The sequence below is a fragment of the Fistularia commersonii genome, chromosome 15 (genome assembly GCF_037954325.1).
Source record: "Fistularia commersonii isolate RoL2024-O1a breed Wild chromosome 15, RoL_Fcom_v1.0, whole genome shotgun sequence".
Classification (NCBI taxonomy): Eukaryota; Metazoa; Chordata; class Actinopteri; order Syngnathiformes; family Fistulariidae; genus Fistularia; species Fistularia commersonii.
This window is the reverse complement of record NC_141298.1, coordinates 5,382,870-5,443,817: the sequence shown is the minus strand read 5'-3', so window position 1 is coordinate 5,443,817 and position 60,948 is coordinate 5,382,870. Positions and strand designations below refer to the sequence as shown.

Sequence of the window (60,948 nt, the reverse complement as noted above, 5' to 3'; positions counted from 1 at the left end):
CGTCTTTGAAAAGCCGAAAAAACCTACTCTCCCAATCAATTCATGTTCACATCATCTCTTTCCTGTTGCGTGTCCTTCTTTGTAACAGATTCATTTCCAACACCTCTCACATAAGTATTAAATTTGTACCTTACTTGTGCTTATTGACAGATGTACTTGTGCTTCTTGAAAAAAAACATTGCACTTGGTGGAACTGGAATATGACCACTATGACATAATTATAAAACAACTATAAATCAACACATCAATTATAAAATGAAAGTGATTTAAAAGATTATGATGGAAAAACTAGCAGTACAGCAACTGGTTTGTTTGTGTAGCAAACACTTGAACAAGCTACCTCGATAGCATTGTTTAGCATCAATACACTTGATGGAAGTAAAGGCAATATGGAGTGAATAAAAAAATATTCAAAATAACTTAAGGTTAAATAGATAAGACATATCTTAAAAGGACTTTCAATTGGATTACAGGTGGCATAAGTACAACCATGATATATTTAGTTTTAAATACCAATATTCATACAGATATAAATTCAACATGAAGCTTTCAAACAAAGTGACTCATTCTTGATTCCTCAATGCTACACACCTGCACCCAACAATAATAAAGTTATTGAAAGACAATTGAATCAGAAACTGTCAGACTCAAACAGTGGTTCTAACTAAGAAATGCCATTAATGATTGAGCAGAAATATCCCAGATGAACCACCTTGGATCGAAGAGGTCACAAGTGGATCCGCCTGCCACCAGGATGGTCAATTACTGTGTTCTGCTTGTCTCCCAGTCTGCATGCCGATTCAGTGAGGACTTTCCACAGCAAGTTTGGTGCGTAAAGGTGATAGAAAGACAAAGGCAGCACAAATCATAAAGTTTGTGGGATATATAGATTTTTTTTTGGAGCAATTTCTCAATTTTATGTTATATTTCAAGAGCTCAAAGAAGATGGGGAACATTTAAAAATAATTCAATATAGTATAGCTCTGCAAAAAAGTAGAATACTACTTCGGAGTTTGGATTTTTTTCCCAGTGTCCCAGCATAGGTTTTCTCCAGGTTGTAGTTTCCTCCCACAGTCCTAACATGCATAGGCTAAGTGCAAATCCTAAATTGCCAGGACTGAGAATAAGAGAGCGAATGCTTGGGTGTCTGTATGTGACCCCTGTGATCAACATGCCTCTTGCCCAATGACAAATGGGCTAGGTTCCAGCACCCATGTTTAGAGATACAAAACCATTCACTCTCTCATTCACATGACTGGTTGATTTTTGACTGGTAGGCCCGTAAAAGCCAAATATTTCTTAATATATTTCATTGAAAACCGTATAGTGTTTCAAACATATAACAAATTAAATACGTTTCACTTTTAATGCGACCTCTGGTGCTGCATGGATTTGTTCAAAGTGTCGCTTTATAGTTGACCGTTTCATTGATGCAATTTTATTATTGCATATTAGATATATCGCAGATCAAAATGAAAATTCTTTTGTCCATGCAGCCTGGAATGCACAGTAACCTTTATCTATTTTTCTTTTCGCCATCTTTTCCGTTACAAGGATAAACTAGTTGGCTATCTGATAAAATGGATTTCTTCACCTTTACAATGACTCAGACATGCTTGGAATCCATTGGTTCCCGACCCGACCAACGGGTGACCTGTGAAATTTATCTTCAAATCTAATTTCTGTCTATTTTAAAATGACACAGTTTTATGAAGAAATATTACAAGTATTTTGAAATAAATTCCAAACTGATTTTGTTTTTCAACTCAAAATTGTCTTGGATCCATATGGTTAAATAGAAGAAGAAGAGCCATATATGGCTCGCGTGCCATAGGTTCCTGACCGCTAATTTAGGGTGTCCTATGAATATTCTCTATGTTTTGGACTGTGAGAGGAAACCAGTGAACTAGCGGAAACCCACACAGACACAGGGAGAACACAAAGAAGCCGTAGAGAAAGACAGTTTAAGTCAAACCAAGGACTCTGTGCTGTGCCATTGTCACCTCACTGAATTGTTACAAAAAGAAATAATGGCAAATTTCACCTCATTTCTAAGCATGACATGCAAAAACCAAACTAACAAACATACAGTATTACACGATATGATACAATATCATATCAAAACAATGATTTATCATTATATGTGTAGCTAGTGTTTTATGAATGCTGAGAAAATAATCCTTATTTCAGACTTTTGGTGATAAGATTTTGAACAGACTTGTATTAATTGTGTTAAATTATGGTAGCTCCCTCAAATAACACACCATTATCGGTGTAGTTACCAGGTCTTAAATAAATATCATTAATTAAAAGTTATAAAAGTTATAAGAGGAAATACAAAAACTGAACATTATAAATTGAACAATTTGACTCACAGATTCAGATAAAAGTGGATGCAGTTGTTCTTAAGCATGCCTTTCTTCCCAAGAACCAATCAGTGTGAAATGTTTGAAATTTACACCGCCGTGTCCACAAATATGTAGCCCTGTCATCACTGCATTCGATGCAGGAGATGCATTATTCAGCGAAGTTGATTTTGCTGTCACCGAAATTTGCATCCTAGGGAAATTGCTACATATTTAAAATTCAAATTGACAAGCAAAACAGATCAAAATATAAAATAGGTGCTTCTAGTTGACTGTTAAGTGTCTGCAGGTGGGAATACCTTATTTGGACAATTTGATTTTCCAGGTACATTTTGGGGAAGTATCGTACAAAATGTCATTCTTAGACCCCAAACACTCGATCCCATCCATGCTATGTGTTAATCGCCTTGTGTTAGAGTTTGAGGAGAAGACATACAACGTATAATGGTAACAGTATTAAAAATTTAATAATACTGACAACAGAAGAGCTGATCATGAGCTAACATTTTTTTTAGCAAAGCCTTTGGGCAGCATAAGCTGCAGCTATGCAGCTACATGCTCTGTGAAACAAAATAGTATATCTGTCTAGCAAACAGAGACTCCAAATAGAAACACAATGCACTCCATGACTGGGCTCAGATCCTCAGCCTCATGTTCCGATGCTGTTATAAATACCCCTCCAACTGCTAGTATGCTATCATTATTCAAATAACAATTGCTGAAGTTTGACAGGGCGGTTGAAACCCATTTTATGTTTTGTGTGAGCTCACAAGTAATTTGGGAAATTTAAGCAAATAAAGTAAATCAACCCCAAAACCAAATCTTAGGGTTGATTTTATTTATTTATTTATTTTAATTTAATTGCGCCCCCATGTCACCCCACAAATCATTTCATTCGGGAAACCGTAGCTCTCATAAAATATGTTGTGATGATTGGGTGCATGGGTGTCCTTAAGGTTAGTCTGCTATATTACTAGATATAGTCGGAAGGGACGACACATTAAATATTAATTAAAGCATAACTTTAATATTGATCAAGACATCAGCATTCATTTAACAACTTTTTCACTTGCATTATCTGAGGTACCGCATAATGAATCTCATGAAAACAGATGAACAGCTGCATACTAATTTGTTTTAAGACTATGTTTCGTGCAGTTCGGCCTTCCAGACTCTTTTCACTGACTGACATTGTCGGGATTTACTTCACTTCACATCACAAGTCTTAAAATGCGTATGCTACAAACCCCAGCAGCATATAATGGATTCAATTCAACAAAAGTCACACTTGCAAAGATTGTTTTTCCAGAATTTGTGTGTTTATGAAGATGAATGAAGTTTTGACATTACACAGCAAGATCTTATTGTCCAAAAAAAACTATGGGACTCCTACCCTCAAAATGCATAAAAATGTGACAGATTAACAACATAAATGTTCATTACCTAATATGTCCAATCATCTGGAGCTCTTGTTTGTCAGATTTCATTAGAGAATGGTTTGTACACTCATACAGAAATATAGTATCCATTATTTTACCCGTACAGTTTGGCTGGTATAGCACATGTAACGTGTATCATTACTATATTCTGTCATCAAGCTCATATTTTATTACATATTACTATTTTTTATTGTCAGATTTTCTGGTATATTATGCTCAGAAACCAATGAAAGACTGAAAAGGTGCACAAATGTACGCGTAATGACATCGCAAGATGGGTTAGATAAACAACTAAATAATATGAAATTACAATCTTGGAGCTGTTAAAGGGGAATGAGGAGGTAGAAGGCAGAATAAATACGAGAGACAGCACTGTTTTTGAAATACTGACGGACAGAAATGTCTCTGTAAAAAATAAGTCGATAAACATATCTACATTTAAAAAAAAAGATTAATAAATATTAAATGAAATGTGAGTGTTGTCAGCTCCAAAATCAGTTCTGTTTCCTCCAGGAATTTTTCACTGCTGACTTTTCTTTCTTTCTTTTAATCTGTTTGAGCTCATCAGTTTAAATTCAAAATATGTGAAAATCTTCCTGGTTTAAAAAACAGAAAATGCAACTCTGGGCGGCCCCAACAAATTGTCTCTGCCAAAAAAACAGTGAAATTCCTGAATCCAAAACTTCAATGAGTTGGCTGCATGGTTTGGGCCATTTTGATTGGAAGTGTAGAATCCAAACATCTAACACTCAATTGATCTGAGAAAGACATGAATGATGGAAAAGTAATATATGGGCTTTCCAAACTGAAATGTATTTCTTTGAGATGATTAACTGAAAAATAACGTCATCATATACGATTTTTACACTATTTTGACAAGCTTTCTTTTTGAAGTGTTTGGTGCAGAGATTAGCATTCCTGCCTCAGAACAAGAAGGTTCCAGGTTCTCTGTGGGTTCCTCTCACAGGCACAAAACAAGCAGAACGTTAACTGGTGACTCTAAATCAGTGGTCCTCAAACTACAGTTCAGGGGCTGGATATGGTCCACCTCCACATTTTGCCCGGCCCCTGAACGATACCAGAAATGTATTATGATTTTTTTTTTTCATTTTGGCCACATAATGGTGGCTTGTACATGCATAGAACGTAACGTTCTATTTCGCCCTTCTGCAGTCTGTGCCTTATCTGAAACCCCTCCCTCAAAAAAAAAACTAGGGACACACCCCAATGGCGTAAAGATTAGGTAAGAGAAAAATAGATTAAGAGTGCAAGGTATTTAACCTGCAGTGAACAAATGATTATCATTTTGTTATATTCAAAGAAAAGGCTGTTTGTCTCATCTGTCGAGGGATGAGACAAAGACATTATTCATTAATAATGTTATTATTTATTTTCAATTTTTTTTTTCCTGTCAAGATCCCAGAAAGGGTTCATTTTTGGTTATGTGCGGCTTTCTGGAAAACAATAAATGTTTACATTTAGACGCCTATGCGATCGTCTTTTTATTACAAACTGGCCCGCCCCCTGTCAGAGGAGGGAAAATTTATCTGGCCCTCGCAGGAAAAAGTTTGAGGACCCCTTCTCTAAATGGTCAATAAGTGTGAATGATTGTGTGTGTGTGTGTGTGTGTGTGTGTGTGTGTGTGTGTGTGTGTGGTAATCTTATGATCTACAGATGATGGTTCCCAGGGTGTTTCCTGCCTCTTCCCAATATCATGAGAGGATTGGTTCCTACCTCCATGTGACTTTCTTTGCAGCATCAGCAATGCAGTTAATGACTAAATTAAAATTTTGAAACTTAAATTAAAGCGATCCTCAATTACCAAGATATTATTGTCCTATTTGATCAATATTTTTTACCAGCTACATAAAAATCTTTCAACGTATCTTAGGCTGTACAAAATTGTAGATTGGCATTGTTGATTAAGTTGCTACACTGTCCGGGTGGTGACGTCAAAAGATTGGCATAATGATTCCAAATAAGCTTCAAAATTATACTTAAAAGCAGTGAAAGTTAACACTAGCGGAGAGCCAAAGTTAACAAGAGCAACCTCCATATGTCATCAGTGAAATAATGGCAGCGCCCTTGGGTTAAAATATGGGTTATAAACTGCGATTTTTAATTGGAATAGTAATTCTTCATGTTTCTTTAACAGCACATTCTAGTATGAGACCAACAGAAAAGCATATTTATGACTATTTGTCTTCCCAGACAGGGTTCTCGTAAGACCTTGTGACGCCAAAATTTGCCAATCAACAACAACAAACATAAACAAATTATGCTGGTTTCGAAAAAGGTCGAGAAACAAAATAGTTTTAGTGTTGGGAGTTCTATTCAATATTTTCAGACAAATACCCTGTGGATTTACAGCGTCCCAACCACCTCTTTTCACCATCATCAACATATAAAAGATGTTTTCAAATGTATAATTGAAAATGGATCAAACTTGTAATGGTTGCAATTTGACTTTGAATGTTTGCTATTCACTTATTTGCCTAAACATTTTTTTTTTTCCCGCACCAACTGCTGTGTTGCCTAAAATGAAAAGTCTAGGAGTTTAAAAAAAAGGTAACAATCAAGATAACAGTCAGTTACTCTACATAACATAAAGTAATTCCCTTTCTTGCCCTTGTAGAGAGAATGAACATGTCCAAATAAATTGCTTGAGACTTTTTTTTCAATTAATCTTAAAAAAGAGTTAAGATAGAAAATTAGGAATTCAAATCAATTACATTGACACCTAAAAATGTAATTACACTTGACATTTGTGCGGTGCATTCATCTTTCAAACTTAAAGACAAGTCATAAAAGAGAGGAATCATACACGTTTTTTTTATTCAACAATTATACACTAATTTAACAGTGAATGGTTCGCATTCATCAAATCTATTTTCTCAACAGCTTTTTCTGAAATGTAATGCCTGACAACATACAGTCTGCCAATAGAAATGTTCTCGAGAATGCCATTTCCTGATCAAACCTTTAATACCAGTCACAGTCTGGCTTTAATCGCAGGTACAATTCGATCTGGTACAGTATTACATGAATTTTTTTTCCCCTTCATCAGCTAATTTTGAACAGCATGATCAATCTTGCTGCTCCCAGTTGGCTCCTCCAAGGATTGAGGGAAGTTTTGCAAGCCTCCTTTCAAGTTATGTTATTGGATTTAAATTATTAATCAATGCAATTGAATTTCCAGTAAAGAAACTGCAACCCAGCCTGACTGTCAGCTGCATAAATTTCTCACGAGAGGTGCAGAAGTTTGAAAGTTAGGAAGAGATATGTCACCTTCTTCTTACTCTATTTGAGCTCTCTCAGCACCATGGATGTGAGTGTGACAACGACATCCAAGCATTATTTAGGGCCACACAGCAATTAAAAAAAATGACCAGCAATGCAATAATAGGAAAAACAGGCAATAACATGCCAAAACAGGAAGAGTAACTGCAGTCACATTTGGATCTCAAAATTAAGAACATTAGAATTCTTCAATATATACAAAACAAAAATCAGATAAAAGCAAGAAGATTAGGTTCATAATTAATTACATACACGACAAAAATCAGACAACAATGAACAAATCACATTTTAATACTGAAATAACCACTGTGACAACAAAAAATCATTAGCAACTCCAAAGCAAACAGCATCACTATAAAATACCGCCTTGGTCACCAAGTTTACTGGTTGTGAGCCTGGTCTATTTCACAAATTTTCTATTAATAATTTCTGATCAGCCTCAGGGTGGATGCTAAACTCAAAGGAAATGTTCCTCATTCTCTGACTGTTTATTTATCATACTTAGAATGCGCCGCTGGTACACAAACCCACCCGTCTGAGATATATTCTACTGTCTGAGACAGGTGACAGGAGGTTTAAAGCGGAAGCTCATCGAGAAAGTTTGGCCTCTATGGGCTTAGTATATTATTTGGCCACTCTTATTTATATAGCGAAGTCATGCATTGCAATAAATCATATTATAATAATAAAGTGTCCTAATAAAGCCAAGATTCATATCACTTTTTAACAATGGCTTGAAACAGATACAACAGCACTTGTATGGTGAGAAGCACCCAAGAGGTTTTGTTTCCTCATTAGATGTTTCAAGGGACTCGAGGAAAGCCTTGCCATTTGACAATGAGATTTTCCTGTACTAATTTCAGAATTCCACCACTTGCACCCACATGGCATGGAAGGTGATGGCAAAACAGTCCACCAAGCAAGAACACCACCAACTCCAGGACCAAATGGACCCAAGAACCGGCTTCAGGGAAAGCTGAAAGTCTAGCCCTTGCAATCCGGCCTTCTTCCCAGAATACTGTGGCCTCTTGCAGTAATGAGCTCCCTATCTCTACGGTGGAGAAGTTGTAAAGAGCAGTCACTGGTTACATGAAGAGGTGGCTTGGAGTTCCTTGACTCCTTACCACCATAGGCCTCAAGTTGCTATCTAGTCTCATAGAGGAATTCAAGTGCATGGAAATAAGACACATGATGAGAATCCAGAGATTTAGTGGTTTGGAAAAATTTGCCAATATTAAAAATCCCGCTTCCCTCCCTCTCAAACCTGGGGCACCTGTGAAGTTGGTGGGTTCAAAGTTCATCTGGCCTTGCATTCGTAAGGATGTCAAGGAGTGGGTGGCTGAATGTGTGGAGTGCCACTAAGATCCACCAGCACGTTCGAGCGCCCTCGAGCCATTTCCGACTCCGCTTTGACCTTGTCAATGTCGACCTGGTGGGCCATGTATCTCCTTCAGAGGTTTTACACACCTGCTCACCATGGTTGATCTAACCACCGGGTGGCCAGAGGTTGTCCCGCAGTCCTCCACAACGACCTTGGTTGTGTTACTGGCGTTTATTTCTTCCTGGATTGCCCGTTTTGGCACCCAGTCAGACATCACTTCAGACAGACGTCCACAGTTTGTGTCGGCGCTCTGGTCGGCACTGGCTTGATCACGGGGGTGAAGGTACACCGTACCAGGGCATGCCAGCCTCAGGCTAACGGCTTGTACGAATGGTTCCACCAGTCCCTCAAGGCAGTGCTGAGGGCTGCACTCTCAGATGGCAACTGGGCAGACCATTTACCGTGGGTTACGCTGAGTTCATCTCCTGAAAACGACCTCAACGCATCACCTGGTTTGGGTTCCTGGCCCCATTCAACACTGTTTTCCATGGTCTTTTGTGCCTACAGAGCTAATGTCAGCTCAGTTTGTGTTTGGGAGACGTAACGTTCACCACTCACATGCTGGAGCTGGAAAAGCTTTGCATGAAATTATGTCACAAGCAGGTGCATCAACACTATATAAGAAAAAAGTAGGCCTTCAGCCAGTAAGATAAGATTATATAACAGCTAGCCTTTTCTAACTGATAGCCGATTACGTGATTGAAACATGACAAAATATTTATTTTTGTATTTAAGTTCAGATATAATTTTTTGGTTATCTGGTAATCATGTGGTAGTGATGGGTATTCAGGCTGTAGCAGAATCAGCTTCTACTTATTTCTAAAGTCATTAACTACTTCCCTCGCTTTAGATACTACATGTAATTTGATGTAAGAAAATTGGGTTAATATATATCAAGAGATTTGTATTGCAAGATGAATATTTTTCATCTCTGCAGAAATTGACACTAAATGAATGCTTATGACCTTGACTCAGAATATTAACAGTTGTGATTATTGTGTCTGAGCTAAAACACTGGCCCCCCGATCCATGCTGAAAACACACAGAGATTGTCAGACAACAAATTAAAAGTTTATTTTACCGGTAATTAAAAGTTTTTGGATTAAAATCACATCTTGATTTACACTGAGGATATGTAAGAATCACAACATCGTCTTATTGAAATGAATGGTATGTAATTATCAGGCCTCTTATCAAGGAAATGTCATTTTAATTGGAATCTCCATTATCCACTTTTGCACAACCAATAATTATTCAAAATATATTTAATTTAATTTTTTTTTCCCTTTTTTTGTTGCTGTGACATCCATGTGCCTCAGGGAGGGATGATAAGTCTCCTGCCGATTTATCATCCAAGCACTACAAAGCTCCTTCTTGTTATAAAAGTTCACCAAAGCCCTGCCTCCCTTTTAAAATATCAGTTCAGTTTTATTTGGGCATTAGGAAGTCACAATGTATAGTTCATGTGAGAAGTGTTGGTACAATCTAAAACGTGCACTTAGTACTTATCAGTTTATGACAAGATTCCCCCAATAAAACCAACAACATGTCATATGCCTTTCAAAATATCTATAGCTGTTACCTATTCTATTCAATCGTGAAATAGCAATGGCAAAAAAGTGAATCACTACAAGTCTTTTTTATGACATCAGATTAACTTAAAGTTTCAGCTGCCTGTTAAACTGAAGATTTTCCAATAGTGGGTAACTTCTTTGCAATTCATGAGAGCATTTGTCCAATCTAAAGGATTTATATCTGCTGGTGTTTGGCCATGCAGATGCTCTTTTATATTGCAATGTTTTGAAACCTTCCAGATGTTTTTCATTTTGTTTTGTCTTCTGGAAATGTGTTAAAGGCTGAATGATTTTTGAGTTATTGACAGTAATACAGGCAGTGCTCAGTGAGAGAGAGCAAGAGAGATGCTGCTGACGGCTTTTTTCAGTAGAACATCTCACCTACGCGCGACTGCTTTATCATACATTTATTTGCTACTGCAGTTGGGGCAAAAGGGAGGCTCAGTTTACAATATAGGAAGTTATCACAAGACAAATATATGAGGTTTGTTGGAGGCAGATAGATGCAATTACAAATAAATAAATGAAAAGATAAACGTCTACTGCTGAATTCAGTATTCATAATGCATGATGATAAACAACATAAAAGTGGAAGAACTGGGATTTAAGTTTCATGGTAAACAAAAAGAGACATAATAAAAAGATGGAAGGAAATCATCTGGGCAGGCCCAAGAAGAAGAGAAACATTGATTAACAATTTTCATAACAAACAAGGTATTCATTATTAATGTACGTGCATTGTAATTTTTTGCTTGGACATATTTTACTTGTATCTTGAGAGTTTCATCTTGAGACAAGTAATAGATAAATGCAACTAAGGTGCAGCTTCACAGCAAGGCGTTGCTAGAGGCATCCCACAGAATACATCAAAAATGATTGAGGAAGATAATGAATGGTACTGTAGTGAGTCATGAATGTTGGGGTTTATGATGATGCTTGTTTTCTGTTTGGGGGTTGCTGGGAATTATGTGGGTGTGCTTTAGGGTGCAATGAATGCTGTTTTTTTTTTTTTTTTTATCTGGAATTAAGCGGGAGCAGTTAGTTGTTTTGCAGGCTTGTGTTGTGTGACTGTGGCCAACAAATGCTATTGCTCATTAAACAGATGTTTTACAATCAAGTGTTTCCCTGACTAGTACGCTACAGAATGTCTATGCATTTTACTCAACTTTCAGTTTAAATTCATATTTATTCCTATCAAAGCCTAGTAAACCTAACCATAATTGACCATTGGCAGCACAGCACTGGTTTATCATTAAATATGGATTGGTGTCAGTGACTGATATTTATTCAAATATCAACTTTCATCGTACTGTTTTCTAAATGGTGATTCAGAAATGTCCATCTCTCTGGATTTGTACAATGTGGCCTGCTGCTGTTATTGTACCAACAGTACCATCAGTTAAGTGCTGTAGCATTTTAGTCAAAGAAACACCCAGGTGATGGAAAAACATCTGTTTAATGAGGAATAGTTGTTGTTGGCCACAGCCCCGCCACACGAGCCTGTCATACAACTCACTGTTTCCACTTAATTCCAGGTAAAAAAAAACAGAATTCATTGCAACCAAAACCACACATAATGTAATTCCCAGCAACCCCAAGTCACACAGAAAACAAGCATCAACATAAACCCCAACATTCGTGACTCGCTACAGCACCATCAGAAATCAGTATAAAATAGAGTTTACATTGGGAAAATCGCCCTGAATGAGTGAGTGAATGATTGTCTGTCTCTGTATATGACCCTGCAATTGACTGGCGAACCAGTCCAAGGTGTACTTCTCTTGCACGATGACAGCTAGGATAGGCTCGAGCATCCCTGAAAACCCTGAGTCCAGAATAAGCTGCAGAAGATGGATGGATGGAGGGATGGATGGATGGAGGGATGGATGGGAGAAAGGTTGCTGAGCTTGATCTAGATTCATGAATATCATGGGTCTTTCTGAATTTGACATGATCTTGATTATTTTGGGACCCTTTAACTCATGTTCCTTTGTAGTGGTGATATGTCTTGGGAGAAGCAAACATGACTCGTGTGTTCTTGTCAAAATCTTCTTATCATGGCAACTGGACTTGAAGAAATACAAGTCCTGTTGCCATGAAGAATGGCCAATGACAAGGATTACTGAGAATCTCCGGAGACATGACTTGTTTTTGTTTTTTGAATTTTGTTTGTTTTGTTTTGTCTTCCAAAAGTTACTGTCACTATTATCCACCCCATGACAAGGAAATCGCTATATAGCAAAACAAATGGACAGATACACTGCAAATGTGACCTTTTCTCATTTTAAAACAATAACCTGCTACAGAATTCTGGCACAGATGATTTAAATTGTCAATTTAGTTTTCGTTTATTTTGCCAAAACGCCATTTCTTTTTGAAACAAATATAATAAAGCGATGTTTATAAAAAAAAAGAGGAACCCCGTTGTTACAGGGACGGGAGTTTTACGAAAGTTCCGTGAAGGCATCATGACTGCGGAGTCCCGCCTGTCCTGGCGGCCTGATCTTACTTCCTCTTGCCTACCTAACTTCACTGCACGCACCACAGCAGGACACCGGCTTCTACAACAGCCACTGTCAACTGATGAGCACAAATACGTGAGTGTTTTACCCTTATAAATCCACCGTGACTGCGCACCTTTGTTATGCTAGCACGTTGACAGATTATAACCGGCCCATATTTAGCTAAAACACAACGCGGATATCCCTTTCTCTTCCAAGTACATGTGTGACTCAGTAGATTACCGGACTAAAATAAGATCGGCAGAATCATGAGTTTGTGTTGTTGAGCAAGTGAGCAACGCCGTAACCGAGCCGTCATTTTTCACGGCTAAGTTAGCGTCGTCATTATCAGGCTAAAGTTATGTTTATTTGCACTCACAAGTATAACTCACGTCGAAACAAAATGGGCAACGCAAGCGGGCACAAAGCACAGCAACCATGACAAGTCATTCACTTGCAGGCTAAATGGATGAAAGCTAATGTTAATGCCAGTTTAGCGCACAAGCTGTCAAAGTAATGGAGGCGGGGCTTCGCGTCGATTGACCAATCACAGTTTAGTGCATTTCCTCGTGTCCGCCAATCCGCGCCAGAGCCGCCATGACGAATGTTAACCGCCTTCTCTTGTTTACAAGCGAGGTAAAAACAGTACTTGGAGAGTATGTTTAGAGTGAGGCGAAAGTTGTGACAAGGAGAAAGGGAACTTAAGAGCTCATCTGAAGAAAAAGCCTCAAATGAGTTGTTGAACACGGGCGGAGTCAAATGGCGGACGTGATGACTGTGCTTTGCCACAAGCAATTAAATGTAATTAAAAACACGTTTGTTTAACTGCAATGATAAAATGCTTTGTATGTTTTCTATGCTCAGGGAGGCCCTGGGATGGGAGTAAAACCTACATTACAGAATTCAGTGGTATAAGTATTTGCAATAGATATACTAGTACTAGTAAAGAATTTTGTTGATATTCAAAATATTTATACAGCACGAAGGTTTTAGAAATGAAAAATGCAGAGGTATTTGTCAGCTTTCTATGAGAAAAGTAGGGCCTGAGCATTGATATTGGACTTTGAGACCAGAACAGACAGTCTTTGGCTGAAGGAATGTTGTGGTGGGAGAAATTAGTCATTCAGGAAAATTGCCCATGTTACCCAGGCTTTAGTTTTTCTCTGACGCATTTTGGTGCCTCTTTGTGCTCCTGCACGCTCAGGACTACTCCCAGAAAGATATTTTCTTGCATCTTTTGACGACCCCTGTCATTTGTGCTGAGAACTTTCTCTCTCGGCTATGGTTACATACCTGAAGGGCATTTACTGCCCTAACTTGTTTTGAGGAATTTCAAGAATCCTGCTTATATTTTCCTGGGAACAGCGGTTTATCTTTGAACACAGCTAACTCTACTTTAAACTGACTTTAAATCTGTAATGAGTGTTGGTAAATGTTGCTGCATCTTCTTCTACCTTTGTGTGTGTGTGTGTGTGTGTGTGTGTGTGTGTGTGTGTGTGTGTGTGTGTGTGTGTGTGTGTGTGTGTGTGTGTGTGGTGGGGTAATTATTTGGTTTTGGGTTTCTTTTTATGTGCTTTCATCATCAAATACTGAAATCAGACCAAAATACTTATGAAATATTCACAAAAAAGAAATTAAAGATCAAAATCTGTCATCAGGGATTCCACATTGCCACATCTGTCCACCTTTTCTATCCTACTTGCTCTGCAGCGTCCCCTAACACATTGAACCAACTTCGGCTACCCTCTTTTCCTTTCAGCCGCTCCTTACAGGGGTCACCACTGCGAATCATCTGCCTTTGTCTAACTCTTTTTTTATTTGTATCATCTCTCACACCAACCAACTTCATGTCCTCTTCCACTACATCCATAAATCTTCTGTTTGATTTTCTCTAGTTCTCCTGTCTAGCAGTTACTACCTCAATGTCTCTTCTCTTGACATGTCCGAACCATCTAAGTCTTCCCTCTCTGACTTTATTTCCAAAGTATCTAATGTGTTGTCCCTCTGATGGAGTCATTCTGGATCCTCTCCATCCTCTTCACTCCCAAAGAGAACGTCAACATCTTCATCTCTGCTACCTTCATCTCTCCCTCCTGTTGTTTCCTCAGAACCTCTGTCTCTAAACCAGAAACCATTGCTAGTCTAACAACTATCTCACTCACCTTTCCTTTCATTGTTGATGATACTCTTTTTTTTGATGATGACTAATTTTTCCACTGGTACCAACAGGGTTTCACATGATTCCTCACTTTTTTTGACACTCTCCATTGCTCTTAAAGGTTGACCCTAGACACTTAAAATCCTCCACCTACTTTATCAACACTCCCTGCAGTATCACCATTCCAATTGGGTCCATACCATTCACACACATGTGGTCAGTCTCACTGCAGCTAACCTTCATTGCTCTCCTTCCAGGATATACCTTCACCTCACTACTTTTTTTCTCCATCTGCTCCCTGGTCTCCCTACAGATCAATCTGTGTCCGCAAACAACATAGTCCATAGTGATTCCTTTCTAACCTCATTTGTCAATCTGTCCATCACTACTGCAAAGGGGCCCAGATCTGGTCCCTCATGCAGTCTCGCCTCCACCTTGAACTTCTCTGTCACACATATAGCAGACTTCACCACTGCCTCGCAACTCGCATACATGTCCTGCATCACTATCACAGTGTCTCTCACTGCAACTCCGTCTGCGCTTTTACTAACAGACTCAAAGCAAGTAATGCATCTGCAGTGCTCTTTCTTGGCATATAACCATACTGCTGCTCAGAAATACTCACCTCTGCTCTCAATATAGCCTTCTCATGACTTCCTTGCATGGCTCTTTAATTTCCTCTAGTTACCACAACTCTGCACATCCCCTTTGTACTAAGAAACAACCACCAGCTCACTCCTCTATTCTTCAGGCATCCTCAATCTCTGATATCCTGTTAAATGGTCCAGTTAAACCTACAGCCACCTCTTCCACACACATCCATACCTCCACAGGTAGAGCAGTAGGACTAGCTGCCTTTTCACTCTTCACCCTCTTCAAGGCTCTCCTTGCCTCACCTTTATTGATTTCTGCTACTGGTCCTTTGTGGACCTCTGTCCACATTGCCTAAATTTTAATCTTATTCTCAATATTTATTTTAATTGGATTTAAGTCGTTATTTTGCTCGGTGACAGCTTGGGTCTTGGGACGTTTTTTTTTTTAAACTTGTGAACTTGTGATCAACAAGTTGATTAACTTGTGAACATCTTGTGATTCAGATTGTATATTGTCTTCCAATTGAACGTTTCCTCAGTTGTGAACTTGCATCTTTTAAGGAATACACTAACTGCAGTCTGTATGTGACAGGCCCACTCTGATTTTTCTTTCTAAAAATTATAGCCTAGTAAAGGATGTTGCTGTCTGGAAATCAAGCAAATATGGGTTGGCTGAAAAGCGAAAAAAAACAAAAAACAAAACCAAAACAAAAAACTGAATCTGGTGACATCTAATCTGATATCAAAACTAAACAAACACCTATTATATTTCCAAATTGCTACTGACCCCATTCATTTATTTAACTGCAAACAAAGGGATCATGACAATATTTGCTAACCATAGCATCCAGAGAAGAAATGGTAGGAGATTGCAGTCATGTCATGATTTATCTGAACTTTGATGTAGCCCTCTTATTTCATTCTTTTTTACTCCTGCTATAGAGGTTTTATGAAGTGAAGAGATTCAAAAGTATAGTAGATGACTATTTACCTCAGGTATATATTTCGTGTAGTTTCTCTGACAATTAATTATCTATTGATGAAAATTTCAGGGGTTGAACTGAACATGACTCAGCAAGAGCAGCAGGAGTTCATGGAAAGCCTGGAAGCAGCGCTCTCATGGATGCAGGCCATCCAGGAGAGGCTGAAAGCCAATGACAACACCCAGGGCCCTCGGGATGCCCTAGAAGCCCGACTCAGGGAAACAGAGGTAAAATGTTTGACACTCCATCTCTGAAACCTATTGCTACTTTCACATCGACTCATCAGACTGGGTTGAGCCAACTGCAGTTCCTGCTCTTTGAGTAAGATGCTGATTGTCAGGGTCCAGTCACAATGGCATTTAGTCACATTTAATTAGCCATATGGGGAATAAGAGAAAGACGGAGAATTTCATTTTTATCATCTGAAAAGCCTCAAAGATTTGTTCTTTGTCATGAAGAAGGTAAGGATACTGATCATCAAAAGCATGCTTTCTGGGAATTAGAAGTAACTTTCAAAAAGGATAAAGTATCTCTTTCCACATTGAATTACATTTGCAACTGCAATCTTTTATCAAGGGTTCGCCATCAATTCATCTGTATCCACCTTGTCATGGGGCCCAATCACAAACATTCTTGGCCACCACAAACAGGTCTATTTTTCGAGTGGCAAATCTGTACTTTCTTGTAACTTATGCTATTACGCGTTACCAGAAGCAATTACCATTCCTCTAATGTACTGACCAGACAAATGGAGTGATAGAAATACCCTAAATTCACCCAAATGGTCATCAATCAGAAACCCTAGAGTTCAAGAGTTGGGTTCGAAGGGAGTTCATGGGTACACTAACTAATGGGCCTAAACAAGGGGCTTTGTGGAACCCTTAAATGTATCCTGTCTTATAAAAAAAAGGCAAGTCATACCCTCTATCGGAATTGGGTTCTGCTTGAGATGTTATGCAACTATTTAACTGATTAGGAAAAACTAGTAGTTCTAGGATTTTGAGTTCAGAAAATGTTTCGTGATCAATGCTATCTATTAATGAAGCTAAAAATTACAGTATATCATTTCAAATGACAAAAAATGCAATTAGGCTTATAAGAATGTGTAGTCTGTTACAACTAAGGATATAACATCAAGTTTTGTTTTTTTTTCCTTTCTTCCTCCAGACTCTGCCACCTTTAGAAAATTGTAGACTGTCTTCCAATAAAAAAAAGAAAAAAAAAAGTTTATGACTTTGTTTAACGAAACAAACCGCAGCCAATTATTTGAAAGGCCTTCTTATTTTCTGCTGAATGTGTAGAAAATCCACCAGTCAGAGCATGAGGGCCGTGTGAAGATGGACATGGCTCTGGTGGCAGCAGAGAACCTTTTGCAGACTGGAGACGAAGAGCTAAGGAGTCACACCCATGCCAAACTCAAAGACCTGAAAAGTCACTGGGAGGAGACCTGTACCTACATCATCCATTGTCACAGGTGCTCTTTATTTATTGATATACAAGAAGCCCCCCAAGATAAGATTTTATTTTAACAATTCATACACAATGCAATAAAAAATACTGTATATAGAACAGCTTTGGTATTATACGCACTTACAAATGACACAAAAACAATACAGGTTTGTAGATGAATAAGTGATGATTTGAACCATTCATGGTATACTAATTATTTAACATTTCCCTTGAAACCCAGTTTTTCCTGTACATATTCCGGGGGGTTTAATTACTCTGATAAAAACTAAGTAACCAAAAAATCAAAAGAGTCATTGATAGGAAGTCAAAGAAGCCAGAATTCAATGAAATATCAGTTATTTCAGAAATTCCACACCATTGAAGTAGTGGTGTGGAATTGCTTGGAGAATTTGAAAATGTATGCAGACCAAATGTATTTATTAAAATTGACCACTATATTAATTACAATGTTTATTCATTGATTCCGATTGTTTTGTTAATATACCAGTGTACATGATCGATTTACCAAGGTGTAAAAAAACCTGAATTGGCCTTTCCGGTAAGATGATATTTACTCTCTCTGGACTCTCCTTGGTTTCCATTTTCTTGTATTTCCTATGCAGTCGGATAGAGTGGGTGTGGCTCCACTGGAGTGAATATTTGAAGGCCTATGAGGAGTTTGAGTTGTGGCTTACAAGACAGCAGCGCAGCCTGGACGTCTGCGTGGAACTGCAGCTCGGGGTAAAGGAGAAGTTGTGGCAAGTGGACCAGCAGAGGGTGGTGGTAAGTGACATCCATGGCCAGGCAGCCCTGCTGGAGAGGCTGCTGGATGAAGCATCTGCGCTGCATAACAGAACACAAGATCCCAGTGTGGAGCCTCAAGCCCAGGAGAGACTGCAAGAGGCCTACAATGATATCAGAGATAGGGCTGTGGTGAGTCATTTATTCTTGTGGTTGTTGAAGATTTACTGTTGTACGCTGTGAAATCTAATATAAATCATCACCAACAATTGCTCAGCACATACTATTGCTGAGCAGATACTACTGATGTAGGTAATGGCTGATGTAAGTTTGGTTGTAGATAGAAATAAAAAAATTTTAGAGGGTATTGTGAAAGAACCCACCGGTCAATGAGGTTTCAATGTAAATGTAGACTGGCTTGCAACACCAGTTACAATTACAGAACTATTGACAGCAAGTGATAGCATTCACATAACAAAGCGCCATCCACACGCTCCATTTAAGCCAGTGCGAATGATCCCACGCTGACTTATGAAAAGAGATTTTGAACTCCAAAATAAGTTTCATTGACAAGAGCATGAAAACTTAACACAGACAGAAATCAGACACCAATGCTCTTTTTAAGCCTTTGATCATCCCAGGTGTTTTGTGGCTGTGTCAAAATGTTTTTTTTTGTGTGAAGGTCTACCCGTCATGTCGGCTCTACTATTTTAGGACTCATTTTGCACTTGGTGCATAATTTAGCGCATGTAGGAAGAATATATGTATAAGCAGCAAATCCAGAATTTTAGACCTCAATAAAATGTAAATCTGGAAAAACAAAAGAGTGTAGTGTGAAAAAGAAATGGCTCCTTCGTAACTGGAGGCATGGGATTTGAGGAAGCAATAAGAAGAATTGAAATAAAGACTTAACCTTCATTCTACATTTCTTTCGATACATCATCATTGCATGTCACCAAATTTAGACGTGCATCTACCCAGACAGTGTGAAGTAAATATTATAGTTATGAGCATTTTCACATAGTAAATCAAGTTTACAGGATCAAGTCACCGAAGATTCTCTGTTTGCGTGTTGGAGTTATCCAGCTGGCTTCATTCACAAGCCTGCTGGTGTGATTTGCATTGTATTTGATGTTGAATCTAACCATAAGTCAATAAAAACATACTTGTATTCAAAGTGAGTATGTTAAACACCAGTTTTTGTTTACGTTCCTGCATTAACATTTCTCTGAAATCGATAGAGCCTTTTCCTAAAAATATACATTCTTTGTTGACATTGTTAAGGCTTGATTATTGCAATGTGTTGTTGGTGTTGTTTCAGTGTTTGGCTGCCCCAAAAGTGAACGAGACATTTCTAACTTGCGTTGGTGGAGATTGACCTTGGCATAACTCCCATCTATCTCATAAATCAGGGCTCAGCTTTTGCATAATTTGGGTCAAAATCTAGAAATTTTAAACAAGACTCTTAGCTGAAATAAATAAAAAGTTTCGTCCGATCTGTAAGCATATGAGGGCTGTGCATCAAGACATTTCAGGCAGGAATAGTTTCGAATGGTGATAGGTTGAGATCAGTGAACATGAGCATACATAAACACTGTTTCCCTCCCTGTCAGACATATATTCAACCTGCTCTTTGTCTTTTCCCCAAACAGGTCTTCTACATGTCTGTCAGATACAATTGAATTCCCAAATCTTTCTTCCTTATCAGCCATAAAGGCTGTACTATTGAATCCAAATGGAAAAGTTGCCATTTACGTAATGTGGTATAAACTGTCTCTTCTTTAGAACTCCCTATTATGCTTCCAAGAGTCTTGCTTAAGCTACTTACAGCCATTGTCACAGGAGAATACAGCTCAATAAGGGGCCCAAATGTAAAGTCTGTGATGTGTTGTGATGTATTTTCATTCATTTTAAACAGCATGGTATTTAACCAGGAGCTGTCTCCCGCTATGCCAGGAGCGTCTGAGTCTGCTTCAGAAGACTGCTGAGGAGCACCAGACGTACCAAGGCTGTGTTCAGAGGTTCCAGTCATGGCTGCTGTCGAAAACCAAGGAGCTAACTGATCTGATGGAGAGGCAGGATACAGCAGAAGACAAGCTCAAAGCCTTACAAGTAAGACTGAATTGGGTTGCCTGAATATTCAGTTTGTCATCGCAGAATAAACTTTTTTTTTAACTATTATTTTCAGCTGTTATAATCAAACAGATAAATGATGTTGGCAACAACAAACACAACATAAAAAAGGTAAAATATAGCAACACTGTTAGTTAATTTCAGCTAAGAAGAATGATGAGTCTATCTTCCAGGGTTGCTATTTATAGCAGGGATTCTGGAAGTCATGAGTTTAGAGTCTTTATTAAAGTGATGGAAACCGGTAAAGTTTTACTCACTTGACCATTTACGTGATGATTGAAAATACAATTTGAAATGAGTGGATTGAGTTTGTATGGAAGTATACTTATATTGTAGGTTTCAAAGCATGCCAAATTATTCTGCTTTTAGTCATTGGATATTGAATAAAGACATGAATCAAAAGGGTAAAGCAAAATAATTCACATATTTCAGTTGTTTTCTATACTAATTGCTGAAAAGATTGGTGGACTGATAACACATAAAAAGCCTAATACGCTTTGATGAGATAGGAGTAGGTTCACACTTACAAGAGTTAGTCAGGAAGTGTGACGAAATGACACATGAGAATTTGCACCATAAGTGAGGATGCATGTGTGAAAGCAGTACTGTTTGGAATTAATCCAAATTCTTCATATCAGCTGTCACAAAACCACTAAAAGCCAACAAAGCTATTCAATTCACAGTAACTCACTGTGCATACTGCAGTTTCTTCAAAAAATGTTATTCTTGAACTGAGGTGGCTTTTAAGATGTTTTCTTAGATTGTATATTAACTCATTCTCTTTGTGAAAGACATTGCAGTTTATTTGGTTTTTGAATTTGTAGAAGTATCTTTTGACCTCGGCTGTAGTCCAGTTTTTACACTTTGAATCAACACCAAACTCTTTTCTTTGTTTAAACTTCGAGGCATTTATGTAGCAGTTTCATGCCAGTTGTAGTTTTTTCCCTCAATATTTCTTACTAGTCTGAATAGAAAACTAAGGTTACAAAATTCTGACTAATAGAAAATTAGTGTCAGTTTGCACAGTGAAGCAAAAACATGTTGATCTGACAATAAATCAAACATTTGTTTCTTCTGCACATATATCAGGCCCTGGATGATGGTGTTGCCAGTGAGGAAAAAACCTTGCTGCACATTGAGGGTGTGGCTGAAACGGTTCGGGCCAACACGTCTCCTGCAGGGGCCGAGCTTGTGGTTGAAGAAGCTGAGGAACTGAGGGTTGGCTGGCAAAGACTGAGGCAGGGCCTGTGTGAGGCTGAGGAGGGTCTGCGATCCAGCATGGACACCCATAGTCAATACATGACCCGATGCCAGCGGCTGGGAGAGGACATTAGGCAACTTAGGATGCTGCTCCAGAAATTGGATCAGGAACTGGAAGAGGGGCGTGAGGCTGGGCACCACACTGACCGCACTGAAGAACAAATGGTGGGCCAATGGAGGAAATGCACGGTAAGCAAAAATGGAAAAAAATATATAAACAGACTTTTTTATGATACATTTTTCACTGAATTAATCTTTTATGTAATCACTTCCACATAACTGCTCAATAGTGCAGTGCTTCAATTCTCATAGCGAGAAGATTCTAGTCGACAGGTTCAGGAATATAAATAGGCTGTAAGAGTGAAAGTGATTGAAGATATTCTATCTCTATGTCAGCCCTATGATTGATACTGTAGCTGAGTGAGTCTCAGGCCTCTCACCTAATGTCTATGTGGATTGACTCATGCCCCCTTGCACAAAGGTACTTTGCACACCCACTAGCAATGAACTGCCTGTTACATATTTGACAGAAATAGAAAAAAAAAACATACAGCATACAATCCCACAAACCAACAAACCTAGACCTCCCCGAAAAACGTACAATTTTAGTCAGACAGATTTTAGTATCTTCTAAATTCTGAATACACACATATATCAATATCCTCAGTATACAAATGATTTGCCTCAATTGGTTTTATTTGCAAACTGCAAGTAAATTAAAAAAAAAAAAAAATCTGCCCATTGGACACCAGTGCTGCACTCAGGGAGGAGTTGAGAAAGGGTCTGGGTGGTCAGAAAGAGCTTCCAGATGATTGGATAACTACCACTAATGTTATCAGGGTGACAGGAAGGAGAGTACTTGGTGTATCATGTGGAAGGAAAGTAGATGGAGAGACTTGCTGGTGGAATGAGGAAGTGCAGGAGTATATACAGAGAAAGCAGTAAGCAAAGAAGAAGCGGAAGGCTGAGAGGACTGAAGAGATCAGACTGGAGTACAGGGAGATACAGTGTAAGGTAAAGACAGGAAGCAAAGGCAAAACATGGGCATATGATGACTTGTATGCTCAGTTGGACAGTAAGGAGGGAGAGAATAATCTATACAGGTTGGCGAAACCTAGAGATAAAGATGGAAAGGATGTACAACGGGTCCGGGTGATTAAGGATAGAGAGGGAAATGTATTGACAGGTGCTAGAAGAGTGACGGGAAGATGGAAAGAGTACTTTGAAGAGCTGATGAATGTGGTAAATGAAAGCGAGGCAAGGGTAGAAGAGGTGACTATTGTAGACCAAAAAGTAGCTGAGATTAGTAAAAGTAAAGTGAGGAAGACATTGAAGAGAATGAAGAGCGGAATATCCTGATGATATACCTGTGGAGGTGTGGACATGTCTAGGACAGGCAGCAGTAGTTTCTGACTAGATTATTCAACAGGATCTTAGAGAGTAAGAAGACGGCTAAAGAATGGAGACGAAGTGGATGGTGCCCATTTTTAAGAATAAGGTGGATGTGCAGAATTGCGGCAACTGTAGAGGGATAAAGCTGATGTGCCATGCAATGAAGTTATGGGAAAGAGTAGTGGAAACTAGACTGCGAACAGAAGTCCTCATTTGTGAACAGCAGTATGGCCTCATGCCTAGAAAGAGTATTACAGATGCATTTTTTGCTTTGAGAATGCTAATAGAGACCTACAGAGAAAGCTGGAGGGAGCTGCATTGTGTTTTTGTAGACCTAGAAAAAGCACAGAACAGGGTGCAAAGAGAGGAACTCTGGTATCGTATGAGGAAATCTGGAATGCCTGATAAGTATGTTAGACTGGTGCAGGACATGTATGTCAGCAGTGAGACTGTGGTGCAGTGTACTGTAGGGGTAACAAAGAAGTTTAAGGTAGAGGTGGGACTCCATCAGGGATCAGCTCTGAGCCCCTTCTTGTTTGCAGTGGTGATGGATAGGCTGACAGATGAGGTTAGACAGGAATCTCCATGGACTATGATGTTTGCAGATGACATTGTGATTTGTCGTGAGAAGAGAGAACAGGTTGATGAAAATCTAGAGAGGTTGAGGTATGTGCTGGAAAGGAGAGGAATGAAGGTTAGTTGCAGCAAGACAGAGTATATGTGTGTGAATAAGAGGAACCCAGGTGGAACGGTGAGGCTACAGGGAGTGGAGATCAAGAAGTTGGGGGATTTCAGGTACTTGGGGGCAACAGTCCAGAGCAGCGGAGAATGTTTAAAGAGGTGAAGAGATGGGTTCAAGCAGGTTGGAATGGGTGGAGATAAGTGTCTGGGGTACTATGTGATTGAAAACTATCAGCCAGAATGAAAGGAAAGGTGTACAAGACAGTGGTGAGACCAGCATTACTGTATGGCCTAGAAACATTAACAATGACTTACAATGTTACAATGTTACAATGTTGCAATGACTTACAATGACAAAAAGACAGGCGCCGCCAGGATGGATAGGATCAGGAATGAGTCTATCAGAGGAACAGCACATGTTAGATGTTTTGGAGAGAAGGTTGGAGAAGCCAGACTGAGATGGTTCGGTCATAGACAGAGGAGGGATAGTGAATATATTGGGAGACGGATGCTGGAATTGGAGCTGTCAGGCAGGAGGTCTCGAGGAAGACGAAGGAGAAGATTTATGTATGTAGTGAGAGGATATGAAGGTAGTTGGTGTGAGAGAGGAGGATACAGAGAATAGGGTTAGATGGAAAAGGTTGATTTGCTGTGGCGACCCCTTAAGGGAAAAGCTGAAAGGAGAAGAAGAAGAGGAACAATTAAACCAGTGTTGCACTTGGTCAACCTGGAATTACATCTAACGTTTCTGTCCTATTCGATCAATATATGTACCGGCTACGTAAGAATAATAATAGAATATCTCACCACATCTTAGTCTGCATATAACCGAAAAAAAAAAAAGTTTCACTCGTAGGCGGCTATTGTTTACTTTGCAATGCTGCCTGAGTCGTGGCGTCATGATGTTTCACTGGGCTCTGTCTCATTAATTTTAACTTGCAATGTAAGACAATGCCACCTGTGCAACCCTTCCAATTTGACCCTGAGAGAGACTGGCGTGAAGAGGATGACACTGAAGACAATATTCAAAATGAGCTTCAAAATGAAGATGAACAAAGATGCAAAGAGGCAAGAGTTTGCAGAAGTTGCTGGTGTGTTTGCAGCAACTGTGCTGCTATGCCAAGACACACACACACACACACACACACACACACACACACAGATAGACACAGAGACAGACAGACATTTAGCCGGCCCATGTCTCTCAAATTGGAGGGGTTGCAAAGGTGACCGTGGCATCCAGGCTTCACTTTTTTTCCTGGGGGGCTTTTGTCTGCTTGTGAAAGAAAACTGTAGGCACGGCATTTGGCTTTAGCCTTCATTTAAAACTAGCAGCACCCTTGAGCTCTTTCAGCAGCTTCGATCTGCTACCTGCATCAAATGTATCTGGAGAGAATTGTCAAGAACAGAGTCCATAGAAGTTGTGTACATCCACAAGCAATTTCCCACTCCTTTCTTCTCTTCTTGTCCCTTGGTAAGCTCTATGGCCTACTTGACTCCTTTTGTTTTCCTTGGAAAGCAGCACAATGTTGCATTATTACAGTATTCTGTATAGCGAAAGTTAACACAAGCGGTAATCACAAGTTAACACAATGCAACCAATTTACATATTCAACCCAGCATGCATTGGAGAAGTAAAACAATGACTGTGTTCTGAGGCCAGAATATGTGTTATAAATTGCAATTTTAAAGAAATAAAAACACAATAAAAACACATTCTAGGATGAGAAAAACATTAAAGCATATTTATGCTGATTAGTCCTCTCAGTCGAGGTTCCCTTTAAGAATTTGCTCTGATATACATTTTCCAATCAGCAGGGGTTGTAGATAGCATTGTGAAAGGCTAAGAGCACATTGGCGATTAAGCTAAATGCAGAATAATTGTGTGGACTGCAGGTAAAGGAATTGGTAATTTTCTTGGTAATTTTAAAGCATTCTGAAGGGTAGGACACAATAGGAATTATTTACCAGGAATTATTAAAGATAATTGCAGCTTGTACAAATTTAGTTTTGAAACAATTAATATAATATGATAAAAATAAACTCACCTGTGTCCCAAATGTTGGAGCAGATTTCTTAGAATGTTTGCTGAGGCAAGTTCTCCCATCTTTGGGGTGACAGCAAATTATTTTTTTTATCAGCAGTGAGATTGCAAAATTTGACTGAAGGTTGAAAGCGTGAGAGTGAAGTTTAATTTCCTTAAAAACACACAGAATTTGGAGAAATATGATGTAAAATCACTAGAAAGTTCATCAAGCCTCAGTGTAGAATATTTTTGCATTTATAAGAAAGAAAAAAAGCGTTTCAGCAGACTGTTCATGCAAAACATAGGCAACAAAATGAATAGCAATGGAATTCCATCCCATCATAAAAGATAACGGCCTGTGGGGAGAGCAAGTTCCTGTTTCAACATTTTCGTCTGCACCCTTTTCATTGGTCAGATTCCCTCAGCAAAACAGCATCATTCAAATGAATCGTTATCGCTTCACCATCTTTAGCCGTTTTCAATGTGTGAACTCCATCAGGAGGAAGAGCATTTCACGGGAGGTGAGAAACAAATTTTGTAAAAAAAAAAAAAATCTAAACTTTTTTTATTACATTACTGCAATTGAGAGGAGACAACTTTATGGGCAAGCAGGAAATGAAGGCGATATGACCCTGGTCCAAAGCAAAACTTAGATAAGACAAGAAGAGGGAAGTAAGAGGAAGAAGGCAATCAGTATTCATTACTTTCTACAGAGCTCACCTCATCAACTGGTCCTGTGAGTGAATCAAAGATGCAGGCTTGTTGAGCACTGTAGTAGTTTAAAGCAAAATGAGCAGGCCAAATTTGCATCAATTTATCATCAAGCATTTTATGAAAATGTATGGACAATGCTGAGACTGAAATGCAAAGCAGCAATCTGACAGGCTGACTTTTATATGTTAAGAAATTTGACTTGAATTTAAGGAATATCACTGTAGACTCAAAGTTAAATAATTTTGGTAAGAGAGGTGTGCTAATTTAGTACAAATGTGAAGGCAGAGTGAGAGCATTGGTCTGAATTTACAAAAAATTTGTAACAATATAATGGTTTTAAATAACTATCCTTTTTTAGGATATCAAAAAAGATACAGGTTAATGCCTTTTAAAAGGTTTTGGAATGGAGAACTTGCATAAATTGTTCCCTGGAAAGGAAGTACATTGCTTAAAAACATGATAATGTCCAACATTTCCTTTATATTAAGAGTAGCGTAAAACACTTTGAATTAATTTTGTGATAAAATGTATAATTAATTGACCAAATTATATGAATATATAAGACAACTTCTCTGGTGATACCAAAACTGTACATATTTACAAGAGGAAGACATGAGAATAAAAATAGGATAGTATATCAATCAAATTACATGTTGAGTAAGTCTGTCGAGTAAGTCAAAGAATAGAAATAATAAGCAGTTAATTGTAGATGTCACTTGCGTGGCATCTTTCTCTACATGTGTACAAGTTCAGTTGAAGTGGGTGAAGCTCATATTGTTTTATGATCTGATCTCCTGTAGCAAGATATTTTTTTCTCTTTCACCCACTGCAAAATTTCAACGTAGCCTCGCTAAAGGGATGGAGAGTAGCTCTGCTGATCAGGAATGTTTAAATAAGATCCAGGATTTGACCATTTTCCTTATGTTTTTGATTTTGCTGTATCTGTAGACAAGTGGTTAGGTCAAAGCAAATTAGCTACAAGTGACATTTCGGACGAACAGTACCGGTACTTTAACAAGCAGTGTATTGGCGAGAGTTTCCTCAAAATCACATTTTCCTTGTGTCTCTTTTGGTTAGGAAAAAATACTGGAAGATGATGGTTAATCTGCTTTATGCAGCAAGAATAATGATAGAACTTCATCAGATATATTGTATTAGTGTATGAAACTATGAGCGTTATGTAAAAAATCCCTAAAAATTAGTGTCATATATGCAAAGATATCTACCTACACACCATAAAGTCTGATTTTAATAATAATATTGACCTGTATGTCATTAAATAAGAATAAAATCTTTCTACTTTTTTCTCAGACATCATGTTCTACCTTTTCCACCATATCTGGATGCCTTTGCATCTCCTGCATCTGTTGTATTGATGGCTTATTTCCTACTTTGGTTCATCACTGCAACACTTTTCTTTGTGTACATGTTTTTTGGATTCATAGTCCTTTGACACCCTCAAAGCTATCTTCCGCATCCTACATAAACACTCACTTCTAATTTCTATGCTGCTAAAAATATATGTGCCCTGCCATGATGCTTCTGGATGGATTCTTTATCTCCCTCATAATATGTTTTCAACAGCCCTCACATGCCTGACACACTAGAAAAAGGTCTGCAAAGCTACTTTATCACTTTATTGAATCATTTGAATGCCTCACCTTACAGATATGTGGTAGACACACAACCAGGTTATTATATCTGTCTGAGAATATTCACTCTGTGACATTTACTTGGGGCATCGTGTCTGTTGCATGGCAAGTCACCACCTGTGGTAGGATAATCAACATAGCATGCACAGAAGTGATTTTATTTAGAGTATTAATGGGGCCCTGCAAAAAAGGAGGTTTTTTTTTCTTTCTCTAGGGCAAAGTTCAAGGTTTAATCAAAATTGTATTGTGCAAAAGGCTTTAATAGTTCAGCGAATTAAAACATTTCAATAAATTCAAGAAGTAAGTTCCATCTTTAATCATTTTTGTTTGTATTAATCGCTGAATGTTATTAAAGCAGCAACAGTGATGTTTGTAACACAAATATTTTCTAAATCAATAATATACTGACGGATTAATTTCTGATTTCACAATTTTATGTTGTGGATTCTTTTTTACACTGAATTTTTTTATCATTAATCATCTATAAACTTACATTGTTGATTGTTTCAGAATTTGTATTTAATATTAGCACATCAGTCAAAAAATCTGTAAGAGCTTGCATGCATGTGTATGTAAGGAAACACAACTGCAGCATTTGTCGGAGAAGAAGGTAAGCAGAAATGCCAAAGGACTGTTCACAGAGAGCAGCAAAATATTTGCTCCTGCTCCTGCTGGGTGTGACTGGAATGCTGAATGATGTGATTTAGTTATCCATCTGTCATCTGCGTCAGACAGTTACCTTTAAGTTGCAGTTTTTAAGATGGGGAATGTATTATAAACATGTCTGGTGTATCTGCATTTCAGATCTTTCTGTCTAAATCTAGGATTTTTTGCATAATGATCTATCAAAAGTTTATCAGTCACATAACAGAATACAAGTTTAGAGGGGCAATCAGTTTTCCTCGGTTTCATTGCAGTTAAGGGTGTCGAAACAATTGATAAAGGTGTATATAGATGCACAAACATCAAATTTTAAGTGGTTTTTAATCACTCGCTTTTAAAATAACACAAGGTTTTACAATTCTGTTTTTCAAATATTGTATTTTTTAATTCCCTGTAAATGTTTACTATTCTGATGCGGCTCTCACCCAAGACACCTTTACAGTTCTGAGAATGCATAGATGAGTTGTGAAACATCTTCAAAAAACTGAATAAGACCATGACATAATTTGACTATGAAAGACGGTGATCTGGATGACTGCGGTATTCCACAGACACAAATCAATTCCATGTGGATATTTCTAGAGTGTTAAAAAAAAAAAAAAAACTCAAGTAAGTGAGAAAACATTTTTGCAGATTTTGCAACAAAAATTCTGCTGTTTTCATCATTAGTTTTTTAAACATTAGACTTAGAAAAAAGTGCCGGTATATAGAATTCCTGGAAACTCAAGGGACTTGGGTAGTGCTCTTTATTCATAGATTCGTATGATATTGAAAACGTCATTGAAAGCTATATTTTGTTTCTCATTCACAGCCAAGAGCAAAAGTGTTTTGTAGGCTATAAAGTGGTGAAGTTTGTGCAACTCAATACAAGAGATATAATTTAAAAGGCAAAGCTGAACGCACCACCACTGGGAGGTTGGCATCACTGTGTTCTGGGGAGGCAGGACAAGAAGATTGAGAGTCAAGCTGAGTGCCATGCAGACACTCTTCCATCAAACATTTTATTAGAGCTCTTTCCATGCAGACATGCATGTCAAGGGTTAAAATGTTTGAAACTTATTTTCTATCAAGGAGTTGGTGAGAGTGACTGGTAAATAAAAAAAAAAAAAAAAAAAAAAGAAGTCCTTTGATGTGCTGTTCATTTTGCTTGCTCTCTGCAGGGTGTGAGAAATACTGTGGCAGCATTGGAAGCTCAAGTGGAGCTGCTGAAATCTCAGCTAAAGGATCTCTTCAGATTCTCAGAGGACTCGCGCCACCTTTCGGATGAAGTCTTGGCTGTTGCCAAAGAGCATCAGATGTAGGTGCTCTCTTTGCCAACCCCATCATCTGGATCTCTTTTCTTTTAAACTAAACTAAATTTAAAGTGTGTCACAAGAGATTCACAACAATGCAACTTTGCAGAATGTTTTGTGATTTTAAAAGTGGAAAAATCAGCATCTTGGATATGACACATGTATTTCTGAATAAAAAGACTTTTCATTGATCTAAAAGGTTAAAGATAAAAATGCATAATGACCAAGATATTTTCCACAAAATCGCCTGACATTTTGCAAAAAAAATGTTTTCTGTAAATTAGGAATAATAACCCTGAAAATAATTGAGAAAAGAATACCAATTACAAAAGACTTCAATCTTAGAGACTTAAGTTTTTAAACAAAAGTTTTCTGTAATGTCAAAATTAATAACTTAATTTCGAACTTGGACATGTAATATTGCATTTTTTAATGACTATAGTACAATGTATTTTAAAGTGAATAGTTACCTTGAAATTGAAGGTACAAAAATATATGTACTTTCTATCATCTGGTTCCAGCTCTCCATTGAAGTTGGCCTAAATGATGTAAATTCTAAGTGAAATATTTAAGCCGGCAGTCCATGTTTATAAGGCTGCGCTGTTTCATCAAATGGAAATATTGATATATTGTGAATTATGCTAGACATATTTTCCCACAACTCAACTTGAAACCAGCAGAAGGATCAGTTAGTGTTGACAGACTGCCATGCTGAAAAAGATTCATCTGCCTACCAAATATTAATGAAAATAAATTACAATCAAGTCATACTCTCTGATCCCCGACTACTGTATGAAAACGTAAACATTTAACACCCTGTGCCCTTGCATCAAACTCCTTTATCCATAATGAAAAAGAAGTGTCAAGTTCAACAAACATTTGTCTACATTGGTGAAGGGCCAAACTGGCTGCGGCTTTAGAAGCCGAAAAGACTACACTTTCATCATATGTCATTTAAAGTGTTTGTGCATCTGACCCCAATGTATCCCAAAGCACTGCCCCCTCCTAAACTTACAATTTAAGACTGATGGAAATCCGTTACTATCGTCAGCAAACTACTGTGTGTTTAGTACAGCCAATGCAGACACACACACATTCACACACACAAACAGTGGAAGCATAGTTCACCCAGTTTTTGCTTTACTTGTGCTTGCATTCACACATCATTTGAACTTTTTACCTTATTTGTTGTTGATTTCAAGGTAATTTTTAATATGATGTTAATGTTATTTTCTGATTTTATTTATTTATTTATTTATTTTTATATTTTTTGAAGTTGATCTGGGTAAAATTATTTTTTCTATCTTGACTAGTCAAAACACGTTATGACTTGACGATGCCCATTTTTTAGCTCAACATTGCAATTTTTTATTTCTAATTTGTTCTTTCATCCTTTGCTTACACAGTCTATTCACTTGTCGTGTTACATCCTGAGAAGCCCTTTCAATAATTTCTGTGATCTAGAAAATGTTTCATGTTCATACTTTTCTGCTCAAAATCTACGAGATGAGTTTCCATAATTTATCAAACAAACAGATTGTTGGATAACATTTGTTTTTGTATTATTATTTTGATTTTTTCTCATCAGTTATTAGCATTGTAATTGTAAATGTCTTGTGTGTTACTATCACAGTGTGAAATGCCGAGCGACGAGACTATGCTCAGAGTCAGAGTCGGTGCTCAGACATGTCCTCCAGGATCCCTTACTGGTCTATTCCCAGTGGAGCCATACGGTCTCACAGGTTTTGGAGGCATCTGCTGAAGTCACCGACTTCTCCCACATTGCCATGCTGGTGCAAAAAATTGAGGTAAAGCTTAACTGTCGTCTAAAAGAAATATTTAATTGCTGTCACTGTTTACACTGAAAAGGTCATTTTAAAGTTAGAGATAAACTGAAATATATTCTAGATAAAATATATGATAAGATTTCTCGTCCTTCTGTCTATTCCAGATACAAGTTCCTTTATTGTCATTGGAAGTAATTGTACCTAACGAGTATGTTTTCAGTCAGTTGCCTTCTCTCTAAATTCAATGACAAAAAAAGCAATATATATTAAAATCTCATAAGTATTTATTTTTTCAATATTAAGAAAATTCCTTATAATCATTTTAAAAATTCACTACATAAATTAATTCGGTTGATTGTGTTAGTCTTTTTTGTGTGCGTGTGCGTGTGCGTGTGCGTGTGCGTGTGCGTGTGCGTGTGTGTGTGTGTGTGTGTGTGCGCGTGGGCGCGCTGTGAAGAAAATTGCCCAAAATTGGTTTGAAATTAATCCCTGCAATAAATGAAAGACATTAATGCCGGGCCTACTGAATGAAAAATTATATAAATGCTAATTATTAGCAGGAACTTGTTTACTTCAATACAAACAAATAAAAAAATAAAAATAATTAAATTATTGATTGGCGGATTGTTTTCCCCAAATCAGATCAGTGATGCTGAATAGGAGTAACTGTGTCGTCCTGCTTCAGTACAGTGACTCGGCCAAAATATTTCTTCATGTGATCTCCCCTTGAAGCGTCTACTAAAGGACAGTTCGCAGCTTCAGGAGCGTCTCAGTCTGCTGCAGGTGAAGGGGGACTTGATGGAATCTGTATTTGGTCCCGAGAGGTCCGAAAGTCTGCAGGGTGAGCTAGCGGCTGCCATGCGGAACAGGGAACTGCTGCACACTCAGCTCTTGCAGAGAAAAGGCAGGTTGCAGGTGAGCTGGAAAAAGTACCAGATTTACTTGGCCACTCTTAAACCAACCATTCATTAATAGTCAATAATACATTACTTGTGGAAGATAGGTATTTAAGTTTTTTTTAATGCAACTCATATGCCCTCCCCCATGAGTAAAGATGGAAGTACAAGGAGTAGCCATAATGAATCACCTGTGTCCATGATGGATTGGAATGAATTAATATAAGTGTCCTGATCAATAATGGGGTTTGAAATCCCAAGTGCAGTCTATTTTACTCTTTGACCTTTTTTTTTTTTTTTTTTGAAAGGACAGTCTGGCTTTAATGCAAATTTTCATCTTCTAGTCATAGCTGTGAACACATTCACGAAATTGAAACAAGAAATTGACATTTTGTCAGCATTAATCATGGGGGAATAACTTAATAACGCTGTGAGCACAATGTATGTGTTCTCCTTACCAATTGGCAGCAATCTTGCAAGGTGTGGTTATCATAAACTTTTAAATCATGGTACACCACTGACCAGATACATTCAGGTTTTGACAGTACATCCCAAATAATCTACAGTGACCTTTTAAATTTAGTATGTTTGCTTTAAGGTTTGTCTGATGTTGCAGACATGACTGGCCTTTTTAAAAGCAATTACGTGTATTCCCTAGGGCTTAATCTCGAGAACAAAGGACTTCGGTGATGCCTACAAGTTGATTCGCTCGAAACTGAGTGGGTTGAGAGACAGGCTGGTAGCAACCGACGTCCTTCAGCCTGATATCCTGGCCAAGAAAAGTCAGTCTGACCAGTTAAGGGTAAGTTTAATCCCAGAACAGATGTATCCCAAAGGTGGATCTGCCAACATATTTATTGGCACAAATGTTCAGTCCTCAGCAATCATCCAACTCTGTGATTTCCAGCACAGTTTAGTAGTTTGATTCTCTAAGGTTTCTTAAGTCATTATTGGTTGATTTTTTTCTCATTAATTACACATTAAGTACACTTAAATCAGGTTAATTAAAAAGCATTCTCTACTGGTGTTATGTTACACTTCAACCTAAAAACAAGTGACAGCAACCAGCATTGTTTTCCAACTGATTTCTTATGCTTTTTTAATTTTATGATAAGTAACGTCTCATTGGTAAGATTTGTAATTCAAACTCAAAAGTTTCCAACAGTGACGTTCACAAGTGTTATTGTGTGTGTGTGTGTGTGTGTGTGTGTGTGTGTGTGTGTGTGTGTGTGTGTGTGTGCGCGCCTGCGCTTTTGTTTCATATGATCTAAGGTGATCCAGAAGGACCTTGAGGACTGCGAAGCCCATATTACAGCACTCGAAACTCTGGTTTCCTCCAGTCAGAGTAACAGGACACAGTTTGAGAAGCTCTATACCGACTGGAAACATCTTCACAATGCCGTCTGGGTAAATCACAAGTGTGCAACTGAATCGACTCTGATCATTTTTTTCGTTTGTTGAATAAATACAAGAATTTTAGAACAGAATAGAATAGAAGCTTCCTCCTACAGATAGCGCTGCACTGTCTTTTTTTCTTTTATTAACAGTATATTTCATGGTATACCATCCGTCTCAACAGTCTGGCATCAAAACTGGCCATGATCTCAGTGTTGAATTTATTTAAAGGGGTTTTGTGTAATTTATGCCATTTCCAGTTCTCTAATCATAGTGTACGAATGATCGGAAATGGATGAGCATGGTTTAAAAGACTCATCATTAAATATAATGCGTCAATATTTTATACAATCGGAGCCTTTCAGTTAACGTATCCATTTATATTAAATTATATGTTAAATGCACTATAAATGGCTATGCTTATGTTAACCAATTGGCACTGGAAACTAAAGAATATAGAAGAGCTGTAAACAGGATTATTAGCCTCAAAGAAATGAAGAATTTATGAACGCTTAAAATAAATTAATGCAATAAGTCACTGTGATTGAAAAGGGTCAGTATTATAAAAATGTACTGAGCAGAAATTAGACAAGAACTGTTAATTTACTGAGGCAAAAATTACTATTCACTTTGAGGTGCTCTATTTCCAAGAAATAAAGACTTCCTAACTTGAACTGAACAAAGTCATGCCAGGTCCCTGGCGGCTGTCAGGAAAGTATTTTCCTTGAAGCCAAGAATGATGGAAACTGAAGCAATTTTAAGCAGTAATTGTGCTAATAATCAAAGTAGGAAAGACCTTTACTAGATTCTAATGGATTGCAATTGGCCAGACCCTGAAATTGTTTTCATAATTATCCCATTTTTAAATAAATAAATATTTTAAATAAATTTTAGTTGGCAGTTTCAGCAGAGACCCCTGCTTTAGAATATAGGAATTGTTCATCCAGAAAAATGCATTATGTAGCCTGTTTTTCTGTTTCTAGAACTAGAATACACCTACTTTTTCTAGGTAAATTGTTATTTAATGATGATTGTGTAGCTCGGATCTGGCCACTCAGCGAGAGAAGTAATATAAGATTTGATTCTTGCCCCCACTCATGTTTATTTTGATAAATGGTGATCTTGCATAGAGCTGATCATTTGTCAAAATGTGAGAGGGCCATTCCAGTATGTGTAGGTGGAAAAAAATGCTTCCTTAATTGACCTGGAAACTGCTTGTATTACCATTGGAGTATAAAGTCACATGTATATAGTGACTGGAATTATAACAAATAATAATTCAAATGTCAACATTTTTTTCAGTGTAAAGGATGGATGCTGGATGTGATTAATTTGTTTGCAGGTCAAGGTGCGTGAAAATGAAGAGAGCATTGCAGGGCATGAAAGTTTCCATGAAAGCCTTCTGAATGTTGAGAAGTGGGTGATGATCATGAGACAAAAACTGGAGTCCTTCCGCAGCCCCTCTGGAGAGTGGAGCATGGAGGGCCGCAAGCACGAAGCAGAGGTCAGTGTGTGCTTATATCACCAATAAGACGTTGCATCATGCTCATAACTAATATTCTCCTTCAGATTCAGTGAGATGTTAGGTTTACTCCATGACAGCACTGACATCTTCTTTGACATTTTCAGACTTTGAATTAAGACATGCCTGGAGCAATCCAATCACAAATGGACATTGAATACAGATGTTAAAAGACTGACAGCACTGTCAAATTACATGGAGATAAGCATTTTTGAAGTGGTCATGTATATGTCCAGGGCCTCCGTAAACATACTTTTATTTGCATGGCAACATCTTTGTTTGAGTACCGATAATTAAAGAAAGATAAACAAGCCCTCAATGAAGTATTGCACACATCAATTACGAGACCCAGTCCTTATTTTTCTTCCATCTTCATTCGATTTTTGTTGGAGTGAAAGACTGGTATGTCAATGACAAAGAAAGCCAATTAGTTAATCAGCAGAATATGAAATTTATCCCCCTTTACCAAGGAATTCCTTGTGTGCCTCCACCTACGTCCCCACTACTATGACAACAGCAGCAGCAAATTGAAGCTGTTGCATTCGCAGCGCGCAGCTTTGCTCATCATTTCTCTGCAGCCTTTTTTTTGGCTTTGGTCAATATTTTTCTTTGTCAATTTTTAGTTTGGTGTATTTTCGAAACAAATCCTCGAAAATGTAATTTTAAAATCTCGACCTTTATGTAGCAACCTCTGCTTGATAAATGGATAGAAGCACATCCCTTTGCCTGCACAAATCATTTAAACCTTTTAGGTGGAGGGTTAAGCACAAGCAGGTATTAAGAGACAGTCTGTCTGCAAATATGTACTTGCTAGTACTGTAGAAGCATCAGAATTAGATTGAATGTGTTTTTTCTTAAAAAGTTGTTGAGGCCAAGTTAGCATTTTAACTGCCTTGAGAGTTTTTTATTTTATTTATTTATTTTTTTTAAAGAGTCTTTTTTTTGTCTTTGTTGACAATACCCTAGCACACTCATTCCTGGAATTGTTTATGGTGATCCATGTTTAATCCCCTTACAAATCAAATGCACACTAGTTGGTAAACCATAAAAATAAAGCTGAGGAAAAAGAGTATTACTCACTCTTAAAAGTATGATACATTGAAAGGCCTGAAAAAAGAAAGAGGCGCTCCCTTACTGGAATAAATTCAGTAAAGGTGAAAAGTTGAGCAGTGTGTAAGTGAAGAAAGATTGCAGCATTAGTGAGCACTCTGAAAAGGATAAAAACCTTTTTACCTCTCTCTTTGACAATGATATATTAGAGCGTGAAGGATTTTTGATTTGTTCAGGGGATTTTGAAGTTGTTATAAAAGTTGAATTTAGATAACGCCATATAGAAAATCCTGAGCCGCTACTACTGAGGCGTGCTTCTATTAGTGCTCCATGTAATAGTGTGGGGATTTTTGATGAGTGCAGAGAATTTAACCAAATGTGAAAATAAATAAATAAAAGTATATACCCACTTTTCAATAGTATTCATTGTAGGTTTACCTAGTTCCCACTGAAAAACAAAATGAGGATTGCTCTGCAGGAGAAGTTTACAAATCTGATAATAGCCCAGTGCTGTTATCTATTCACTTGGGAAGAAAAAAAGTAAAAATCTTCTGAGCCTCTTGAGAACATGATAGCCCAACATGCATGTGTGTGTGTGTGTGTGTGTGTGTGCACGCGCACACGCACGCACACACACATACACACACCAGACACACACACTTTGGACAGCGTTCAGTTAGTTACTTCAAGATTATGTCAAAATATTATGAAAATAGGATCAAATTTGATAAGATAATGTGATGAGAAAACGAATCCAAATTTTATTTTACAAACTGCTATGACGAGATGAATTTTGAATTTTTTAATGTTCACAGGAAATAAATCCCTATAGAGATTTTGTTTTCTTCCAAAATAACAAAGAGAAGGAATGTTGTTATAATACATTTTTTGGTATGCAGTAATAAATATGAAGTAGATAATACTTAAATCTGTAAATGTATTTCTGGCTACACGAAATGAAAGAGCATTTTTGAAGAGCATTTAAATCAAAGGGGAAAGCATTGGAAAATTGATCACTGAAAAACAATAGGGGAGCTGTCCTATCTTGAGAGATATAAACTCAAGACCATATTAATGTTCTTGGAGAGCGCTGTAGATTTTCACTTCAAATTCTCTCTCGCCTAAATCTGATATTGATCTCTGAACTTCAATGGCAACTGTCACAAGCTAGGGATTTCATACAATGAATCAGTATTCAGAGCAACTTTAGAGAGCATACAGCTTTGCCAAGGCTACCAACTGACAATTCTATTCTAATCAGTTAATAAAAGCAACATATTTATATCTGGAAAAAAATGTTTCCAAAAATTTCAGAACCAGGTCCTATTTTCATTAAGGTCTATCACAAACAGATCACGTTAACTTGCATACTGAGAAATTTTCTTTTTCTTTTAGTCAACAGGAATTAAAGCATTGGTGCCAGGGCATGTAATAGGTGGAATTTAACTGTCGAAAAAACAAGTTATTCAGTGCGAGTTAACTTGTAGTTGTTGAAAAATTATTTCTGATAGCTTACTTTGTTTTGTAGCCAAATTGTCGTGTCAAAAGTGAGTAATATTAATAGGTTGATCAAATTTTTAGTGACTCAGAATTTCCTTATATTAATGTGTCATAATCCTTCCATTCACAGAAAGCTCTGGGGGAGTTTCCAGAGAAGGAGCTTCAACTGCAGCAGATGGAAGTCCAGGGTCATGCGGTTTTGGAGAGGACATCAGAGGAGGGAGGTGTCCACATCATTAGAGATATGAAGCGTCTACGAGACTCCTGGTTGGCCCTGTATAACATGAGCCTCAGTCTTCACAGGTATTGTCGCTAGATAAGCAGTGCTTGGATGTGTATGGGCCAACTCACAGGACTAAACTTCTTTGGTTATATTTGAATCTTAATTACTGGTTTTCTTAAGTATATTCAGCTGGTGTCCAGCTTTTAGGAAGAATCAAAACACAGTGCTTTATGGGTTTAAATCGGGATGCAGCTAGAGAGAGTTGCAAGCCAAGAATTTTGCATTGACACAGAGATGAGAGGTGGCAGCCTCAGTCATAGTAAATATGCCAATAATGGGCTGGCAGTAGAAAGAATGCCAGTGCAAATCATTACTGCAGTGTTTTAGTTTATTATTTTTTTTTATTTTTAATGTAATAAACCTACTAAACAATGTCAATATGGAGCTCATGTCTCTACCAATGTTTATTGGTGAGGTGATTTTAGTTTACACTATCTATCCCTTGAATTAATCATCTGTTCAGATAAAGTATGTGCTATGGCCATGCCATGCTGCATACTGCCAAAATGCACGGTGGAAGTGGTACTTAACTGCTGTTGTTTGTTGTGAGGTTATCCATCTCAGTTCAACAGCAGTGGCAGAAACTGAGCATTTTATTTGAGGAGATGCAGCTAAAAAAAAAATTGCATGAAAATCCAGCAAATAATGTCACTAAAAAGGTCAATGACGAGTTCAGACCATAGAGGGAGTTGTTTTGGAAATTAGACAGTGAAAAAGGATGAGAAGACATTTTAAGGGCAAAACAGGCTTGGCACAGCTGTTCGCGATCCTCCATTTGATGAGGATGTTTGATTGCAAATTCACTCTCACATTTTTTATGAAAGTTCCTGTCAAGCTACAGCACACAGTAAGTAACAGTGAAAGAGATGCAGCTCTTTCTACCCATGCATTAGCTCACAGGATAAAAGTAATCCAGAAGTACTAATGAAGAACTAATGTTTATTTTTGTTTTTGTTTTGTTGTTTTTTTAATTCCCCCCCAAGGCTGCTGAATAACTCAACAGAGCATATAGAGTCAGACTTATGTAGGAAAGGGGGTCTGGGTACAGACAACCGAAATCCAACAGACTTCTCTGTCAGGAAAGAGGACAGCATCTTGAGAGCAGTAGGCTCCGGAAGTCACAGAACCCAACCAGATACTCAATTAGATGAAGTTTACAGTCACTTGGTTCTCTCTGTTTCTGGAAGAAAAAAAAGCCTTGAGGGAGATACAGGAGACGCCATGATGACAGGACACCCAACAGTGTCTGGCCAAGATAACAATCTTAACCGGTCAGGAGCAGGCGAGAGCAGTGGTGGTTCCCTAGCTGAGGATGAAATGGACTCCTCCACGAGGAACATTCTTACCAAAAAACATGACCGAGTTTCCAAAGATCCCGCAACCTCAGGGTTTAACAGCAATCTGGCTGGGGGTGGAGCAGCTCTTTTCACAAGGGTTGATTATGAAAGTACAGGGACTTCTGGAGATGTTAGTATGGAAGCAGGGGAGAGTCCAAGCCAAGGAGGAGGAGCCTTCACTCTATTCAGGAGGGATGCAGCCAAGCAGAAATCCACAACACCAACTCAAGACACAACGGTATGATATGTTCATATTAAACAAGTGGTCATATTTAGCCAGTCAAAGCGAACACCCAACCAACAGCTCTAGGTTTTGCCGCAAACCTGGTGTAACTGATAAACTGCCCAGTTATACTTGCATTGGGAAAGAACTGATGAAAAAGAATTCCTCTGTTTTTAAATCAACATGACCCTAAATAACATGACTCATATTAAATTAACTTGTTTATTTGCTGGGAAGCTTGTGTAACAGAGTAATTACCAATACAGAAACAAAAACATACATACATAGGGCAAATAAAATACAATCTAGATTCAAAGTCACATTTTTGGCTGTTCTTGCTATTCAATAGATGTATGAGAAGAATTTCCATAAATTCACTTCTAAGTAAGCTATTCCTGCAGAACAGCCTTGTATTTATTCTTTTTTTTCTTTGGTTGGTTTCCAATTCCACTGTAGTGAGCTTTGGCAACTGTTATCACATTCACACTTCTGGCACGATTATTTGGTCTTGAATTGTAACATAACTGATAGGAAACAGAAGATAACATATTTTTGCTAGATTTGTGTATAATCCACACAACTGCAACTCAAGATTAGAAAAAACATAACATCACCGTGGACCTGTTGATAATAAAGAATGGTGTATTGTCTTGCATTGTGCAAAGGCATATGCTCTTATGGGTCTCCTAATGCGCTTTGGTCTTTGCAGGGGAGAAGGGGTCAATATGAATCAAGGAGGAGGGAGTTTGAGGCCTGGTTATGCAGAGAGAATGAGCTCCTTTCAGGAATTCTTTGCACCAAGCGAGCTCCTCTCAGTACCAAAGAATTAAAGATGCGACGGGACACACTCAAGGTAAGGGACTGGTAACTAACAAAAACATTTTTTTCTTCATCATTTTCAAATTGTTTAGAGGCAGGTTTGAAATTCAGGTCTTATACAACACAACATATTAGCATTTTCCTTATTACTACATTTATTACTACTCTGGCACAACAATTTCCTTCGGTATAAATAAAGTTGTTTTTAATCTTATTCTTATTATTCTCTGCAGTTTGCCATTTAATTTTTCACTTTGATGATGCACTCAATTCCATTTGTTGATTTAAGCATACATGGAGGACAAATCGAGATAAAGCTCATATGAATAATTTTAGAAACCTGCATTGGACTAATATTGTGTGACTGGTCCATGCCCATGATTTGTTAACAGTTTTTAGCTTGCTGTATAAAATTTGCAGCCTTTGAGCGAGATAAAGTAATCCTTATACATTTCCTTTATTGCCTGAAGGATTCCTCCAATGAACTACGGGGTTGCTCAAAAGATCCAGGTCTTTCTATTAATCTGTGGTTGCAACGTATTCCAGATATAAGGTCACACTTCAGTTGATCTTAAGAAAAAAGTTTTTTCCGGTCAGCAAAATGAATGAAAAAACTTTTTTCAGAAGGATATTGGAAACCATACCTGAGCTGCGGACAGATATTCTTCCACTAACAAAGAACAAACTAACAAGGATTAACCACATCACTTTTCAATATGTCTTTTAAGTTGCATGTTTTTTTTCAGTGATGGTAAATTGCAGGGGTGTACTTGTCCCACTTATTGCTCACCCTGGCAATAAAACTGTCAATTAATCAATGCCATTAATCAGTCTATTAATCGGTTATTTTCTGTTGTTTCTTTTCAAGAAATATGTGCCTACTTTTCAGTTGTTTTTATGTTGAGACATGAGTTGATGTGGCTTAGTGGGTTCCTTTACATTTCAAATAAACATGCTACAAAGGGCTGCACATGGAACATTTCAGAGATCTATGACTTGGATGGAGACAGATCTGATGAAAGAATGTGAATGTAATTTTCACAACTATCACTTGACTGGGTCTGATTTGATAAGATCCCTCCCAGGCTACTTTGTGTGTTGTTGCTTGCAGATTGCAAGTTTGTCTGGCCCATATTTTTAACAGGTTGAACAGCTTAAGTTATTTTGAATGGGGTATTAGCATGGTGGATGTATCAGGATGTAAATAAGAATTTGCATTGGTTTGACCACATGGAAGTTTTGAATGGAATACAGAAAAAAACACAACTAAGACTTATTATAGGAGGGAAATAAACATACTGTTGTGCTACAGCCAAACATTCTCAGTAAGAAATAGAGGAAGTCGATGGTCGTGATAGAACCTGACAAAGAACAGAATTTATTTTAAAAAAATTGTGAGCAAGCATTGAGTGGAAGGCTAAAAAATAATTGCACATTTATAAGACATTGGCATTTGAAAAAAAGGTTTCTCTCACTCTCTGACTCATTATGCGAATGAAGGTTAAAACGTGTGGGCCTTAAGATTTTCAATGGAGAGAAAAAAAGGAGACTGTGACTGCTCCATAGAGAGTTGAGCCAACCAGCTGCAGCATCTCAGCACGCTCCCATCAAGTGATACTAGCCAGTGTCACTTTTGACAGTGTGCCAAAGGTAGATTTGCATTTATAAACTCATCACAGAATACATCCATCCAGCTGTTGGATATCTTTTGCAGTTGTTGTACACATAGCCACAAAGTGGTCGATAAGCAAGTTCCTTTTAATAGCCTATTAAAAATGCAGTTCATGGCAGTGGTTATCTTTTGCCCCTTCTTTGAAAGAATTTCTTCTATTTATTTTTATTATTTTCAATCACTTTGATTACTCGTTGGTCCATCTTTTTGTAAAAATTGAAAGCCTTTCATATTGGCACATCCGTTTGCAGAATTACTGTTGGTGCTCAAACCATCAAACCCATTTATTACCTTCCCTTTTTATTATTGATTATGGCCTGGTTTTTAAAATACCTAATCCTTATCCTACAACATGTTTTAACTATGCAACATCAGATACAACCCAACCAGGATTACTAAAAAAGTTGCCATTGAATCTGTAGCCATATTCTTGTGCCTATATATTGGCATTGTTCTTCAATCCTATTTAGCTACGGCACTTAGGCTGGCTCTATTAGAATCAATTTTAAAACTGAAGCACTCCAACACTCCAAAGATACCAATGGAGAATTGTGATTGGTCAAATATACATGTCCACAGCCTCATTTGTATAATTTAGGAGGTCCCATGAGATGCGTGTACTTGCTGGCGCATGATACACAGCACTGGCAGAAATCAAGCAGTGCAAGGAACAATTTAGAATGAAGACATACAATTTCTACCCATGTGTTCTTAAGCCCTCTGGGAATCAGACACATTGATCATTGCAGCTATTAATATTTCGTCTTTGACTTCTTTAAATCCAATAAACATGGAATGTATTGAGAGTGACAATCGTCTTTGAATGTAACTTGTGTGTCATGTATGTTATGTTTTTGTAGTGTATTTGAGTGGAACTATAACTATAATTTGGCCCACAGCTATTTGTCCAATTTCTTTGTTTTACACACAGAAAAATTAAATTGGATATTTTTATTCTTAATACTCAACAGAATGATCCATCTTCTTATTTGATCCATCTGATGTGTTTGATGATAAGCTATCCCTCAATTAATCTTACTGGCTTCTATATAAAATAGCAAAAGATAAACGCTCTGTGACACTGACATCTTGTGGTTGCTATAAAACATTAGACTTCTCCTTTTACTATCTTTTAAACTCACCCTAGAACCTCTCCACTGTGTCTGTGTTCAGGCTCTAAGAGGAGGGGTGTCCTGGGGTCAGGAGCAGTTCCAGCTCTTGCTCCAGGAGAGTCATAGCTGTGAGGCTGGATCTGTGCCTGCAGACGATGTCGACCTGGAGGAACTTCGCTACCGTTGGATGCTTTACAAGTCCAAACTAAAGGATGCAGGGGACATTAGGGCCAGGGTCAGTGCCAAAGTGAGTAATTCTGAACATCTGCTACTGTTTAAAATCAAAGTGACTCATTTCCTTTGGAAAACTTGTGGTTCATGCCCTTACTGGTCAAACCTCATCAGTAGAAGTTCTTTAGGTGGTCTCGGAATTCTAGCACAAACTTGTCTTTCCTGTTATTGTTCTACACAGACTAACTTGCAGATGTGTGTCTCTTTGTAAATAATGTATTTAATCAGTTTGGGGCAGGTTGCATCTCCCACCTAATGATTTAGTTTCACATGTGTATTTAATGTTACCATGTTGTCAATGTGGTAACCTTTTTCAGTTATGACAAAAATGCCTCATTTGGTTGTTACAATGCAATCTATAAGTGACTGACAGGGCAGATAAAAATTACAAAGTAGATAAATAAATAAGCTTGAACCATGTCCTGCCTCGGCTCACTGTAATCAATTCTGCAATATCGTCACTCTTTACATAACTATGTCAAAGTTCAGATTGAACCAGACAGTACTAACCAAATGTTAGTACTTCAGGTCAAAGTAATGCTCAGAGAAAACATTCACAACTGCAGTTCAAGATGACATGGAAGGAATGAAAAATGCTTTAGGTCAGCAAATGAACTGAGCAATAAATCAAAATTGGATGTACAAAGGACTGGATGTGTTTTGATATATTTTGTGGTCTTGAATATGTATGCACTTACTACTTTATTTTTTCCCAATTCAGATTCTTCTATAAATACACCAGTCTAAAAAAGTAGATGAACTAATGACTTCAATGATAAATGCATCAGTGCTGAAAACACTCATGTCTCCCATGACAAGCGGTTTTCAATATCCATCTGGCATTAGGGTGACTAACTTAGTAAAATGGTCATGGTGCCAACATCCACACCATGAACTGATCCATACGATAAGTTTGGTCAGTAGAACACAAATGTGAAGATTAATTTCTGTTAATAAAATGTTTGTTTCCTTGTAAGATCTATGGACCCCTTCCAGATTGTATTCAGAAACAGTGACTGTTTTGACTTGAGTCCTTTTCATTTTTTGTTGTTTGTTTATTTAGGAACAACTGTGCTTTATGGTGAAGCTATAAACGTAATTACTATTACTTAAGCATAGATATACCCACCCATAGTAACTTCAATAAATTTTTTTCTTTCAACATTATCTGATGGCAAAGCAAGATTTAAATGTATACCCTGAAACTTAATGTGAAAAAAGTCTTACATGCGTTTTAATTGTGCTCCCCTTGGAGAGCTCTTCTTTTTCTTCCCTTAGGGTGGCAGTGTTATACCATTTAGGCATGAAAAAATAAAGGTTTTTGGCAGCTCAATATAGGTTTTAGTGTTTTGTTTTGTTTTTTCTTTCAACAAATGATCCCATCAAAATCATTTTTTTGAGTATATTGACAACTTAATTCCGTGTCAGTACTTGTACCAGGGCATCTTGCTGGTTCTGTGAAAACCTCCTGAGGTGTTTGTCCTTTCTTTTTGCAAAACTAACATACTGTATCCCTGTTGCAGCGAATCAAAGCCAAACAGGAGGAGCCAATCTTTGGATCTAAAGTGCAGAAGGTAACACTGCCATTATTACCTTTTTTTTACTTTCAAACACAACATCTTAATTGATGCAAATGCTCTACTTCAGTTGTGTTTGGTACCTTTTAAACAATATCCATTCAAAGGAAACTTATTGTGTATGAATTATTATTCAGATTTCCTTTGACAAGTATGATAAATAAATATTCCATCTAATTTAATATGAAGATAATAACTAATAATCAATTTAGCATATCATGATGAACAATACACATTTTGAGGAAGTCATGTGAGGACTGATACTGTATGTAGAAGCCATTCAATCAGTGGAATAAATTGGATCACTTTTATAATGGCATAGATATAAAACTGTCTATTCTTTTATATTACTACTTCTATGCATGATGTTTGGGTATTTTCAAAGGATTTACAAACACAACATGTACCTCCTCTATGCAAGAGGTTCGAGTGAGGAATAATTCCCTCTCAGTTCATATCCAACAACCTGACCACCCAGGTTTGGTGTCACATCAAGCATGTCAAGCCATCCTCCTGCCCCCACAACCAGGAGGTGGTGAGAAGATTAAACAATGGCACCCCAACCCCCAGGCCACCCTGCTGACCTCTCAGATGCCCCAGCTCAGACAGCCCTCCAAACATTCCTGACTCCTTTCATATCGTCTTTATAGGCTGAGGGTTTTGCTCCCACTTGCTTTTATTGTTTTTTGTACTCTTTTCTTGAGTCCCAGCCTCCTCTTTCTTTTCTACAACAGTCAGCAATAGTTCATTAACAGCTATTTCTTTCCAATGGAATAATTGGGTCCCTCTTTCAGACATAAAATAAAGCCATTTATGTGTTCACTTTGGAATGACAGCCGCCTTTGTGCAGCATGGCAGTTCATGCTTTTGCAGATGTGTAGCGCTGTCTCTTTTGCTGTAGTAACACACAAAATACACTTCTTATTTATTCAGCCTATCTTCCCTAAGCTGTCAGAAATAAACATGCTTGTGATGAGACAAAGTAATCAAACTGTTCGTACACTGAAGTCCCTCTTCATAGATGTATGGGTTATAGTACATCTTGAACTGAATCTTGGCTTACCCTTGAATGCTCTCAGTAGTCGTACAATTCACACTTACCCATTCATAAACAAAGCAACAACCACAATTAAAAATTTAGAATATAGGAGTAGAAATGTTAGCACCAGTGTCGAGCTTTGCTGTAAATTCTACTGATGTGGTACCCTTTTGTGATTATATTGTTCTATTATTGCAATAGTTTAGCTTCCAGTTTTTCGACTATTTTGGACATCAAGTGCAAAATGACCAATTAATGGTGCTTAGAAAAATAGCAGGATCTCCAAAGTGATTTTAATTTCCCCTGGAAGGGGACATAGATGTCTGTGCCAAGATTCCACCCAATGCTTAAAACATTTCTCAGCCATCAGTTGATAAATCGGACTTAACTGATAATAATTTGAAAAATACAGTTCGTTAATAGAACAGCATCTGCAAATTTTGTTTCTAAATTTTTTTTTCAAGGGAGAATACCGGTATGTGGACTAAGTTCCATACACTGATGTCATAGATTTATCTAAGGGTGCTAGGTCTAATGAGTCAAAGAAAAGTATCTTGGTGGATTATTTGTTTGTGCATGTTTATTGCCAATCTGTGTTAGATACATTCGTAATTGAGAACTAAATTTGATGATATTGTAAAGATTGTTGTGAAAGAAAGCGGAGGGTAAAAGTCATATCCACTACTTCTACTTTGCTGTTGTTTGTCATGTGAAGGTATGATTATCTAGTTTCACTTCCTTGTACATCAATCATTAACCCCAAAGCACATATTCACGCACACAGTGGCTGTCTTTTTGCCATGCTGCTTCTTTTCTTGCCCTGCTGGAAGGGAAGGCTGCTGTTAGACTACAAATAGGTTTGTCCAGTGGTGGCCCGTCAGGTCCTGCAAGGCCTTCTCTGCTGGCCTAAAAAAAATATCTGAATCACAAACGTTAATTATATTTTGTCCATGAATACTTATCAAATAATTCCAAATGGCCTGCTCACTTCCTTTCATAGCTTTTCTCCTGGTTGTGCTGCTTCCAGACATGCATTTAACCAATCACATTTCAGCCATTGTCTGTTGCCAGGCAGGGTCAAAGTCAAACGAATCTGCCTGGGGGTTGGGGGGGCCTTCACAATCAGTTCTGCGTGCCCTTGATGCAAAAAAATAAGTGTTGATGATGCTGTTGCTTCAACCAATCAGATTTTGAGTTGGCGTCATCAAAGCCTTTTAGCAGGCTACAGCAACGTCAGCGTATTCACACCCTCTGACTGCATAGTCAGAGAGGGGACAAGTGTATTAGCGAGGAGAAGCGTACTAGCCAGCTGCGAACAGGAATATAGTTGTGCTTGTTTAATATCGGTATTGTCAACCGAAAATGGCTGCAGCAGGAGAAGAAATGGATTTAGATACTATTATACTGTTAAAGCGATTTTCTTTTTGAGGAAAAGCTGGACATAGTAAAGAAAGGTCGGGTAACTCCTAAACTAGCACACCTGTCACAACCAGGAAATGATTTGTCAGACATTTTCAAGCCACGAACTGCGACCGGTACCCCTGGCTCACAGGCTCCGAGGTACACTGCAAATTGTATTGCTGGGAGTGCTGAAGCACACGGATAATCTGTACGACAGAATAATTTAACTCTTTTTGAGGAAAGAATGGAGGATGGATTTTGTCTACAAATGATCAGAATTTTTGGTGAGTAAAATGCTGCAATTTTCCTAAATAATACTGCAAGTTTATAAGGTTATTATTGGTGCTTTTTATATGTTGCAGCTGTTTACTATAAAGGCATTTATTTTTTCCGTTTTTGTTGCTGCCGCCATGGGACCGGACTTTGTCGTCCCGGTGTGTTAAAATTTCATTCAGGGATAAACGTCACAATGGTCAGGAACTGATCAAGCAAGAATGTTTTATTCAAAGTCAGAAAATACACTTACGAGATATCCCGGGCCAGAGATATTTCGGGCCAGAATGAATGTCACCCTGGGAGGATCGTTGACCCTCTCTGCACGCCCGCTGAGATGCGTCCAGCGGATGTGCAGGTGAGAAGGTTCCGGCCCCGAGCCGAGGAGGCACGGTCATTTTATACCATCGCCTTAATGTTCAGGTTTACTTCCAAATAAGGACTTGTTTTACACACTCTTGGAATTTGGGCACTTGGGGTGCCAGGCTGCGCCCCGGACAAAGCCACAAAGTGGGTGATCGATTACGCACGGGGGTGTCAGTGGAAGAGTACAGACACGAGTTATCTATCTGCGATGCACCTCTCCTTATACTGCATTTCTGCATAATAAGATGTTTTATATAGCCACAAACTAATTACTGGGGGGTGGATAGATTTGGAGCACTACTGAAGGCTGAGGTGTGAAATGCACGGTCCTCCACTGGGTTGTCATTGGTTGATTCACAAGATAGTCTTGGACAAACAGTGGATGACTTTGTTACTCATCAGTGACTATGTGATATGCTAAAAATGAGATCCACAAAATGCTTTCTTCCGAAAAATTGACAGGAGCTCTATTAAGACTACACCTTTGTAATTTGGTTAATTCATTAATTAGTCTGACAGTATCCTACTGAAACAGACAAATCGCAGCTTAAAATATTTGTATTTTAGTTGTAATTACTAAAATTGAAATTCATAAGACTCTGCATTTGAAGTGCACATAATTTTTACTGATATTGGAAGTAGCAAATTGACATATTCAAATATATTTATTGACCCCTGCAATTTTCAATCTCAGTACAATGCAAATAGTGAAATATCTTTATTATTATCATTATTTATTTTGTAATTTGGAAGAAATTGTATATAAATGACTAAAACATACTGTAGATTATTGTAATACGTGCAGGCCTCAATCTATCTATCTATGGCACATTTCCATTTCCATAATTTACACTATGAGATGTTTATGAAATAGCAGGCAATTAAAATGCAATTTCAAAAACTCAAGGTGCCCTGCATGTAATGTGATTCAGACAAAAATAATTGACAGTCCTAATTCTGAAAGATTTTCCCATCTGCTGTTTCTCCTATCAGTGTTTGATCCTCAGTCTCAAAACACTATCTATGCAGAGTTACTTTCAAGATACAGTATATCATGCAGTGAGGCCATCTGAGATGAGAGTCCACAGGCGTCAACGTTACTAACTATGTGGGTGAGCTGTCTGAGCTTTCATCCTGCAAGTGTTCAGATGATTAATACTGATGATAATACTAATAGTATACTCCCGTTACAAGCTTTACTAAGAAGTTGACAAAACATTCAAGGTCCACACAAGACATGGACTCATGCAAAGTGCAAACATTGTCTTAAATATAAGGATTACTTTCTGTATTGTAAGAAAACACTGCTGTTACAGTGTAGCTCTCGGCTCCATCTCACCTCTCTTTCATCAATCTTTCAAGTCTGTGGAGCTTTTTCAAAGATGTTATTTATTCAATCATGTATTTATGTATGTATGTTATTATGTATGCATGTATAATATTATGTATGTATATATTTATTTATAGAGCACAATAGATTGGTTATGCAAGCTGACCTAATTTTCTTTAAACATTGAAGGATATCAGGTTGCAAATGTAACCACTGTTAAAGAAGGAGTACAATTCAAACAAAATCACAAATTTCAGATTGTGGTGCTTGGATGCTAACCCTGCCTATGCATTATATTTTGTAGAAAACTGGTATGTTGGGAGCACCCCACTACTAGCACCCCCCATATTCACAAAATTACCATTTTAATTTTCGTAATGTAGACAAGAAATGTGAAAATTATTGATTGCAATTAATTTTAAAATCACCTTAAATTGGAGGCCAGGTCAAACTTGAACCTTGTTATATGTTTTGACCGTATCTGTCATCTGCCCATAGCAGTTAGATTAATATAGATATTGCAAATAATTTATCTCAGTATCTTAAAGAAAATGGAATCTCAGATTTTTCAATTGTTGGTTGTAGTTTTTAAAGATTGTTTTGAATTTTTTTTGCATATTCCCTGGAAGTTTCTGGATGGATTTCCGGTTTTCAGGTTCCCTCCCATTGCCCAAAAACTTGCAGAAAGTTAAATGGAAAAAAAATTGAAGAAATTGCCCAGAGGTGTGATTGAGAGAGTGAATGATTGTCTGTCTCTTTATGACTTTGCAATCGACTGGCGACGAGTCCAGGGAGTACCCCAACCCTCTCCCAGTGACAGCTGGGATAGTTTCTAGCATCCCCATGACACTGAGTGCGGGATAAGCAGTAGATAATAGATGGGTGGATATTTGTATTTTCAATTCAGCCTTTAATTGAACTGTGTTGGTTTGGTAATTAATTACAGTGGCAGGACAACCGATGCTCCTTTGTGGGTCTGTGTCCTGTGTGGCTAACTGAAGGTTAACTTATTGTCCTTTTTTAACTCTCAAATTATGCTCTGGTACTAGCCAAGGTCTGTGCTTGACACCTAGAAATTGAGTATTCCTTTTTGAATAAAGCTTGTTGTTAAATGATTCCAGGTTATGGGAGATATCTGTATGTATCCATTATTATTTCTTTGACTAAATATTGTTCCCAAGATTTTGCTACAGCTTTGACATGTACTTGTTTTTTTTTTTGTTTTTTTTGGAATCACCCTATTTGAGGGCAAGCTATTACTTGTAGATATCCAGAGAATTACTATACTAGTACAACATTTTGTTGACACTTGAAAATAAATTAAAAAAAAGAAGATATATCTCAATTTTTTACAAAATTAGAAATATAGAGTATTGATACTAAATGTCTACTTTTGATTCAAATAAAGGGATTCACCTTATTTATGGTCCCTTGTGCTTGTGTCAGCTGACATCATTGACATAAAATATATATTTTTTTGCACTATTATAAAAAGACAGCTTAATTTATAAGTAAAATCATTGAATGATTTTGACAGTGACTCACAATTCAGAGGTTTATTCAAAATTCAGAGGTTGAAACATGTCAGTTTCTTATCCCCTAAATAATGCTATCTGAGACTTCTCCCTTCATGTTTTTTCCCTGAGATTGGGTGAAGCATACCAGTATATGCAGACACACAAACAAGCTAGCCTCATTTTAAATTTTTTTACATTTTAACTTAAAATACCCCAATCTAAATATTTTTTTGTTATTTGTCCTTCACAATAATGTGGTGCAATCAGCAAATGGACATGGTCTTTTTTTTTTTTTTTTTTTTTTGTGGATGGACACTGTCAGTGTCACAGGAATCATTATTAAATATTGTCCACAAATCCACATTTAGGTTTTCATATGCGCAATACCTGGTGAACATAGCTTTTTTAACATGCTAAATATACAGAAAAGTGCATAAATATGTGTTTGTGTGTTCCCTTCACTCATACTACTGCTACTGCTCTTTCAGAAGCCAGGGTTGCTGCAACGAGTGTGCCGTGTGGCCCTTCCTCTGTGGCTCCTCTTCTTGGCTCTCCTTCTGCTGGCCTTCCTGCTGCCTCTCATGGACGAAGGCAACAGCTGCTCGCTCTCCAACAACTTTGCAAGATCGTTCAACATCATGCTTCGCTATGAAGGACCACCTCCTACATAGTAACCTTTTAGTGCAAAGAGCACAATATAGTATTACTGATCTCAAAACCTGTGGTCTCTTGCTATACATCTACAGTTGATTAGCATATATATCAATATGTACTGGAAACCTCGAGATATTACAACCACCTGCCCTTTAATCTACCATATGAGGATCCTGCAACTCCATAATTCCATTTAACTTTGTAACTGCACACTCAGTGTTTCATTGCGCAACACCATTATTATAAACAGTATAATGGCAGTCAGTCAGTGGGTGCATTCAAAACAGAACACTTGCAAACAATTTCAAAATCGCTTTCTGTGACAATAGTTGCTTAAAATGTACAATATTTATTGAGGAAGGTACAGTGTCATGGCGCATAAGTCCATTGAGTTATTTAAGAGTGTTCCAAACATAAAGTAGCCACAGGCAAGTTAAAATCTTTTTTCATTTGCAATGGTTGGTAGTTGTTACAGGGACCAAGTAACCGAGGGTGTATGTTGTTAGACGGGCAAAGGCATGCATCAGCTAACCAATTATAATTGAGCAAGAAAAAAAAATTCTGGGGGGGTTGATATGTTTATTGATGTTTAATGTTCCAGTTACTAAAATATAAATTTCAGAGAATAATGTGAAGCAAGTGAAGCATCACTGTAGCCTGGATATGAAATTCTGTTTGAAACTTGCTCAACACCCTCTTAAATTGGTTTTTCAACCTTTACACATGCACCCATTGACACTTTTTGTTTGTTTTATGTGCAACAATGCATATGAAGGAAAACACAACCATGGTTAAGACATATATTCCCAACACATAACTTCCTCCAATTTCCATAAGTGATATCCGGTTCAGAAATGTAAATGAATGATGCATTCGAAGTTGAATTGGCCTGGTCTGACTGGGAGAACCTGACGGGAACTGAAGGACATTCAAATACAAAATGTTATGCCAAGTAGCATAAGCAACATATGTAGCAACATGTGGAATCTTAAAATGTAACAGCCTACACCAATTTCAGTTGTCTTTCTTCTCAATACAGGCTTTAACTTCACCTTTTCATGTACCTATTGCATCAGGGTCATTCAATACTTGCATAATTGCATTTGATTCACAAAAAGTTAGTTTCAGAGGCAGCCATTTAAAAAAGTGCCTCATAGTCATTGAATTTTGACGTCCATGTCAGTATTCAGGAAGTGAAGAGAGTGCTGTACATTTTCCTAGATTTCCCTGGTTGCTAAAACTGTATTTTTTTCCCATACATGTTACTGGGGGCTTAATTTTTTGGTAAGACATTTAAAGAGAACATTTGGTTTAAAGTTACATTTCTGTTTTTTTACATATTCAGATTACATATTAGTTACATATTCCGTTTACTCTACTTCAGACTTCTTCATGGTCCTGATATGTGACTAAGATTAACCTACTCAGAATGAAGGATCAGCTAGCAAGAGTGTCGTAGCACTGCAAATCCCTCATTTTTATCAGAAATTCAGAGGTAGGATCGGCTCAATATATACACACAATTGTACCTTTCAACAGCCCCTTATGCAACTCTTTATGTCTCTCTTCTTATCTGCACTGAGCTGATAAGGAGCCAAAGCATCCAATAGCGCACTTGAGTAGAATTTCAAGTAAACATTCTGCTGCTGAACGTCTTTAGGCCCTTACTTTTTCTCCAAATAACAATGTTTGATGTAACAAGAGAGCTTTTTTTTTATTTTATTGGAATGAACACCTGTGATTTGGCATGATGAAAAATTGCTTTCATGTTCTCAAAAACTAACTTTTTGCTGTTTGACTGAGACATCTCATTAGGAGGAGACACAAATGTATTTATTTTTACATAAACTGTTTTATCCGAACAAATTACAGCTTGAACACCTTTTAAAATCCCTATAAGTTGACTCCCTCTCACTCCACCGCTTATTTCACAGTAAAACATGTCACATGTAAGTTTTAGACCAATAAACCAAAGACTAAAGAAAGATTGTAAGTGATGAAGATTTTAAGCAGCTGTTTGAGAAGGACGTGCAAAGTTCTTCTCTGTAAAAAGATTTGGACTTTGCATTTGCAGGTTGCTTTGTAGATTCTAAGATCAAAAAAAGGAATAGGTATTCCTCTTCAGGTCTTTGGGTGGAATTTAACTACAACACTTATGTCCAGGGTAACTGTGGTCTCAAAGTACTAATTCAACTTTTGGATCCACATAAATCATCTATCCTCCTAGTCAATGACAATGGACTTCCATTAGCTCCTGCTCCAACACCAGCTATATCTTGAGTTCAGCTTCTGTGTTTTCTCAGTCAGTTTATCTTTTATCCTCATTCATTTTAAGCCTTTATTTTTCTTTGTATTTTACTCTTCATGAATGTTCTTCAACAGTTAACATCACTCTATTTGCAGTTATTTTTCTTCATATTTACTTCAAATCCTCAGACCATTCGATTTATGGCCGGGTATCCTCAGTTACCACATTTATGTTGTGACAGTAGTTAGCACTCATTTTAAGGTCAGGCACTTCAATGGTTGTTTGCAGAATGTTCTTTTAGGTATGGGAGTACAGATTTGAAGGTATGTTTGTGTGAGGAATAGAAACTTATATCTGTTCTCCTCTCAGTGTACATATAACCACCTTAAGTATGCTTTATGAAGGTCTTATTGTGGCTCGAACAACATGCTGGTCTGTTTCAATTCGTAACCCATTATCAAAAAGCATTAGAAAGCCTCTTCTGATGCCTCTGCCAACTATGTCAAATTTCTATGTCTCCAACAATTTCCTTTTTTGAGCAAACCCCAATTTTATTTAGACTTGCATTCTCTTTGTTGTCTCACCACCGATACCACCCAAAAATACCTTTTTTGGTAGGATTAGTGCAGTCTGTTGGCTTAGCCACACTGCAGGCCAAATCAGCTATTGCGTTGTGTTTAACAGCAGAAATCCTTTACTGTGATCCCATAAGTAGATGCAGATGTTTGAAATATTCCAGTTTTGTTTTACCTCAGCATGAGCAAGTTAAGGCTTTGGAAGATGTTATATGTAGCATCAATAAATCCTCACCACATTGATTCAAACAAATTAGGGCATCGAAAAGCTTAGAATCAGTCCAGATTTTTTCACTCCACCTTTACATGAACATCAATCAAAGTTAAAACCTCTTTTATTTTATCATCTGTGTGCAGACTTTAATCTGCTTTCACAGATCCATCATTTATATTAACTGAGAAAACCATGGTATTATCAGTGACTGGATCGAGATACGATATTCGAGCAGAATATCGTATCTTGTTTACTTTTAGTCATTATGAATGTCATATTGTATCTGTTTCAGCTGCAGCAGATTCACCTGTCCCAAACCAATAACTGATCGGTGCTTCATATGACTGAACCTTCTGAGTTTCAGGGTGTACTATATTTTTCAGATAACTGCATCCCAATAACATATCGTGACATGGATAGCTGGAAAATCTTGCGATATACTGGGATACCTTGGTGGTTATTTATTGGAACCTATCTCCAATCTAAATACCAAAGTATTGAAGGAAAGTGTAGCCCCCCTTGACAGATAAGGTTCTCGCCCTCTGCCTCTTTGACTCAATGAACGTTTTTTTCCAGCTTCATCTACAGGTTTGTTTACCTGTTTTGCCTGGTGATCTGAAACATATGAAAGACAAAGGTTTTTCTTTTTTTTTTTTTTTTCGATTCAATCAGGTGTACTAAAAATCCCTCGAGCTTTAAAATCCTCTTGTGTGGACGAGGGTTTACACAATAGCATCACTAACCAGCTCACTTCATAGAAACGCTCAGTCGCATCCTCATGGGCGGAACGCCAGTGCTTCCAGGGATGTTGATGGTGGTCTCTGTACATAGTCTGGTTCATAAGTAGCACCTTCAATGTAATGTTTGGCTTTGAACGCAGGTATGAATGAAGACAATTATATTAGCCTTTAAGCCTTTGAGCTACGCTGATAATCCACTGTGCCATAATAACCGATATATATTCACTGTGTAGCTCTATAGACTGAAAATGTACTGTATAACCTTTCTGTAAACCATGTAAGCTTAGTCACAGGCTTGCCCGGCGTCTTGATGCTATACAGCATTTCGAATCAGTAATGACACTCCTACCGTCACTCTCACGGTTGCTCTGCTCTCCTCTGTTATGCATGTCCAACAACCTATGCAAGGCCTGTCTCAGAGAAAATATTCATTGATGCAACATGTGACTTGAATGTCCTGAGTTTGTTGAAATAGTTGCATTGCAAAACAGCCTCCACTGTTACTGTGGTGCTGTCAATGAAAGCATATTATATTTTATTATTAACAGATGCTACATGTTACTCATGAAAGCTTGTAACCAATGTTTTTTTTTTTTGTTTTTTTTTTCTTATGACTGGAAATAAAATAAAAAAGAAATCCAAATTCTCTTCAGAGCCTGCATTCTATGAAAATACAGAATTGATCTTTTCCATGTCTGTGTTTTTCATTTTATTGATGATTGAGAACTCCTTTATATGCCCATTCCTGAGCTCACTGTCCTTATCAGCTATCTGCCCACAGTCTCTGGAATCAGGATCCCAAGTGCGACCTGAGATTTTGTTTTAGGTCACATTAACATGCTAACTCCTTCAAGAAAGTCTTCACATCTCTAAAAGTAAGTGGATTTTGATGTTTTCAAAATCAATATAACATCCAGCGCACTTGTAATTGTGTTTTTTTTTCCCCATTTGAAGCCATTTTCAGCATATTTTCGCCAGGAAAAGGAAGGCTACAATAATACTGCAAAAGGGTGCCTTAAATGCACTCGCACTCTAGGTCATTTTTCAGCCCTCAAAAAGGCACTCGGTAATCATCATATTTTGGGGAAATGTAAACAGATAGCAAACCGAGACTGAAATCAGCCCTTAGTGCTGTGGCGTTATAATTTGCATTGTTATTAATTCTCCGTTTGCCTTTTGTTTTGGCAAGCAGACAAAACTGCACTGCCAGAGCTGAATTGGAAAGCGGCCCACATCATCTCTCAAATAAATACATAATGCGAGGGCAGAAACAAAAGGTCTCTTATCGATCCACTTTTTAGTCAGCAAACATGATTTGTCTAATACTAATATATTCATTAAAAAGTCATTTAAAAATCACAAAACAGTTATCGGGGTGTTTGTTTTCTCCTAAATTTAGGCTTTTTTTAATTTTTTTGGGGAGGGGTAAAAATAGACTTATAATTCCATAGATTAATGAACATTTTAGAACTTTATTTGAACTTAATTGGTTTTGAAAGCCACTCTTGGAGTACTTCACAGCCCACATGAAAGTGATACTGATATTTGTGATGTATACTTCAAACGCACTTCTTTTTGAAATTATTCTTTCTGTTCTATAAGTCTATCATAAAGTCTTAATGCACTCTTTACCACATGTCTGAATCTATTCCTTTCCAGAGAAATCCTCATTTTGTCTGAACTACTTGCATTGATTGCTAAAAGCTTTCTGATTTAGTGTTTGCTCACTACCACTCTGCATGTTTGCAGCCTCCTACGCAGCTCTCACCTCGACATCCTATCTGCAAAAGCTATGTGACAATCTGGAGCGCAGATTCTGCCAAAAATACAAGAGCAGCCTGCTTTCCAAGCCAGTCCTGATCAACCTGCAGTGATATTCAGATCCAACTGACGGTTGTCACAGAAAGGTATCACTGAGTTTGACTTGTTTTAGGCATGACTTCACTGCATAATGTAATTGTCGTGTCAGATAGGTATGATTTAATACACGTTAAATCTATTACAACGATTTAAAATTTTTAATCACTTACTTTAACATACTTAGAGTCTAAAAAGAACTTGATGAAATTGTTCTCTTAGTGACTCATACTAAATGAATGCTGTTTTTAGGATTATGCAGTGCAGAAAGTGGAGTCGCTATTCCTGAGTTATTTTTAGGTTGGGGGCAGGATTGAAAGAAATGGGCATCTGCACTTTGGATTATATGGTTCTTGATTTATTCTTCAGTGACAGGTCAACAATATGCCTGATTTTAATGGATGGCACTTCTAAATTCTAGACTAGTCAGAAGTTTATCTGAGAGAAGACATTATCCAATGCCTCATGGTCATAATCCCTCTGGGTCATTGATTTCCAGTGCACTCGTGTTTCAACATTGGAATACTCTGGAAAGAGACCAAGATGCAAAGTATACACTCACTATACACTATGTTGAGACTATGTTGGGACAGTTTAACCAATGACTAAGGCTTTTGCAATAGGGAGGCTGATGGCAACAAAGACACCTGTGACCCAGATTGCCAGATTTTTCAAGCATTTTACACACACTTTCAGTTTCAGTCTACTGCATCAGCAAATGAGAGAACTACACAAAACTATCATTAGAATCAAGTCACACCCATTTCAGCAATAATGAAACCCTACTGTTCTACCTAGGTGCTTCGTTGTCCGTTGAGTCTCAGGCATCGCAGTGAAAACAATTGGAGAATCACTGTCATTTTATTGTGGATTAAAGAATCCATGAGATTTTACAAGCAACCAAAATGATATTTGTATGTAGGGAGACACAAAGTGGCACCAGCGTTAACCTGGTGTAGTTAGTTTTGTCATTGTAATTTTGAAATGGGTAAGAAGTACCCGTGCAAGCTCATGTGGTTTTGTTTCATTTTTCTAATGCCTGGTCAATGTATAATGAGACCTGGATGTACAAGAGTTGCCGAATGTTGCTCAGTGATGCATGAAGCCAAAAATCACTCCACTTCCTCTCTAGCCCTCAGCTGAATAAAATGATTTAATCCTGGGGCTCTTATTGACTTTTCTAATGTTGCCGGCCCGGAAAGATTAAGTGCGGATAAGCGAGTCATTTTGCAGAGGTTATACCTCATGCTCCCCATTTTAGAGCCGCTTTGTACTCATTTGTCAGTCTTTGAGAAAAGTTGTTTTGGATTAAAGAGATTCCAAGTCTATTTAAGGTGAATACATTAAATAATACCAAAGCTCAGGTACTAAAAAGTAACACACAAAACAGAAAAGGAAAATTTCTTTAACACTTACTTTTACATGTCAGTGATGCTAATGATAAAGTGTCCAAAGAAGGATTGGATAACCGGAAAATGTATTGTAACCCAAATTGACATGAATAAATTATCCTCAAATCAAAGTGGGCATTTTGATCTTTCCTTAGAAACAATGATAAGCTAACATCACCGCACTAGATGTATGATAAGCAACTGAAGGACTGAGATCGGCCTTCCAATTAGGACCAGTCTGGAAAGTTCAGCCCCCCCATTCTAACTCTTTCTCACTCTGCCAGTAAATGAAACTTGTGCAGAAAGAGATATTACTCCCGCTGACATCTTCACACTCTGACAATGAAATATGCGGTCTTGATTTCCCACGGTAAAATTATCCAAACTTCAAGATGACTCGTGAGTTTGGCTGATCACACTCAAAATGCCGCTTCTACGCAAGTGTGTGAAAAGTCACTGCAGACGTTGGGAAAGGGATTTGTGATTGACAGATGTACCCTGTTCTCATGAAACAATACCTACCAAAGGACAGTATTTGATGTTGACTTAGTCTTTCATTCCTCCGCACTCCTCTGGCATTCTGCTTCATGCTGTGATTAGTGTTTGGACTTCTTTGTAAAGTTGAGGCAGTGGAAACATAGGGATAGGGATACTTGTTTTTTATTACATACTGGCATCAGACATCAATGAGTTGCAGGCTATAAGTATTTTCATAAGCATATCTATGAAAAGAAAAGTGTTACCTGCTGCAGACACCAGTCTCACAGGTACAATCAGCAGTCTTTTGCCATCCAACCTGTAAATGTATCACGTTGCCTGAGCTTTGGTCAATGTGAGACCTTAAATGAATGAAAGATTTAAACAAATATTACATCAACAGCACAATAACTAACCTTGTCTGTAATGTATTAATGATTTTGTTTTTGCAATCAGTATCACAAAGGGAAAGCCCACATCCTGTCTTAGTTTTAAATGTAAGCTTGATTGTTTGGAAGTACCATAAAAATGTGCAATCCCATAAACCCTCTTCGTCCTGCTTCTGATCTGTCAGTTTATTTCTGGGCTAAATGTCACCCCAGTGCCGAATATTTACTAGTTGCCTTTTCCATTTCATTACTTTATTATTTGCATTTCCAAAATGGAGTGAACATGCCGGCATCAGCTGTCACCGTGAGGGAGAGAGGGCAAGAGGCGGCGGTCAGTGCTGAGATTGATTTGTACTGGACGAAAGGGGACATCAATCAGTCAGTGTTTTCAAAAGCTTCTAAATGGCAGCCAGTGAAGGATGGCAAAATCCCTGTTTGTAACGTCACAGAAACTAGTATAACCAGCTGACTATGGAGGTAATTGGACTTTTTATAGGACTATTATGACAAGAGGTCTGACATTTTCAGGTATGGATGGATTTATCATGTCTGTCATGTGACAAAGGGGCAGGAAAAAGCTACCTTTATTTCAAAAAATTAGATTGGAAAGGAAATTTTGATGGATGTTAAACCTAGATGTTTTTCCGTGGTTTTTCAAGGGTTGTTATTTCTGTTGTCTGCCTTTCTGTAGCTTTAGGGGTTTGGAGGCTTATCCTTCCACCACCCATGGCTTCTGGTTTACTTGCCGTAGAACAGAGACATGTCATCTATTACT

The 60,948-nt window shown here is 37.7% G+C and overlaps 1 protein-coding gene across 2 annotated transcripts; it reads left to right on the top strand.

The window, feature by feature from the left end:
• Positions 1 to 12,518: 12,518 nt before the first annotated feature.
• Positions 12,519 to 56,702, top strand: syne3 (spectrin repeat containing, nuclear envelope family member 3). 2 transcript variants are annotated; one of them, XM_086160428.1, is made up of 18 exons: positions 12,519 to 12,657; positions 16,365 to 16,522; positions 17,597 to 17,769; positions 18,368 to 18,677; positions 20,442 to 20,597; positions 21,708 to 22,067; positions 30,167 to 30,303; positions 31,932 to 32,106; positions 32,818 to 33,000; positions 33,640 to 33,783; positions 34,254 to 34,388; positions 35,719 to 35,880; positions 38,579 to 38,751; positions 39,715 to 40,306; positions 41,001 to 41,144; positions 43,956 to 44,141; positions 45,649 to 45,699; positions 52,117 to 56,702. In XM_086160428.1, the coding sequence occupies exons 2-18, from the start codon at positions 16,379 to 16,381 to the stop codon at positions 52,297 to 52,299; spliced, it is 3,408 nt and encodes a 1,135-aa protein (XP_086016554.1). In that variant the 5' UTR covers positions 12,519 to 12,657; positions 16,365 to 16,378; the 3' UTR covers positions 52,300 to 56,702. The 2 variants fall into 2 exon arrangements, with proteins under 2 accessions (XP_086016554.1, XP_086016553.1); XM_086160427.1 differs by lacking the exon at positions 12,519 to 12,657 and having other exon boundaries at positions 16,337 to 16,522.
• The last annotated feature ends 4,246 nt before the right edge of the window (positions 56,703 to 60,948 follow it).

Excerpts from the sequence above, each read along its gene's own strand:
- syne3 (XM_086160427.1), top strand. The coding sequence starts at position 16,352 with ATGAAAATTTCAGGGGTTGAACTGAACATGACTCAGCAAGAGCAGCAG. Across the intron at positions 30,304-31,931 it reads GTTGCCAAAGAGCATCAGAT|TGTGAAATGCCGAGCGACGA; the intron begins GTAGGTGCTCTC and ends TTACTATCACAG. Across the intron at positions 40,307-41,000 it reads CACCAACTCAAGACACAACG|GGGAGAAGGGGTCAATATGA; the intron begins GTATGATATGTT and ends TGGTCTTTGCAG.